This window comes from Macrotis lagotis, chromosome 8 (assembly GCF_037893015.1).
Source record: "Macrotis lagotis isolate mMagLag1 chromosome 8, bilby.v1.9.chrom.fasta, whole genome shotgun sequence".
NCBI classification, from domain to species: Eukaryota; Metazoa; Chordata; class Mammalia; order Peramelemorphia; family Peramelidae; genus Macrotis; species Macrotis lagotis.
The window spans coordinates 147439955-147512043 of record NC_133665.1 but is presented as its reverse complement, the minus strand read 5'-3'; positions in this window follow the sequence as shown (position 1 = coordinate 147512043).

Below are 72089 nucleotides of genomic sequence, written 5' to 3'. Positions count from 1 at the left end.
ATGAGTTCTCATGTATTTTATTTGTATATGTGTATGTTTGTGTCTGCATTTGTATTTGTGTATATTGGTGTGTATATATGTGTGTATGTTTCTGTGTATAAGGCAATAATGTGTAATAAATCTGGAAAAGGAAGATGGGGATAGGTCAAGAAGAAGTTTAAATACCAAAAGTTGATATTCGATGCTAAAGATAAATGAATTTCACAATTGAATTAATTGAGCAGAGGAGTGGTGGAGTGAGATGGAAAATGAGCTAATTTTAGATTTAGTTGAAAATCTCTTAAAGGTAGAGAGACTAGCTTATCTTTAATCTTTATATGTCCTCTTCAGCATGCAATACAATGTACCAGGGACACAGGCCAATCCCCCCATCTTTGTAGATAAATCCAGGGGTGATACTTGGAAAACAGAGAGGTTAAGTTATGTGCCTGAAGTCACACAGCAAGTAAATGTCAGAAATTGGACTTGAACCTGATCTTGTCTCCAAGATCAGCACTCCAGCCTAGGTTAGTCTACCTCTCCAAAAATTAAGTAAGCACCTAATAAATGACCAGGGAGGAAATGGAGAGATGGACAAATATATAGCAAGATATGGAAAAAAAAATTTTAAAAAGAAAAAAGTGCACCAAAGTAATGGAAAATGTTTAATTTTCATATTTAAATTAAAATTTAAATAATTCAAATTCAGTTATTTTATCTTAATTATTTAATTATTAAATTTAAATGATTTTACTATAGTAAACTGATATCACTGTCAGCCATGTAGCCCCTGAACGTTCTCCATATTCTGAAAGGCAAGTATGCTGGGGTAAGAGAGGGGGTATAATAGAAGTGGGAAGAATAGACTTTTCACCTGAATTTAGTCTAAAGGCTTTCTCTTGGGCCAGAGAGCTAAAGTTTTTGCTTTGGGGCCTGTACTGTTTAGGTGCAATCAAACGCAGGATGAAAAAGCCTCTCTGGCCAAAGTCTCTCTGCATTTTCTGACTGTATTAGAAGGTGTTTCCTTCAAATAGCAGCAGCTTTTAATGATGAAAGAAGACTTTTCACCTATGACAAAGAGCTTGGGGAGTCCCTGCTTGACCTTTATTTAATTTTTGCAAAGACCAGCCACTTCACACCCTCCATTCATGATTTGAGAAGTAGTAACTTGACAGCAATCATTTCTTTTTATTTACTGGCTATAAAAGTTTTAAAATACGACAGGCATGAACTTAACATAAATCAGTCCACTTCAGATGAATGTGCCTTCAGAGAGGCCCTCTGCCAAGGTTTCCTCTCCTCTGTCATATCTCTCTGAAACAGTCTTGCTTAGTCTTCCACAGTCATTCTGATTTTTTTTTAAATTCTGAATAATCCACTTTCGGAAGACCAAAAAATGAATGCTCAGAGCCTTCCTTCTTGAAGATATAATGATTCTTTCATCTAGTATACTAAAGTCTGATGTGGAGTTAGGGCTCAAGATACATATTCAAATGGGTGCTCATTGTTCTGCACTTTTTCTTCTCTCTAGTCTGCCAATGTTCCTCTGTAACTAGGTCCCTGAATGCCAGTGTGCCACTTTTATAATCTCACTTTACCTCAATTAGCATTATGAAAATTTAACTTAAGAATTCTGGAAAAAATCTGCACCTATGCTAACTTTTCAGTACTGTGTTCTCTCTCATCTTGGAGCTCCTGATAAGGATTTGTCCATCCTGTCCCCCAGAGTGTCCTCCCATGATTGTCTGTTCGGTCCAGCCCTTCCTATTCCCTCCCCACACACACACAGGCATCTGCCCTCTGCACCTTCTTCCCCTTGGTTTTCTCAAGCCCCAAATCACTTGACCCAGACCAAAAGTTTCAGTTCTTTCTCTCCTTCTTTGTCCCCAGTCCCTATATAACCTTGAACCCTGTGCTGATTCTCTCTCTCTCCACAGACTCATTGATTCCTCCCCCCCTTCTCTCCATCCAAGGGGAAATTCACAGTAAAAAAAAAAATCACTTAAGGACTTTTTCACTAAGGGAAAGAAACAATCTGTGTGTGTATGAATAGATGTATGTTTTGATATGTTTGCATATATGTGTGTGTGTGTACCATCACATGCATTCAAATACAAAATAAATTCAAGGTAATATGTGCCTTGATGTCTCCGTCTGGTCACTATAGCCCTGCCAGGTACCCAGTTATCATGATTTCCACCTTGCCCAAATCTCCCATCTACTTAGATGTTATAATGTTCCAAAATAGCATTTAACTCTCTCTCTGGAATATCAAGTTCCCTGACCATGGCTAGCTGTCATGAAAGAAAGAGATTGGATTAATTAAGTTTGAATGAATTTTGACCAGCTTAACATCAAAAGATGATGTCAACTTAATTTTGAAATAAGTTATGTTTTGACCCAAAGGAAGGATTCTCTAATTGTGAAAATGGAGATTTCTATTGTTTCATGTCACAGAGGAAATTTTGCAGACATAGCAACCTAACCTGTTCCTAAAGCTGTAATTAGGGATAGAGTAATTAAAATTATAGTATTCTATAGTATACTATATTCACTATGCTTGTATATATACATATATATATATATAAATATATATATATATATATATATATATATATATATATATATATATAGAGAGAGAGAGAGAGAGAGAGAGAGAGAGAGAGAGAGAGTTTTTTGTAGTGACTAGAAAAACGGGCATAAAGGAAGCAAATTATTCTTCCTCCAAATTGTGATTCTCTAAACCACCAAAATATTTTTTTTTATTATAACTTATTTCTTCACTTAGCCTCAGTCCCTACATCTACCTATGAAATACCAGCGTAAAAAGACAGAAAAGGATCCCTTCCCTCAAGGAGTCTACTTTCTCAAAGAGGAATGCAAATGTAAAGGGAGGTATTCATCTTTTATACAGAGAATATGGAAAGTAAGAAACTTCAGAGGGAAGTGAATAAGAAGGTAGAGGACCCCAAAAAGTCCCCTCCTCTCCTCTTCTTTCTCCTACAAAAAGGTTCTAGAGTCAGAGGAAATAGGTTCAAATCTCATGGCTGATGTGGGCTACTCCTGTTACTTTTGATAGGTCACTGAAATTCAATTTACTATAGCAAAATTATATCTAGTATAGCTTGTAGTTAACACTGAACAACTCTTCCAAGGCCTCACTAAGCTGTTGCATTTCTACTCTGAAATTCTGCAATTCAGTGATTTTCACATGCATGAAATGTTCAAAAGAGCTAGAAAAAATTAGTTATCTTGCTAAATTGGTTTCTCACATTTTGCTTTCATATGCTACTGACCAGGAGGATGTAGGAGAGTGCTAGAGGGAAACCCTCAATGATTCTGCCGCCGTCTTGAGTACTGGCCCACTTCTCTAGAATGAGGACTAGATGTTTTTTTTAAAGGGTTCTTCCAACTCTTACCTAAATCTTTGATACTGATCTTAATTATCTCTCACCAGAAGTCCTCAAGTAAATGTTAAATGGCTTTCCTGGGGGTTTATTATAGAAAAATCTTGTCTGGTTATGAATTAGATTCTGCCAGAGTTCCCAAGGACTCCTCCTATTCTATGATTCTCTACCTGTTCCTTGGACCCAACCACATAAGAACTGTAGCCCAAATTATAGACCATTTTATCTCTCCTTACCTCCCCTGGATCTCTGCCACCAAATTAAGCAGGAGACATTCATTAAAGATTTATTATGGGCCAAACACTATGAGGAAGCATTGGAGATACAAAGATTTTTTTAAAAATATTCCTAATTTCAAGGGGAAAGAAAACATTTATATAAACCAATACATACATAGATATAGAATAAATTGAAGATAATTTTTAAGGGACAGGCATTATCAATATTCCCTGGTGTCAGATGTTGGGATATTAAAGCATTTTACCATAGTCCTCTACATAAATGTGTAATGCTTTAATGTTAGAGTAGGAATAGAGTAAATCACCAGTAACCATTACTTACCATCCTCTCCAAGATTTATTCCTGACCACCAAAAAGGAACTCTGACCAACTAAAGAGGTATAGGAGAAGGTGGGAATGACCCTTAACCATTTTTTCTTTTAGTTAGAAAATAGTAGCCCCCTTCACTTTGGAATACTTTTTAAAAGTCAGGGATTTGGGTTACTTCATTTTTAGACTTGTCAATAATACTTGTCACAGCTGTCAGGGATGCTGGAAAGAAATTCTAGTTGGATAGTCTTTCAACTGCAGTTGTGCCTCTTTTATCTTTCCTTTTAATATTGATTTGAAATGAAGCTTTTCTTCTTGCCTAGGAACAGTGGTGATTATATAAGAGCAGGCTTATCTACTTTTTTTTTTATGGACATCTTTGCTACTTCCTCATTCTTTGAATCCTTTCATTTTCTTACCATGCTAAGGGAAAAGGTGGTAAAATAAGTGAATGAGAGAAAATAGCAGCTTCCTGGGAAAAATAAAGGAATTATATTATAAAAAAGGAACTATAGCAGCAAGATAAAAAGTACTTGGACTCCTGTAGAGTCAGGAAACAATAAACCCCTTCCTTCTGATTCTTTCTTTTTTTAGATTTTTTTTCAAGGCAATAGGGTTAAGTGGCTTGCCCAAGGCCACACAGCTAGGTAATTACTAAGTGTCTGAGGTCGGATTTGAACCCAGGTGCTCCTGACTCCAGGGCCGCTGTTCTATCCACTGTGCCACCTAGCCGCCCCTCCTTCTGATTCATTATCCCAGTCTTCTAATTCCTATCATCCAAATGAGTCACAAGAAACAGAAGCAGACCAGTAATCAAACTGGTAAAATCATTGAGGGTTTCCCTCTGGTGCTATCCTACAGCCTCCTTTGACAGATACAGGTCAGGACTATATGAAAGCAAAAAGAGAGAAACTAATTTAGCAAGATAATTAATTTTTTCCAGCTCTCTTGAACACTTCAAGCACATGAGAATCACTGAATTGCAGAATTTCACAGTAGAAATGCATATTGCTAGTCAGTCCTTGGAGGAGCGACTGAGTGTCCACTACAAACTACACTAGTTATAATTTTGGTTCTTCCTAAACTGATAAATAAATAACTGCTTTATCCTATTTTTACAGATGCATAGCTGTACCTTTGTTTAAATCAATTTAAGACAAGGAGCATAGAAGAAAATATTCTGAATTAGGAATCAGATCTGCATTCTGCTCTTAAATCAACCATTAACTCAAGGTGTGACAATAGATGATAATCTAATCCTTGGGGATTCAGTTTACCAAAGTAATGGAATGAAGACAACTCCTTTACTTACTTCATAATGGTAAAGATCAGATATGATAATAAATAAGAATGTGTTTACTCTTCCTATCACTTAGTATAGTCAATACCTTAGTTATTTCCTCACAGGAATATGCTGGAGATATCTTTAATATGCTTGAGAGAGTCTATTATTACATTTCCATTGTATTTACACCTCAAAAATATGCAAGTTATAAACCAGGGCTTGATGACTATTTTGATGCTAGCCTAGACTTACAAAATAGTGTTAATAATATGGACAAAACTTTAAAAGTTGGATGAACATATATTTTTTTTTTCTACAGAGCATCAGGTTGTTAAATATCTATCTTGTTCTCTACAATTCTTGTATTTCTCTATAAGCTTGATTTGAGCTCAACAGGAGGGCAGTAGAAGGTGTAGGAAATGAGTCATCACCAGACGGGAGGCTTATCATCACCATTACTGGCATTTATATAGCATTATAAGTTTTGTAAAGTGTTTTACAACCATTATTTAATTAGAACCTCACAATGTCCCTGGGTTCTCATTACCTCCTGCTAAAATAATTGTTCCAACTTAGTTCCTCTCCCTCATCTCTTCCTACTTCAATTCATTCTCCAAAAAGTTATAAAATTAATTTTTACTATATAAATATTTTATTTGTTTTCCAGTTATATACAATAGTAATTTCTACCAATCATTTTTATAAGGTTTTGAATTTTACATTTTTCCCCCACCCTCCCTTCCCTCCCAGAAAGCAATCTGAAAAATCTTTACGTTGCTTTCCATGATATGCACTGATAAAAATTGAATGTGTTGAGAGAGAAAAAATATCCTTGAGGACAAAATTAAATATTAGAGATAGCAAATTTATGTGTTACATTTGATGACTTTTTTTTGTAAACTTTGAAGATAATAATCATTGCTTTTTGTTTAAATTCCACAGTTCTCTGGATACAGATGGTATTCTCTGTCACAGATACCCTAATATTGTCCCTGATTATTGTATTGATATAATGCACAAGTCCATTAAGGTTTATCATCACCCCCATATTGCCGTTAGGATGTACAATGTTCTTTTGGTGCTGCTCATCTCACTCAGCATCAGTTCATGAAAGTCTTTCCAGGGTTCTCTCTAAAATCTCATCTCTCCAGGTTTCTGATAGAACAATAGTGTTCCATAATAAACATATACCACAATTTATGCAGCCATTCCCCAATTGATGGAAATTCACTCTATTTCCAGTTCTTTGTGACCACAAACAGAGTTGCTATGGATATTTTTGTACAAGTAATGTTTTTACACTTTTTCATCATCTTTTCAGGGTATAGACCCAGTAATGGTATTGCTGGATCAAAGGGTATACACATTTTTATTGCCCTTTAAGCATAATTACAAATTGCTCTCCAGAAAAAGTTGGATCAGTTGACAATTCCACCAACAATACATTAGTGTCCCAGATTTCCCACATTCCTTCCAACATTGATCATTGTCCTTTCTGGTCATATTGGCCAGTCTGAGAGGTGTGAGATGGTACCTCAGAAGTGCTTTAATTTTCATTTCTTTAATCAATAATGATTTAGAGCAATTTTCTTATGACTATGGATAGCTTTAATTTCCTTATCTGCAAATTGCCTTTGTATATCCTTTCACCTTTTGTCAATTGGGGGATGGTTTGGTTGTATTTTTTTATAAATTTGACTCGGTTCTCTATATAATTTAGAAATGAGTCATTTGTCAGAAAGACTTGTAAAAATTGTTTTGCAATTTGCTACATTTCTTTTGATTTTGTTTATAGTGGTTTTGATTTTGCAAGTCTTTTTATTTAAGGCAATAAAAATAAACTCCTTTGTTTGTTATGATTTTCTTTATCTCTTCCTTGGTCATAAATTGCTCCCCCTTGCATAGATTGTACAACTAAACTATTCCTTGTCCTCTTGGTTTGCTTATAATATTGTCTTTTATGTCTAAATCCTGCACCCATTTTAATCTTATCTTGGTATTATAGGGTGTGAGATGTTGATCTAATCTAAGTTCCTATCATTCTATTTTCCAATTTCTCCAGCAGTTTTTATCAAAGAGTGAGTTCTTATCTCAGAAGCTAGACTCTTTGGGTTTATCAAACAGTAGATACTATAATAATTTCCTGCAGTCTCTTTTATTCCTAGTCTATTCCACTGATCCACCACTCTATTTCTTAACCATTGCAAAACAGTTTTGATGATTGATACTTTATAATATAATTTTAGAGATGGCAAGGCTAAACCATCTTCTTTTGCATTTTCCTCATTAAATCTGTTGATATCCTTGACCTTTTGTTTCTCCATATGAATTTAGTTAGCTTTTTATAGCTCACTAAAGTAATTTTTTGAAAGTCTGATTAGTAAGACAATAAATACGTTATTTAATTTAGGCAGAATTGTCACTCTTATTATATTAGCTCGGCCAATCCATGAGTAATTGATATTTGCCCAGTTATTTAAATCTGATTTTATTTATATGAAAATGTTTTATAGTTGTTTTCATAGAATATGAGCCTGCCTTAGCAGATAGATTCCCAAGTACTTTATGTTGTCTGAAGTTATTTTAAATGAAATTTCTCTTTTTAACTCTTGCTGCTGCAGCTCACTAGTATTATATAGAAATGCTGAGGAGCTATGAGGGCTTATTTTACATTCTGCAACTTTGCTAAGGTTACTAATTGTTTCTAGTAGTTTTTTTAAGATGATTTTTTAGGATTCTCTAGGTATACCATCATTCCATCTGCAAGCAGTGAGAGTTTTGTTTCTACCTTCCCTATTCTAGTTCCTTCGATTTCATTTTCTTCTCTTATTTCTGAAACTTAGATTTCTTTTTTTTTTTAGATTTTTTTTCAAGGCAATGAGGTTAAGTGGCTTGCCCAAGGCCACACGGCTAGGTAATTAAGTGTCTGAGGCTGGATTTGAACTCAGGTACTCCCGACTCCAAGGCCATGAAGCTTAGATTTCTAATAAAATATTGAATATTAGTGGCGGCAGTAGGCATCCTTGTTTCACCCCGATCTTATTGGGAATGCCTCTATCTTATCCGCACTGCATATAATACTTGTTGATGGCTTCAGGTAGATATTGCTAATCATTCTAAGGAATAATCCATTTATTCCTATGCTCTCTAGTATTTTTAGTAGGAATGAGTTCTGCATTTGGTCAAAGGCTTTTTCAGAATCTTTTGAGATAATCATATGATTTCTTTTAAATTTGTTATCGCTAAGATCAATTATGTTGACCTGACTTTCCTTATTTTCCTAATATTGAACCAACCCTCCCTTCCTGGAATAAAACCTGCTTGGTTATAGTGTATTAACCTAGTGATAACATGCTGTAATTGCTTTACTAAGATTTTGTTTAAGATTTTTGCATCCATACGTATTAGGGAAATTGGTCTATAATTTTCTTTCTCTCTTCTGACTCTTCCTGTTTTAGTTTTATTGCTTTCAATTTTATTAATTTTTCTTTAATGTTTTGAATTTCTAATTTGGTATTTAATTGGGTGTTTCTAATTTGTCGTTTTTCTAATTTTTTTAGTTGCATGCTTAGTTCATTTATTCCCTCTTTCTCTATTTTATTCAAGGAAGCATTTAGAGAATTAATATATCCCCTTATAACAACTTTGGTTGTATCCTATAAGTTTTGGTATGTTGCCTTGTTATTGTCATTGAAGGATGAAATTATTCATTCTAGCTATAATTTGTTGTTTGATACGTTCATTCTTTAAAATGAGGTAATTTAGTTTCCAATTAGTATTAGGTCTATCTCTCCATGACCAATTATTGCCTGTGAGGTATCCATTATTTCTGCCTTTCAGCTTTGATATGAGATTTTTATGAGCAAAATATGGTCAATTTTGGTGTAGGTGTCAAGTATTGTAGAAAAAGGTATTTTCCTTTCTATCCTCATTTAGTTTTCTCCATAGGATTATCATGTCTAGTTTTTCTAACATTCTATTTATCTCTTCAACTTCTTTCTTACTTATTTTATGGTTAGATTTATTTAATTCTGAGAGAGGGAGATTGAGGTCTCCCACTAATAGAGTTTTGCTGTTTATATCTTCCTGAAAACCATTCAGCTTCTCTTCTAAAAATCTGTATGCTATGCCACTTGGTGCATACATATTTGTATTGAAATTGCTTCATTGTCTATGGTACCTTTTAGTAGCTTATAGTTTTCTTTCTTTTCTCTTTTAACGAGATTTGTTTTTGCAGCTGCTTTATTTGGGATAAAAATTGATACCCCTGCCTTTTTCACTTCAATTGAAGCAAGATATATTTTGCTACAACCTTTTACCTTTACTCTGTATGTATCTCTCTGCTTCAGATGAGTTTCTTGTAAGCAGCATATGATTTTTAATCCATTCTCTATCTGCTTATGTTTTAAGGGAGAGTTCATTCCAATCATATTCAAAGTTATAATTACTAACTCTTTATTGCCATCCATGCTATCTTCCCCCATTTGTTATTCTCCCTTTTTCACCTTATCCCTATTTCCTAGTATTTTGCAACTGAATAGCACTTCCTTCAATGTGCTTGCCTCCTTATATCCAACCCCCTCCTTTTTCTTTTCTCCTTATTTTTTCTCTTCCTTCTGTCAGTTCCTCCTTTCCTCCCCCTTCCCCTTTTCCTTTCTTAATTGAGCCAAATCTCATGAGAGTAAGATTCAGGAGGTTGTCATCACCTTTTTTTCTTCCCCTCTATTGCAGTAGGTCCTTTGAAACTCTTCATGTGATGCAAATTACCACATTGAATCATCTCCATCCTCCAATCTCTTTATGCCCTGCCCCCCTTTTAAGGAGATATCATGTTTAAATCATTCCATCAGAGTCACAGATAAGTCATGAATGTCCATTACTTTTGACTAAGTATATTCCTCTGACAGAATTATGGCTCTCAAGAGTTATGAGAATCTTTTTCCCAGATGGGGACATAGCCAGTTTCATCTAATTGTATAACAGGTTTTTTTTTCCTTTTCCCCTTTTTACCTTTTCATGGATGTCTTGAATCTACTCTTTGAAGTTCAAATTTTCTTTTTAGCTCTGTTCTTTTAATCAGGAAATTTGGAAGTCTCCTGTTTTGTTAAATGCCCATCTTTTCCCCTGGAAGAGAAGGCTTAGTTTTTCTGGATAGTGAATTCTTGGATGCATTTCATACTCCCTTGCTCTTCAGAATATTATATTCCAGCCCCTGCTTTCTCTTAATGTTGTTGTAACCTGGTTCTCTGTGAATCCTTACTGTGGCTCCTTGGTATTTATATTGGTTCTTTCTGGTCGCTTGCAGGATTTTCTCCTTTATCTGATAGTTCTGGAGTTTGGCCACAATATTCCTTGGTAATTTCATTTTGAAATCCCTTTCAGGAGCAATTCTCTCAATTACTCTAGATCCAGGATATCAGGGCAATTCTCCACCACTATATCCTGAAGTATAATCCAGGCATTTTTTCTCCTCCAAGTTTTCAGGGAGCCTTATGATTTTAAATTGTTTGTCCTGGTTCTATTCTCCAGGTCAGCTGTTTTTCTGATGAAGGATTTTATATTTTCTTCTGTTCTTTTTTTCATTTTGTTTGACAGATTCTTGGTTTCTGATGAAGTCATTAGTTTTCACAGATACCCATGTCTAAGAGAAAAAATTTCTTCATTTACCTTCTTGCAACTCCTATTCCAATTGGTCAATCCTATTTTTGAAGGAATTTTTCATTTCCTGAATTGTGTTTTTGAGAGAACTATTTTTCTATTTTGCACTTGTCCAATTGTCCTTTAAAGTTTTTTTCTTGTTGCAAGATGTTAATTTTCTCTTTCATAGTGTTAATTTTCATTTGTATTTTTTCCCTTTTTTCCTTTTCATTTTTAAACCCCTTCCTGATCTATTCTAAGGAGTCTTTCTGGTCTGGAGACCAATTCATATTATCCTCTGAATCTCTAAGCCCTTTCTAAGATAGGATGCTTGACTTCATAGTAACATTCAATGGACTCTCCTTTTCACTGGCCTTTCTTTATTTTGGTCTCTTTTCCAAGGATCTTGTGTTGGGGGAGGGACTTGTTCACAGACCATGGTGTTGAAATACTTAAGAGTTTTGTGGGTTTAGAAAGTTCAAGTAGGACAGCCAGTAGAGGATGCTAGATGGTTTCCCTGGATTGTCTGTGATCCTAATTAGTGGCCTTCACCCTAGGCTTGGAGGGGTGGGGGTGGGGCAGCAAACTCCAGGTTATCCTTAAACAATGTAGGCTGGATCCTCAGGCTATATAGTTAATCTACTTATTCTCAATCAACACTGGGAGAGATCTGCACCCACACCTAATTTTGGGGTTTGGGGGATGTTACTGTGTTTGTTCAGGGGAGAGTCACTTTCTCCCACAGGAATAATGGGAAGGGGTCTCAAGTGGAAACATGGGGACTTCACTGAAATCACAGGGACTCACTGTCTTGATCTTCCAGACCAGCTGAGCTGACCAGATCAATGACTAGTCATCATGCTGGAGTTCTCCTTCCCTTCAGGCAAAGAGCCAAAGCTTCTACTGCTGTTCTCAGGTGGGTCCCCAGGCCTTACCCTGCCAGCTCACCCAGACTCCCTTGTGACAGACTGACAGACCTTGCTGTGCAATATTCTATTAGATTCTTTTCTGGCTTCTGTGGACCCAAATTCTGTTAAGGGGTTTGGTTCATGTTAGTTCTGAGAGAAAGTTAGAAGAGCTTAAGACAGTGTCAGACTTCTCTCAGTCAGTTTGGTTAGAAATCAAAAGTGATTTTTTAAAGCACATGTTTAACTATTTAATTTTTTTCTCATTCTCTCAAATCACACTCATTCATACTCATTAAACCCTCTCTATTGTTTCTAGAATCAAAAATAAATGTTTCTTTTTAGCTATTAAAGTTATTCACCTCCTTTTCTCTTTATCTTTCCAATCATTTTGTACCATACTTACCTCTACACATTCTACATTAATGGGAAGGGGGAAAAAAAGCAATGCTGTCAACTTGTTGGTGCTCATATGGTTTTTTTCTGTTCTATTTTTAATCCTTTGGAAGGGCTACCTTCCATACCTGAAATTCATTCCTTCCTCACTTTCACCGCTGAGAATTTCTGACTTTTTCTGGAAGTTTCTCCTACCCTTACTCTATCTGTCATCTTATGGATCCTACATGTTGCTCTTTTGTCATTTTCAGTCATAACTAACTTTTTTCTTTGTTACCTCAGTTAGGGTTTTCTTAGCAAAGATACAAGAGTGAATAGGCATTTCTTTCTCCAGTATGTTTTACAGATGAGGAAATTGAGGCAAAAAGGATTAATTGATTTTGTTAGGGTCATACAGCTAATAATTTTCTGAGACTATATTTGAACTAAGGTAGAAAAGTCTGTTTGATTCCAAGTCTGGAACTCTATCCACTGTGTCACCCTCAGCCTACGAGTGCCTAGGCCCTAGAAATCAGCTTCTTTTAGGAAAAGGACTTCTTTTCTTTATATCTCCAACACTTAAATATACTGATATACATAATAAATGATTGTTGATTTATTGATTATACTGTCTAAGAATACTGTCTGATACTGAGAATTTGTGAATTTCCAGATTTATGTAGCCAGTATGTTTCAGAGGTAGGCTCTGTATCAAGGACTATAAGGTTAGATCTGTAGTTACTATGCAACAAAGGCTTGCATTATTGCATTGTCATTAGAATCATTGTGATGAACTCTTCTGGCAGTTATTTTATATCTTTGAAAGTGACCTCCTTATGGAAGTGTCTTTTGTTCACTGAAATATTAAGTTGTATACTAGGGTAGACTTAGGTCAAATGATAAGGGAGAATGATATTTTTCACCTGGGCATTCTTTTATCTCAGGAATTCTTAATCTATAGGCTATGGACACCCCCTACTCCCTTTTCTTCTGCAAGTTTTCTATGTCTATTGATTTTAGGGGTGCATAAATTTGGACGAAAAAAATCTTCATTTTTACAAAATTCTATCGACCACTCAATAAACATTTTAAACACCTGCTACAGGCAAAATGCTATGCTATGCTCCACATATACAAAGGAAAGCAAAAACTGCCTTCTGGGAGTTTACATTCTGATGGGAAAAGAAAACATTTGGAAAGTACCAGAATAATTGGGGAGAGAGCTTCAGAAGAGAAGATGCATGGTACCAGGGACATGGTGGAGAAATTCAGATGAATATAGCCAGGTGTAAATTGAGGAGAGCACAGACATTTAGCATATCTTCCAATTATTATATTTAAATATATATATATATATATATATACATACACACACACACACATATATATTATATATATATACATATATATATGTATATATATATATATATATATATATATATATACATATACATATATTCATTTGGAGAACAGGCTCATAGGATTCACCAGATGGCACAAAAGAGTCCATGACCCACAAAAAAGACTGCAAACGTGTTCTATGCCATCTTCCTATACCCTTTCTCCTAGGGTTCTGTCTGATGGTCTATCTATTTTTATAAATTTCTACATTGATTTGCTTTTAGGGAAATGTGAAGTAATCCCCTCTGAGATTATAGGAGCATCTTTGATCAAAAGGAAGCCAGGAGGTCTTCTATTCTTGTCTTCTTTATATTAAAGATAAGTGACCTTAAGATCAGGTAAGTTACCCAGCTTTAAAACTGGAACAACAACTCCACATCTAACCTTCATTCCAATTACTTAGTTGACTACTATTACTAATAGTTATAAAAATATAATAGCATTTATATAAGTATGTAAGGCTTGCAAAGTTAATTGCACATATTATTTCATTTCAGTTTAAAAAATAAGCACCAGGGTTGGCTATGTGGCACAGTGGATAGAGTACTGGCCCTGCAGTCAGGAGTACCTGAGTTCACATCTGGCTTCAGACACTGGAAATAAGGGGCAGCTAGGTGGTGCAGTGGATAGAGCACCAACCCTGAAGTTAAGAGTGTCTGAGTTCAAATCTGATCTCAGACACTTTGTAACTACCTAGCTGTGTGGCCTTGGGCAAGTCACTTAACCCCATTTGCCTTGCAAAAAAAATAAGCACCACCATACCTCCATTGCCTGAATAGATTTTTATTTTAATAAGGGAGTCCTATATATTAATAATTCTAATAACGTGTTTGTGCATGTATGCTTTGAGGTTTGCAAATCATCTCATTTAAAAAGTGACCTTGGCCAGGGTCATACAATTGGGAAATTTCTGAGGCTAGATTGGAGCTTGGGTCTTCCTAAATCCAGGCTCAGAACTCTATGTTGAACAACATGAGGGGAAAAAATGAATATTTTATCAGAGAGGTGCAAGTAGAAGAGATTTTATATGAGGAGGAATATGATATAAGTAAGGTAGGAAACAAGTAATCTGAAATCATGTCATTCAGACAATTTCTTTTTGCTGATTCCTGAATGACTATTCCTTGCCTTTTTCTGTTGCCTGAGTTTCCTTTGAGATTAAAAAAAGGAAGAAAATCTAGTCCCTATGAAATTCACAGGGGAGTTCAAACATAAACTAATCTGTCAAGATGTATGATTCATGGATTCTCATTGACAAACATAAACTTCTTAGGTAAAGTGACTCAAAGGAAACAAAATGATTTCAAATGAGACAGAAAAAAGTGGGATAACAGGAAGTTTTTGGAAATCACATTTTATTTCTTAGATATGTCTCTGTTCAGTCTTGGGGAAAATATACTTAAAAATTCTCAGGTGGATGGGGAAGTGCAGACTAGGCTTTGAGCTTATTCTCATGCCTTGTTGGACTCTAGAGATTGGAGATCATTATTACTCTATTAAGCCCTGATTGGTGATGAGTTAACTAGAAAGAATAGTCAGTCTATATAGAATAAGAAAAGTAAAGGAAAAAAGTACATTGTATGAAAGATTAACCTTTTTCAAAAACGGTAAGTGTCTAAGGAATTAGGAAGGGAGCTGAAAGAGACATTCATGTCCCTAAGAGACAAGAAGTAGGTAATTTATTGACAGAGGAGGTAGCTATTGCAAAAAAAAAAAAAGAAAGAAAGAAAAAAAATTAATCCAGGGACTCTGTGTCTACAAAAGAGAATGGGGCCAAATACTAGAAGCAGACATTAATTTCCCAAGGGAAAAAGAAGATGGAATACTTTTTTAAAAAAGTAAAAAGGAAGGATCATGTTAGAAAAGATGATAAAAGAAATTAGGCTGAAGTGTGACACTCTCCCAGAACCAGAAAAGCCCTCATCTTTCTGCTTGGAGATTGGGAAGAGATTTTAAATTTTAGAAGGAGATAACCTTTAGAAGACAAATATAAGATGTCTAATAGGAAAGAGGTAATACAACTGGCATAATCATATGTAAGGGATTTAATGATGACAAAGGAGTTAGAGAAGTTTGAACTCTCTAGTCATTTATCAGAAGTACCCTGAGAGATGATCACAGCACAAAGCAAGAATAATAATGTATACTTGCACACCCAAAGACAGACTTTCTGGTCTACAAGCACAATGGTTGAGCAACACTTCTGTCTTTGGATATTTGAAAGTTCTATATCTGTAGTGGGGACTTATTTAGTATTTTATGAACTGAATTGAATTGAACCAATAGCACATGGTAGAATGCTTCCCTCCCTTGCTCCAGGAATTGGCATTGACAACAAAATAAAACAGATCAACCAATTAAATATTCAGGGAATTGTTAAACGAAGAGTCAAAGTGTTGCATGTATAGACATAAAACTTATTAAAATTACTCTAAAACATTAAAACCAAAAGGAAACCCTGCAGAATGACCAGAGAGTTTATGGAAAATTTGGGGGAGAACATGGAAAAGATGAAGAAGTTTCCTCACAGAATTGTCTATGGAGGGGGAATAGAAAGAGATAGTATAAATAGATAATGGTTTAAACTACTGGACCAATTCCCTTGTCTCAGCAAGCTCTTAAAATCAATGTTATCAGAGTATAAATGAATCAATTGTGGCTTACCCAACCATACTACCAACTCAAGATTTTAGGCTATTTGGACTGGGTTAGAGGGCAAGCCTGAAATCATGCAGAGAACAAAACTAAGTGGTCCATATAAGAAAAGTAAATTCAATAATCATTCACTGATAAGCTACCATGCTCTAGATTTTCTGCTGGATATCTTTAAGTAGTAGATGGAGCACTGGACCTGATGACTATCAGATACTTAGAAACTAGTAATGTGATCCTGGACCAGTCAAAAATTTTTCTATGCCACAGTTTCTTCACCTGTACAGTTAAAGGGACTAGACTTGAAGGCTTCTGAAATTTCCTTGCAGGTTCAACCCATGCAGTCCTTTTCTAATAAATATTCTTTTGTTAAGGGGAATATGTTTGCTTTCTGTATGGGGAAAAGTATGCTTTACAAAGATAATCCCTATGAAAATCTAGCCTGCTCTCAAGGGACTTACGTTTTACTTTGCTTACCAGAGAATTTTTAGGTATTGTAAGTATCTTTATTCTCATTTTAGAAAAAAGGACAAAAAAGAGAATAAAGAATTTAAGTATTTTGGTCATAGGAATATTCCACTCTCATATGTTGGGAATACATTTTGCTGAATTTTCTTCCAATTCAGACATACTGTTATTCTTTGTACAAAATTACTTTGATTTTGTATTGTTGAATAACATTACCAAGAATTTCTTACTATGAGAGTTCTCAGTCACCCCTGTTTTTTTGAGGATATCTCAGGCTACCCCCACTGATTATTAGTTACCCATTAGACAATAATTTACCTTGAAGTCTAATGGATCTATCATCTTTCTCTTAAGATACAGAGATGGATCAAACATTTCTTAAGTGTTTACCATGTGCCAAACATTATGCTAAGATCTGAGAATATAAATATAAGGAAACAAAAGAATGCCTATTCTCTAGGACCCCAAAGATTCTCAAGTCTCTTATTAGACAAATAAAGGGGATCTGAAAATATATCGACAGAGATTCCTCATGTGATGATGGTCCAGGATGGAGATCTTTCTTAACCTTTCCTTGCTTTCTCTCCTTTCCTTTTTCTTCTCACCCCCTCCCCCATTTTTTTTATTCTTGCCTTACCTGTTTTCAGCCAGTTAGACCTTAGGGCAGAGGTTTCTACATGATGCAAAAGCTGCTCTTTGAGAAAATAGCAGAAGTCTAGAGAGTAAGTGAGCATGAAAGACTGGGCACAGATATTCAGCAGTCTTGATTATGTATCTCTGTTTCAGGTTATATTACACCTTAAACTTCATGAAGCTTCTGTGATGTTAGAATTCTGTGCTGACAGAACAGCATGATTAAGTAGAAAGTAGAATATAGAGAAGTTAAAATTGTTTCCTCTTCAAGCTCTAACATTCAGTGCTTAGGAAATCTTTAGCAAACAATTAGACTCAATACTGCATTCTTTCTATCTGCAAAATGATGATTTTAATGACATATATTTAAACTTGGGGGTCAAATGAGAAAATTATATATTGGGAGTTTATGAAAAACATCAAGTATTAGACAAATATAAGCTATTGCATTCAGATGGCCTTAAATAACCTATAAGGGGGGGGTTAACAGAATTTTTAGTAGTGATAGATGGTTTTTTATTTTAAATGACACAGAATTGCTTTATTTGGAGGTTATGTGGTATTTATTTTATGTGATAATATTATTTTTTAATGAACCCTTTCTATAGCCTGAGGGAGTAAGCAGTCAAATGTGTTGCTAATTAAATTATATAAATACTCTACAAAAAACAATTATGGAAGGAAAACTATCAAGGAAATAAATATAAGGAAAAAAGTAGAGGCAAAAAGCAATTTCATAGTGCGTCAAGACAGGAGAAAGATAACGTCCCTGAGGGGAAGAAGCAGAGAAGTAGACCCAGGAGAGTACGTCCAGTGTTTGCCCAGGCCCAACCCAATCTCCTGAGCCCAGGAAAGAAAAGTACAAAATGATTATCTCTTCCATAAAGTACACCATGGCCTTGCTTAACTTCTACAGGACTCTTCAAAAGAAAGATAATACTGAGAACTGTACTCAGAAACAAATGCATAGAGGCTTGAGCTAATAAGGTGGCAGCACTTGAACAGAGATTTGAAGGAAATGAGGGATTTTAAGAAGTGAACAAGAAGAGGTGATATAATCTGGGTGTGAGATCAGACATGGAGGCATAAGATGGAATACTGTGTAAAAGGTTTCAGAAGACCAGTTTGGTGGTCCTATAATGTCCATCAAGAAAGCAATGTTCAATAAGGCTGAAAGATAGATTGGGACTAAGATCTGAAGCATTTTAAATATAAAAGGAGTTTGCATTTATCCATAGCTAAGGACTATATGTATGGCATGGTAAGCAAATTGTTTTAGCAATTATGCAGAAAATGAAATATAATGAGAAGAGATTTGAGGCAAGGAGTCCAATTGGAATGATGGAAAAGACAAAATAATGTAAAAATCCTCATAGAAAAGTATTGAAGGAGTATCCAAAAAGGCAAATAACATTTAAACAGAGACTACCTAATGGACATACTCATTGGGCCCTCCTTTCATCAGTGAAAGTAGAATTTTTGGAAAGGAAAACTAGTATTTCCTTCAAAAAGAGATAAATATCATCTTGCTTCCCTGAATTAACAAGCAAATTAGATACACCAACAAATATTTTTTTAAGTGTCATCGATGAACATTATTCTAAGCTTTGGAATATCAAAAAAAAAAAAAAAAAGAAAAGCTCAGGAAGTTTGCTTTCTAACAAGCAGTGGATAAAATGCCAGCCATGGAGTCAGGACCTGAGTTCAAATCTGTTCTCAGACACTCACCAACTGTATGACCATGACTGACTCACTTAATCCTATTTGTCTCAGTTTTCTCATCTGTAAAATGAGTTAGAAAAGAAAATGATGAATGATTGCAGTATCCTTTCCAAGAAAAAAAAGCAAAGAACCAAAAAAGGGATCATGATTAGTTGAACATGACTACTTATTTAAATATTAATAAAGGGATGCAAAAATATCACAGACTGAATTGTTCTACAGGGACCATTCCAGTCATTGTGGTCCCTTAGTTCCCTTGAAAACTGTCAGGTACTCCAGAGACAAGATAAAATCATTTGGGGCACTTCAGAGATATAGAGTCCCTTTGATGATTTTTGGTCATGTTGTGGCTCAGTGCTAAAAAATGTGGATGATTTGTAATGGCAAAGCGATCTCTTCATTGACCACTGAACTAGAGAAGTAGATAATTCAGTAGAACTTTTAAAAATGAAAGAGAGCTTCTGCTTCAGTCAACACGCTTTTATGGAAAGCAGTAAACTCTGACTCTAGACTCTACAAGATAGGGATGGGGATTTGAGATATGATATTACACCAACACAATTGTATAAAGCTTGAAGTCAACTAGGATATTTTTAGTGTGATATCTTTTCCTTTCTTGTGCGTTATTTGATGAGAAATTAATTTAACTCATTTTCAAATCGGATTTTTCTAAATGTGGATGCCATCTTCTGAATTCAAAAGTCTAGTTTTACTGGATTCTGTTAGAGTAGGACTGAGTGGTGTCAAGGAGAGTTCCCCCATTACTCTAGCACTCTTGGAAAGCAGAGTCACTAACAAGAGGACTGATCCTGGTTTAACCCATTTTACTATTAGATGGTTTGAACAAACAAATTGAAATGTTATATAAAATGCCTAATCAATTTCCAAAAAAATCTGTCGTCTGATGAGTTTTAGGTATCAACTTCCCCAGGAGAATATAATCCTAGTTCTAAGTGAATGGACTCTGTAAGTTTTTTTCCTTTTCTTTTCTTTTCGTCAGAATTTCTTTTGTATGTAGAAAATACATACCTGTCTCTTTTTTGATTGACATTGTATGGAAAGCCTAGAATTGAACCACAACCTAAGCTTTAAATAATTTTTCCCTGAAATATGGAGGTGGTATCCTAATGTACCTTAAAGTGTGAAAAACTGGAGCCCAGCTCAGTCTCTCTCATTCAATGTTAGGGTCTCCTAGGCCTTAAAACAAACGTAACTCTTTAAGTGGGTAAAGAATAGAAGTGCCATGAAAATAGAATATGGATTAAGTTCCCTAGCTCCCCATGGACCCAGTAGTCATTACCTCATATTAGACACAAATACATGTAATACAGCACAGAATAAATGAAATGAAGAAATAGAATACTTATATAAAAAAGGGAACTGATATCTTTGTGATGGAGGCACAATCTAAGTTGTATCTATAGGGAAGAAAAGATATCTGAAAGACTGAGTGAGTCAATAAACCTTTATTAAGCAACTAATATGTGCCAGGCCTGGTGCTCTGGAGATTTAAAAAGAGACAAAAGACTGTCCTTGACTTCACTATCTAATGGAGCTGATAGCAAGTAAACCAATTTGTCCAAACAATTTACATTATAAACAGAAGATACTTAAAGAAGGAAAGACATACTGTAGAAGATGGGATTTTAGTTAGAATGTGCAGAAGCTAGACAAGCTAGGAGGCAGAGTAGGGAGAGCAATAAAGAAAGGGGAGATAGAGATAGTGGCCAGAGTCAAGATGGAGTACTTGTTCATGGAACATCAATGAAAGAGCTGCTATTGGATTGAAGAATATTGGCAACAAGTAATTTGTGAAAAGACTGGAAAGTTGTTTGATGTGGGAGGCAGGTTACCATAGGTCATAAAGGACTTTAAACACCATCAGAGGGTTTTATATTTGAGTAAAGGTGGTAGTATCTTCCAGGGTTGGAAAACATCATGGAATAGAGGGTAGGGTTATATATTTTAAACTGTAGGGACCCTTAGAAGTTATCTAATCTAATATTTAATTTTTCATTTTGAAGACAGCAGGAATGAGAATTTGAAATAGGGGCTCTAGCTCCAAATACAATGATCTTTCCATGGCCCCATAGAAATATGAGGAAAGGCTATTGATCCAGTTTTAGTATACAGTCAAGAATTAGGGACTGGAAAGGACATTAGAGATTATTTAAGCCAATACCCTAAATTTACAAATGGGAAAACTGAGGACCAAAGACACTGTGTAAGGTGCTCAAGTTCACACAGCTAATAGCAGCAGTAGAATTAGAACAAGTCCTCTAATTTAATAACCACACCACTTTCCAGCATATCAGACTATCTACATAGAGACAATCTGCCAATTTACTTCCTACACTGGGCAACCAAAGATTAAAATGGAACAATGGAAACTGAAAAGTTGCTTGTTCGATTCAAAAGAAGCTCTGAAATTCATTTTCGACCCCTTAAGTTCAATAATTCTGGAAGATAGTTTAGCAGTTGTTATTCTGAGTAATGATCTCTGAAGAATATGATCTTTGATATATGAGAGGGCAGTTCTGTGAGAGTAGTAATGATAGTAGACTAAATTGAGATAGGAAAAGCAATCATTCACATGCGATCATGGTATAGTTAATATTACAGTTCATTGAGCATAGAATCTATTTCTTTCTCAAGGACTAAAAAAGGTCATAGGGAGCGAAGAAGAGGTTGACCTTGATTTTACATAGAACGAGATTGAAACAACAGAATCAGGGACATTTTTTTAAGAATGAGAAGAGATTAGACTTCAAAAATAGGTAGCTGAAGATTCAAGACTAAAAACCCAAATACTGTGATTTTTAGAGATTTTAGAGATTTTAGATTTTTTAGAGAATTTAGAGATATTTGCAACGAGCAACCTGCAATAAAATATTGATAGAGTCTGAATCCTTCAAAAATAAGTTCTTTGCCTTAATGGAGCTTATATTCTATTGGGACATGCATAAAACCTTATATTTTTAACTGACCTAATAACTGGATGAACTCCAAACCAAGAATAAAGTTTCTAGCTTTGACTGATTTTCCTTCTTTTTCTATTTCCTTTTTATGGAGGGTAAAATGTGTACTTACAGAGTAATTTCCATTATTTTCACCTATTTTGTTTTTGTCTTTGTAGTGATATTTATTTTCATATTGATTCATGATTGACTGACCCTAGAAAACAATAGAACCAGATATTTAGTGGTTCTTCTATCACTTCTTTGTCAATAAGCATCTCTAATTTTATATCTTATTTTTTTCCAATTACATGTAAAATAATTTAACATTCATTTTTTTAAAATTCAGTTCTAAGTTCTCATCCTTTCTTCTTCACTTTCTCCCTTATTGAAAGAGCAAACAACTGTAAGTAGGTTATACATGTTCAATAATGAAAAGTATATTTCTTTATTGCTTATGTTGTGAAAAAAATAGACCAAAAAATTCCAAGAAAAATAAAGTAAAAATGTATTATTCCAACTGTATTTAGACCATAACAGGTCTTTCTCTGGAAATACATAGCATGTTTTTGTTAAGAATAGCTAAGTCATTCTTCATTGATCATCACACAATATTGCTGTTAAAGTATACAATATTCTGATTATGTTCACTTTGTACCTTTCATGTAAGATTTTCCAGGTTACTCTGAAAGTGTCCTGCTTATCATTTTTATAGTACATTAGTGTTCCATCACAATCATAAAGAACAACTTCAAGTGCCAAACATACACTTACCAAAAGGACTATTTTGTATAGAACTCATAAAGGCAAGTACTCACATAGTGATCAGAAAAGGTTGTACAAGGACACTCTCAGCATCCCAAGAACTTGAGAACTGATTTGCAACATGGTAGACACTGGACCACTTAGACAGGCATGCCCTCATCAGAGAAGGTATTGTGGTCTATGAGAAAAATAGAATATATAACTCAAAAGGGTACCCAAATGATCTCATATTCTACATGTGTCTGAACTATGGTAGAGCATTCTGAGCTCATGTTATTCTGATCAGCCACAGTTAATCCTTTCAATGAGTTAACTCTAATATAATGATATCATTTTGGTCCTCTTAAAGACCAGCCAACCAACCACAACTTATTTAGCCCTGCCCCAATTGATGGAGTTCCCTTTAATTAATTGCCCTTTTATTGTCACCACAAAAAAGAACTGCTGTGAATATTTTTGTATGCATATATAAATATATATGTACATATGAGAGAGAGAGAGGAGAGAGAGAGAGAGAGAGAGAGAGAGAGAGAGATTCTCCTTTTAAAAAATATCTTTGGTCTACAATCTAGTAGTAGTATTATTGAGTCAAAGGGTCCACAGTTTTTGGCCCTTTGGACATAGTTCCAAATTACTCTGCAGCATGATTGACTGAATTCACAACTTCAACTATGCATCATTGTCTCAATTTTTCCACATGCTATTCATAATTTATCAGTCTCCCTTTCTATGATATTAATCAATCTGATAGGTGTGAGTTGCTATTTCAGAATTGTTTTGAGTTGTCTTTCTCTAATCAATACTTATTTAAAGCATTTTTCATGTCACTTAACATAGCTTAGATTTCTTAATTGGGGAATGACTTGTTTTCTTATAAATGTGACTCAGTTGTTCTACATATTTGAGAAATGAGTCCTTAATCAGAGCAACTTGCTGCAAAATCTTCTTTCACCCTTATTTTCTCCTATTCTGTTTCCTCTCTTTCCCTCCCCCTCTTTCAGTCTTTGCTTCCTCAAAAGATTTTTGTTTTTAATCATCACCTCCTCCAAGCTGCCTTCCCTTCCATCAGCCCCTCTCCCTTTTCTTATTTCATTTTTCTCTAGGGTAAGATAGATTTCTATACCCCATGAAGTGTATGTTATTTCCTCTCTGAACCATTTCTGATGAGAATGAAACATCGCCCATTCCCCCTTGCCTTCCCCTGTTCCACTCCATTGTAAAAGCTTTTTTTCTTGACTCTTATGTGAAATATCTTAGTCCCTTCTTCCTCTCCTTTCTCTTATGACAAGTACTTTCCTTTATCACCCATTTTAAATTCATCTTTTTACAATATTATACCATTATATTCAGCTCCTTCCTATACCTTGTCTAAATATACTCCTACTAATTACTCTTATAAATGAGAAAGTGAATATTAGCTATCGGTATCTTCTTCCCATGAAGGAATACAAACAGTACAACCTCATTAACTTCCTCATAGTTAGTCCTTCTCATCCACCCCCTCTATGGTTCACCTGAGTCCTGTACTTGGAGATCAGCAGCTCTGACTGTTTCTATAGGAAAGTTTGAAAGTCTTCTGTTTCACTGAAACTCCATATTTCCCCTGAAAAAGGATGTTTATATTTGCTGGGTAATTGATTCTCAGTTGTAAACCAAGATCTTTTGCCTTCTGGAATATCATATTCAAAGTCCTATGAGCCATTAATGTAGATGCTGCCAGATCCTGTGAATATTATAGCTAAACTCCAAAAGTTTTTCTTTTGGGATCTCTTTCAGGAGGTGATCAATGAATTCCCTCAATTTCTATTTTTATCTTCTGCTTCTAGGATCTCAGGGAAATTTTGCTGTATTATTTCTTGAAAAATGAAGTCTAGGGGAAGCTAGGTGGTGCAGTGGATAGAGCACCAGCCCTGGAGTCAGAAGTACCTAAGTTCAAATCTGGCCTCAGATACTTAATAATTACCTAGCTGTGTGGCTTTGGGCAAGCCACTTAACCCCATTTGCTTTCCAAAATGATGAAGTCTAGGCTCTTTTTGTGGTAGTGAGTTTCAGATAGCCCAATAATTTTTAAATTATCTCTTCTGGATCTGTTTTTGAGGTCAGTTGTTTTTCCAATGAGATATTTCACATCTTCTTATTTTTTTTTTGGTACAGTTTTATTTCTTACTAAATTCTTTCAAAGTCATCAGCTTCCTTTAGTTACATTCTGCATTTGAAGGAGTTATTTTCTTCAGACATTTTTTTATCTCCTTTTCCAGCGGGCCAGTTCTCCTTTTTAAGGTATTCTTCTCCTCATTTGCCTTCTGTGTTGCTTTTTCCATTTGGCCTAAACTGGTTTATAATATGTTATTGTCTTCAGTATTTTTTGTATTTCTTTCATGAAGTTGCTGACTTAGTTTTCATGATTTATCTGCATCACTCTCATTTCTCCTCCCAATTTTTCCTCTTCCTCCCTAATTGATTTTCAAAGCCTTTTCTGAGCTCATTCATAGCCTGAGCCCATTTTCTATTTCTCTTGGAGGTTTTGGATACAAAAGCTTTGATTTTTGTTGTCAACTAAGTATGTATTTTGATCCTTCATGGGGTCAAAGAAAATTTTAATGATCAGATTCTTCTTTTTCTGTTGTTTGCTCATTTCCTCAGCCTGTGATGGATTTACCACACTTTCAAAGTTGTTTTTTTTTTGGGGGGGGGGGTTGGGACAATCCACAGGGACCTTAATTCCTCCAGGGTCTTAGGAGAGGTCTGACTGCTCTCTTGCCTATGTTCAGACCCTCCCCTCTGCCCTGTAGCTATGAGGATGGTGTGGGGGCCCAAATTGCAACCCGGACCTGAGTGTGGGCAAACAGCTGGCTTCTGCCCCAAGGAGAGCAGAGGGACCTCTTCAGTCTACCCCTACCCCCTTACCATCTGTGGACTGGGAGCTCTGGAAATGCTGGGTGGCTTCCCCAACTCCCACTGCAGTTTTCACCACAGGGCTGCTCTGAGGCTGGAGTTCCACTCTGAACTCACTCTGGTATGACAGAGTTCTCTCATCACCCCTTCTGGCTGCCCTCAATGATACCTTGGCCAAGAGGTCTGGAAACCACTCCCTCTGCCATGGATCCAGGCACCTGACCCAGCTGCTCTGTGGCTTTTTCCAACCCCTGGTCCTGGTGGGTGGAACAGACCTTTCCTGTGGAACTTCTAAGTTGTCTTGTATTGAGAAATTGTATCATTCAGTCTTTTTTAGGTTCTGCTCCTCTAAATTTTGGCTAGTCTTAATTTGATGGCTTTTGGAGATTTTTGGTGAATGAGTTTCCAAAGGCCGCTGTCTTGGCTCTGCCCTCCCCCATCACAGTTACTTCCTATGTTTACATTCTATTTATGTCATTTGCTTGATTTGTAGTTAATTTTTTTTTAATTTTTAACTTTCAATTAAATTTGGGCAATGCTCTCAGGGTATCAAGGTCACTGTCTTAAGCTTCAATTTTGGGTTTTGTTTTATTTTTTGTTTTTGTTTGCAACTGCTTTTAAATTAATTCTGTGTCTATTTTTTTCGGGTTTTGGGAAAAGGTATGATCTTAGGTCATTGCTTTTCCTTCCTTGTGGGAAAGCACTATTCGACTTTTTTCACATGGAACTGTGACTAGGATATGACTGCATGCTCTTTTGTTCTAGTGATGCTTATTATTATGTATTGAACTGGAACTACATATGGGCAGTGCAACAGATTTCTGCTTCCAGTGCCATAAAAAACATTAGTAATCTCCTTCTGTCTGGCCCTCTTATGTCTTACATGCCTTATTGAGGCATGAGAGCTCTGGAAGTTTTCACTGCAAATTCAGTCACCCAGAAGATCTGCAGATAGTTCCATATTCCATTCATTATGGAGAATGAGAGGATGAGGAGCATGGATGAGTTGGGAGATGGATCACTAGAGAATGCATAGATAATAATGAAACCATAGCTCCACTAATTCTTTAAATGAAAGTCATTTTCAGCTATTTAATAAATAAATGGAGATTTTCCAGACCTCTCCAAATCACATTTTCAATAGGACTACCTCCTCTGTACTCAGTTCTCCTAAAAGTACATGGGCTAGTCTAGTTGAATACCATTACATCTGAATTATATTCTACTTTTTGAAAAGGAAAGTCCCTGTACTGCTACCCCTTTAAAAGGCACCAAGGGAAGTTAACTTATTCTTTATTTGAGACAGCCAACTAAGGAGAATATATTAAGAAAATGCAAGGAAAATATCACCTGCTAGAATGATCACCTATTCAATTCAATAGAGAGTTCTGAAATTAATCAACAAGAACCTTAAATGTGTCGACTCCTTAAACTAAAGCAGTCCCTTGACAGTTATATTTAACATTCTTGCCAACCATCAAAGTTCTGGCAGGCATATTCTCACACCTTTAATATCTGCAGCCCTCTCTATAGTAGGAGCAAATATACAATTGTCTTTTGTTAGCATTTTTGAATAGGGCCAAGGAGGAAAGATCCTTCAGTATTTCCTTTCAACAAGCCTGTAATAAGATATACACCACAGATAGGTTATAGCCCTGAGGTGATTCAACTGTGTAACTCTTTGAAAAGTTCTCAAGAGAAAATTATCTTTAACATTTGACTCAGCATTTCACAGGCTAATAACAGAACATCCACTTAGGCACTATTAAAACTCATGAGAGCATTGTAATCTTGTTTCTGAAAATTTTTAAAGAATTTAAAATGTCTGGAAAGAAAATGCCAAGTACCCATAAGTAGATTTTGCTTAAAATCTCATTTAATTTTATTTAACATGAATTTTAAATTTTAGCTCAGGAGCTCAAGTACTATGTGTATAGTCATACAATATTTAGCATATATATATATATATATATATATATACATATATATATATGTATAATTTTGCTTGTGTATCATTTTGTACAAACTTTCATTTAACAACACAAATATTATGAAATTTCATTCACCTGAGTAAAATTTCCAGATGATTGAAGGGACCCCAAGTAAATACTAAAATTTATTTACAAATATTTTTGTTGGAAATCTTTTAAAAGGCACTATTCCCCGTTTATAAACAGCATATAGTGAGTACATTGCAATTTTTTTTTCTCAGTGATCCATTAGGAATAGATCTTTGAGGCAGTGCTATAATACACAATGTAATTCATCTACTTTTATATATTTCTGTCTCCTTCATTACTGGCAGGTTGGAGGCTGTCTGTCATTTTGCTATCATTATGGTCAACTCTAAGATTTATCTTAAAACTTCTAAGTTTGCTGGTAAACTACTGAAGGCTGAGAAATTAGATCGCTGTTTGCTATGAGTTGCATGGCTGAATATTCATCAATAAGTCTAGGATTTAGGCCCTTATATTTGAAGTGCATAGTTTTAAATCAATGAGAATTTCTGGTGCTCAGAGACTTCACATATATTCTCATATATTTCTCATTTGGAACTGCATTCTGAAGAATTCAGTTTACTCAAAGTTTAACTTTGTGTTTAACTTTCAAAGTAATCGTGAGAGGTATGTCTTTATATGTATATGTTTTGTGTGTGTATGCACATTAAGTGCACAAACTCTTCCAATCCATACTCCTATAATATAATATATCCTTCTAACATTTTATTTTTGAAAACAAAACTGAAACCCAATTTCTCAACTTATACTTGAACATTGTAGTGGATTTCTGACAATGGCTTTCTCTGTTTATTAACTTCATACCACTTCTCAGAAAAGCTTATCCATGCCAATTTTGGACTCAGGGGAAAAAAATCTCAGTAATAATAAGTCAAATACAGTATTCTATAAATAAACCAAAATGCACTTTTTAAGTGAATTTATGAGACAATTTCATATAGCTAAAGAACAAAGAAGAGCAAAGAAATAAATTAACTTATAGTGACTAAATATTTCAAATCCAACTGCTCTCAGGACCTTTTGAGTTTCTCCTCTAATTGGATATATTTTAGTCACAAATTGACACTCTTCCTTTTCATTAAAAATGGAAAGAGATTTCCTCTGGGGTTTATAACCATCAGCCACTGTTTATGTGCTTTAGGGGAAAAACAAACTTTTTATTGTTTATTTAATATCACAGTCATTACTAAATATACTCTCCCCCTTGTCTACCTTATGAGACTTTTCTTATAACAATGAAATGATAGACAAAATAACTAACATATCAACAGTATCAGAAAACTTATGCATTCTCCCATTGATAGTCTGTTTCTCCAGCAGAAAATAATATATGCCCTTCCTTGTGACTTCATCAACTACTGTTTAGTCAAAAAACAACATAGTAATCTTGGGAAAGGGGTAGCGTGTGGAATACTTGAACATGTGTGTATGTTCATTTGTGTATGCCCACATACAGAATACATCATAGAAATATATATATATATGTAATATATATATCCATTAAATTTGAAATTTATTGTGAAAAATCTAGCATCAGAAAGATATATAGATATAAAGATATATGTACATATATCTTTATATCTATATATAATTTGATTACTAGATATATGAATTGCATAAAAATGTTACTTTTTTTATTTTCCATAAGATTTTGTGCTATCATGGATTGCTGATGAATGGCTTTCAAACTGCCTCTACATTTCTGAATTTGTAAAGAAAATGCAAGGAAAACTTCCAAGAAGCTGGGTGGCCCACATCCTTTCCCCCATTGTGAAAAATGCATGGGAAAACTTTAACAGAAGTTGTAAAGAACAGCTAGTCACATCAACTCCCAATTTCAAATCCCAAAGAAAAAGAGGAGTTTGGGAGATCTTTGCCAACTTAACTTGCTTTCAAGAACAAAACCATGGTGTTCTCTCTGATATATGCAATAGATATCACCAAAAAAGCTATACATATTTATGTGGGTTACATAGGACTAAGAACACAGTAGTAGTTGTGATTAGCATCAAAGGAAAGAATACTCACTCATACAGATGAATTTACCTATTTAAATTTACCTATTTAAATATCAAATTAAGAGTTTATTCAGTAATGTAATAACAATTTTGTTTGATTGTCCAGAAAGTTTTTTAACATCCTTAATCATAATACTACATGCTTCTACTTGACTAGCATATTTATGAATTCCATTTTTTGATAATTAAAAGTTTGATTTTGCAGACAAATATACACATATATATGTATACATGGATGAACATTATTACATGTAATATTCAAGGAATCTATGCAGAAGGAATAGTTATAAATGAGAGATCATATTTAATGATGGATGAAACACCAAAGTTTCAGAAAATTTTATCAGTTGGGACAGTTAACCTTCTGGTTGCTGGCTGAGAGTTTTTTCTAGAAATCTTTTCTCTAGAAAAAAGACTGGTCTGAGTATCCTGAAAGATGGACCTTCCTCACATCAATGGCAGAATGTGCAATTCCCTTTATTTAAATCAAGGAAATAAAAGTGTTTTGCATAAATTTAATTATATTTATATTAATTACTTTTTTCTGATTGTTCAGAGGAAATATAATACTACTGATATTTAAAATACTCTACCTACATGATCTGTCTCCCAATCAATATTATTGGTAGTAAAAGCTATTCACATGGTGTAAATGAAGTCACTGAGTATCAAAGAAATTCCAAATTTTCCCCACATTTAAAGAACCACTTCCCCATTAGAATAAGGACACAAAGACATAAGGAACAATGCACTTGAAACTCTATATACCAATTGCCCTTAATACTCTATATTTGAAATTTAATTCTAACTTATTAGAAACTGAACCTCAGCTCTTTTCTCTCTCTCTCTCTCTCCTTTCTGTCTTTTCTAATTCTTCTTGGAAAGTATCTTGGTTCTAGATTTATAAATTATATAGTATTTAAGAGTATATAGTATACTCATGTTATATAGGTATATAAACTCATATATTATATAAGTATATACTCTAATATATATTATATAAGCATATATTATTTGAGTATTAGAATATTCTTCACTAATATGATCTCTTGGCTATTTCCTCTATCATCCTCTCCTATTCAATTTAATATGTTTTATAATCTGAACTTTTATATCCTAATTCTGAGCTGTCCTCCAAGTAAAACAAAATCTATTTAGACCATATTTCACGTGCTTACCATTATATGCTTAGAATCCTCTACTAATACAACTTTCAAGAATTTTATCCCTAATATACCAACAGTAGTAGCTAAGAGTTGTCACTTATTCTTCATCTTGGTGATTTGGCTTCTTGACCCTAAATTGTATCATAATCCTGAATCTCTTGACTACAGATGTATAGATGAGAAGGTTACCTACCTTTCCTTGTCACATTCTTCCTCTTAAGATATAAAAATATCACTTCCTTCTGGAGATAGCAAATAACAATGACCATTGGCATCATGGGAGCTAACATCAATAAGCTCAAATCAGCTTGGAAAAACATTCTCACTGCTTCACTGTGATAATCTATTTAACAAGTCACATTCTGGGTCACAGGTTTCTGATAAAATGGAGCCATGATGAAAATATAATTAGACTTGAGTTGTTGAGACTTGCAAGTCAGCTGTAAATATCAAATAGTTGCTATTCACAGTTCCCAATCTTCTGCACCTCCATATTGGAACTGACAGCTGTTATACAATCTGCAAATGAAAACCTAATTTTCGATAAGGCTTATTCTTTGGGGCTTTGACCATTGAGTTGCTGTTAGACTTATTCTTGGCTTGATGCCTACAAAGGTTAATTTGCCTCATCATCTTGGGTTGCTGAACATTGTTTCTTTTCAAACCTGAATGTGGGGATTAGTGTCTTTGCAAGCTGGATAAAAATAATTTTTTCCCCAAAAATATATAAATACTGGGTGGCCATGATAACATTCATAGTGATAGTTTTTGATGCTTCACCTCCCACAAGGGGCATAATTTCATAAATTTACAGCTCCTTCCTCTGGGTTCTTTTGTAAGATTGACTTAGAAGATATAATTGTTTCCTCCTTCCTGTAGTTCCTTCTTCTTCCTATCATATGAGAGACAAGGAGCAAACAACATAAGCAGAGTTTGAAGAAATTAATCAATCCAATTTCACAGGCATTTATTGAGTATGTACTATGATTCTGGAATTCTATATCATAAAATATATATCATCCATATTGTTTGGAATTTGAAATTCATGCTTAAGCAATTATTCCTGATAAAAAAGAAATGGTGAGATTTTTGATGAAGTTCTCATATTTCAAATAAGATGGATAATTTCTAGTTGGCTTTACTATTTATCTCTAGTTCTATGATTCTATAAGAATAGAATAAAACTATGTCTACGCTAGAAAATATCTTGAAGCTTTCTAATTTGGATTTCTGTATTAGAACCAGAAATCCCAAGAGGTCTGTGAATCTTGATATGGGGAAAATTACATCTTATCTTTACTACTTATAATTGAAACTAGTATTTTGTAAAAACATTATTTTGGGAAGGATTCATAGACCTCATTAGATTACCAAGGGAAGTCTATGCCACATAATAATAAAGAGGTCCTTATTTAATTATTTAAAAGCCCAAGGAACTGAAATTCAAAAGTAGAACTGAGTTAGCCAAGGATATAATGCTATTTAATGACCAAGTCAGAATTGGAAACCAAAAACATCAGTTCCTAGTCCTAGAGTTGTCCTTAATTCTAATTATAATAAAATATCTATATTTTATAGGTTTACACTCTTGTTTCTCAGTCTCTTCAACAATAGTCCTGAATTATTTGTTTAGAATGTCTTTATCTTAAATGCTTCCTTTCCTATTGCTCTTATAATTATTATTGCTGTTCTAAGATGTTTCCATTGCTGACTTTTTCATTACAACCTTTAAAAAGCTGTAAATCCTCAAGACATTCTGCCTCTTTGTTAAAGGAAAAGCAACAGAATTTATTAATTCTTTAAAAACTGAGAAAAGAATAAGGATTAAGAGTAAAATTATTGGAATAAAAATAGAAGGTATTCATCCCATTAGAGAAATAGTTTACAATCTTAAGATGAAATACATCTTTTCCCCATTTTTTAGAGGACAGAGTATAAAGAAAAGTGATTTAACTGATAAGTAAAAGATGAAAATAGATAAAAGGTAACATTTCTCAATATTGGAGGTGGTTAACTATTAACATATTTTGAGATAGTAGTTTTATATCAATATTTTCATTTTTTATTCTATTTGATTTTTTCCAATTACATGCAAAGACAGTTTTCAACGTTCAACATTTTGTAAGCTTTTGAGTTCTACATTTTTCTACCACCCACCCTTCCCACCAACCTCCATGTAATCTGATATAGATTACACATATACAATTATGTTTTTCCATATTAGTCATGGTGAAAAAAGAATCAGAACTAAGGGGAAAAACATGAGAAAGAAAGAATAAACATAAAACCAGATTTAAAAAGTGAACAAACTATGTTTTGGTCTATGATCAGATTTCCCTAGTGTTTTTCTATATGACGTTTTCCAAGACAAGCCTCAGAGGATTGTCCTTGATCACTGAATTGCTGATTGGAGCTTAGAGGATAATAATTCAACATCTAATAATACTGCTATAAATGTGTTCCATGTACTCCTGGTTCTGCTCTCCTCACTCAGCATACAAGTTCTCAGTTCATGCAAGTCTTTCCAGGCTTTTCTGAAGTCCACACATTCATGAATTCCTAATAGTTCATCATAATTTGTTCAGTCATTCCCAAATCTGTCTCAATTGTTTCAATTTTAATTCTTTATCACTACAAGAAGAGCTATAATAAATATATTTACCCCCTTTTTATGATCTGTGTGTGATTCAGATCTAGCTAAAGTATCACATAATTTAAAAATAATTTCATAATCTATTTATATCCAGACCAGCTAAGTTTATCCCCCATGTCCCAATACAGCCCTGGTGAGTTAAAGTATTATGTAAAATGAAATTACTTCATGATCCAGCTATACTCACACCCTTTAAATAAGTCTCTCAAATTGTCTCAATAGAAATACATCCTTCAAAAGGTAAAGTATTATATAAATCACTGATTCACTCTCTAAATATACTTCCTCCAACAATATGCAGCCCTAGTCAGTTAAAGGATCAGCTAAGGCATCATCACTTTCATAATATGTCCATGTCTACTCTAATCCAAGTTTCTGCCATACAAACTTCAATTTTCCAGAGAGATTTATCAAAGAGAAAGTTTTTATCCCCGAAGCTGGACTTTTTGGGTTTAAAGTGATCCACCACTCTATTTCTTAACCAATATCAGACAGTTTTGATGACTGATGTTTTATAATATAATTTTAGATTCTGCTAGGGCAAAATCACCTTCTTTTGCATTTTGTTCATTAAATCCTTGGAATTTACTTACAATTTTTCTAACTCATTAATGTAATGTTTTGTAATTTTGATTGTTAGAACACTAAATAAGTAGTTTAATTTAGGTAGAATTGTCATTTTTATTATATTATGTCACCTAACCATGAACAGTTGATATTTACAAAGTTATTTAAATTGGATTTTATTTGTGTGAGAAGTGTTTTCCTAGAGTTTCTGAGTCTGCCTTGTCAGGTAGACTCCCAAGTATTTTATATCGTCTGAAGTAATTTTGAATGTGATTTTTCTTTTCTAGCTCTTGCTGCTGTATCTTGCTAGTAATATATAGAAATGCTGAGGATTTATGAGGGTTTAGTTTATATCCTGTGACTTTGCTGAAGTTACTAATTGTTTCTAGTAGTTTTCTAGATAATTTTTTTAGGATTCACTGGGTATACCATCATGTCATCTGCAAAGAGTGAGAGTTTTATTTCTTCCTAATTCTAATTCCTTCAATTTTTTTGTCTTCTCTTATTGCTGAAGCTAACATTTTTTTAAGGTTTTTTTTTGCAAGGCAAATGGGGTTAAGTGGCTTGCCCAAGGCCACATGGCTAGGTAATTATTAAGTGTCTGAGACCAGATTTGAACCCAGGTACTCCTGACTCCAGGGCCAGTGCTTTATGCACTATGCCACCTGGCCGCCCCTGAAGCTAACATTTCTAATGTAGTGGTGATAACAGGCATCCTTGATTCACCCTGTTCTTATTGGGAATGCCTCTAGCTTATCCCCATTGCATATAATGCTCATTGATGTTTTCAGATAGATACTGCTTATTATTCTTAGTAACAATCGGATTATTCTTCCACTCTATAGCATTTTCAGTACGAATAGGTGCTTTTTCAGCATCTATTGATAAAAATCACATAATTTCTGATAGGTTACTTTTCGATATAGTTACTTAAACTAACAATTTTCCTAATATTGAACCTGCATTCCTGGGATAAATCCTGCTTGTTCTTAGTGCTATCCTAGTGATAACTTACTTTGTAACCACTTTGCTAAAATTTTATTTAATATTTTTGCATCTATGTTCATTAGGGAGATAGGTCTAAAATTTGCTTTCTCTGACTTGATGCTTCCTGGCTTAGGTTTAAGCACCATATTGGTGTCATAGAAAGACTTAGGCAGAGTTCCATCTACACCTCTTTTCCCAAACAATTTATATAGAATTGGAACCCATTGTCCCAGAAATGTTGGTTAATTCATTTGTTAATCCATCTTGACATAGCTATTTTTTTCTTAGGGAGTTCAATAATGTCTTATTGAATTTCTTTTTCTGAGATAGGGTTAGTTAGGTATTTAATTTCATCTTCATTTAACCTGGACAACTTATATTTTTGTAAACATTTATCCATTTCACTTAGATTATCAAATTTATTGGCATACAATTGGGCAAAATAATTTTGAATTATAACTTTAATTTCCTCCTCATTGGTAGCAAGCTAATATTTTTCATTTATGATACTAACAATTTGGCTTTCTTCTATCTTTTTTTAATTCAAGTTAACCAAAGGTTTTTCATAGTTTTTTTTCATAAAACTATCTTTTGGTTTTATTTATTAGTTCAATAGTTTTCTTGCTTTCAGTTTTATTATAATTGAAGCTCCTTTCATTTTTAGAATTTCTAATTTGGTATTTAATTAGAAGTTTTTAATTTGTTCTTTCTCTAATTTTTTACTTGCATGCTTAGTTCATTGATTTCCTCTTTCTCTAATTTATTCATTTAAATATTTAAAGATATGATACATACCCTGACAACTGCCTAAGTTTTGGTCTGTTCTCTCATTATTGTCATTATCCAGGATGAAATCATTAATTATTTCTATAATTTGTTGTTTGATCCACTCATTTTTAAAATGAGGTTATTTACTTTCCAATTACTTTTAGATCGATCTCTCCCTGACCCATTATTTCATTATGGTCTGAGAAGGATGTATTCACTATTTCTGCCTTTCCTTCTTTGATTATATGGACAATTTTTGTGTAAGTACCATGTACTGTAGGAAAAAAAAAAGTATATTCCTTTCTATCCTCATTTAACGTTCTCCAAAATTCTATCATGTCTAAGTTTTCTAACAATCTATTTACCTCCTTAATGTGCTTCTTGTTTATTTTATGGTTATATTTGACTAAATCTAAGAGAGGGAGGTTGAGGTCTCCCACCACTAGAGTTTTGCTGTCTTTGTCTTTCTATAATTCCTTCAGCTTTTCCTCTAAGGATCTAGATGCTATACCACTTGGTGCATACACATTTAGTATTGAAATTGCTTCATTGTCTATGGTGCCTTTTCGGAGGATTTAGTTTCCTTCCTTATCTCTCTTTTAATGAAATTTATTTTTGAAACTGCTTTGTCTGTCTTTTTCACTTCTGCAGAAGTAAAATATGTTTTACTCGAACCTTTTACTTTTTTTACTCTATATGTATCTCTCTGCTTCAAATTATTTTCTTGCAAGCAGCATATAGTAGGATTCTGGGTTTTTAATGCACTATGCTATTTGCTTACATTTCATAGAAGAGTTCATCCCATTGCCATTCAAATTATAATTACTAATTCTTTGTTGCCCTCTATGCTATCTTCCTTGTTTGTATTTTTCCCCCTTTTTTCAGTTTATCCATATTCCCCAGTATTTTGTTTCTGAATATCACCACCTTCAGTGTATTTGCCCTCTTATATCTATCCTCCCTCCCTTTTCTTTCCCTTTTCCCTTTGCTCTTTCTTCCTCCCCTTGCCTCTGTTCCTCTTTTCCTCCCCCTCCCTCTTTCCCCTTTTAATTCTTGAAAGGTAAGATAAGTTACTTAACTGCATGCGTGTATGTTAAGTTTAGTTCTAATCTAATGACAGTAAGATTCAACCAGTTCTCAGCTCCTCCCTTCTTCCCCTCTATTGCAAAAGGTCCTTTGTATCTCTTTAGGCAATGTGATTTACCACATTCAATCTCTTCCATGCTCCCATACCTTTACTGTCGCCCTTTTTAAAGAAATATTGTTTTTAAGTCATTCTATTAGACTCATGGATTAGTCATGAGTGACTATTACTTTTGGCTAAATATATTCTCTCTAATAGTGTTACAATTCTCAAGAGTGATGTGACTCTTTCTCCAAGGTGGGTAAATAGCCAGTTTCATCTTAATGGATAACAGTTTTTTTCTTTACACTTTTTTTTAAGTTTTTGTAAGGCAAACGGGGTTAAGTGGCTTGCCCAAGGTCACACACCTACGTAATTATTAAGTGTCTGAGACCGGATTTGAACCCAGGTACTCCTGACTCCAAGGCCGGTGCTTTATCCACTATGCCACCTAGCCACCCCTCTTTACCCTTTTTGTTAACCTTTTTATATGTCTCTTGAGTCTCCTGTTTGGTGTCTAAAGTTTCTATTTATCTCTGGTCTTTTTGTCAGAAAAAGTAGGAAGTCTCCTATTTCATTAAATGTCCATTTTTTCTCAAGAAGAGAAGGCTCTGTTCTGCTGGATGGTGGATTCTTGTCTTCATTCCAATCTCCCTTGTTCTTTGGAATATCTCATTCTAGGCCCTTCAATACCTTAATGTTGATGCAGCCAGGTCTTATGTAATCCTTAGAGTGGCTCCTTGGTCTCTAAATTATTTCTTTCTGGCTACTTGCAGGATTTTCTCTTTTATCTGATAGCTCTGGAGTTTGCCAACAATATTCCTTGGTATTTCCATTTTGGGATCCCTTTCTAGAGCGGATCAATGTATTCTTTCAATAATTGTTTTGCCCTCTGGTTCCATGATATCAGGGCAATTTTCCATCACTAAGTCCAGTAATATTGAGTCCAGGCTGTTTTTCCTCTTCAATGTTTTCAGGAGGTCCAATGATTCTTAAGTTGCATTTCCTGGATCTATTCTTGAGGTCAGTTTTGCGGATGAAGTATTTCATATTTTCTCCATTTTTTAAATTTTTTTTAAAAACAGATCCTTGTTGTCTCATGAAGTCATTAGTTTCCACAGTTACCATTATTTTTATTAAAGAAGAATATTATTTTTAATTTACCTTTCACAACTTTTCTATTTGGTCAATTCTAATTTTGAAGGAGTTTAGCATTTGGCCAATTGAGGTTTTGCAAGAATTATTTTCTTTTTGCATTTATCCAATTCTGTTTTAGAAGGATTTGTTTTCTTGTTCTGAGATGATAATTTTCTCTTACAAAGTGTTAATTTTCTCTTGTTTCTTTCCCCAGTTTTTCCATATGATTTTTTTTTAGTGTTTTGCAAGGCAAATGGGGTTAAGTGGCTTGCCCAAGGCCACACAGCTAGGTAATTATTAAGTATCTGAGACTGGATTTGAATCCAGGTACACCTGACTCCAAGGCCAGTGCTTTATCCACTATACCACCTAAACCCTTGCAATTGATTTTTAAATTCCTTCCTGATTTATAAGTTTTTTGGGGATGGATACCAATTCATATTCCCCTCAGAAGTTCTAGATCTCTCTGGGTTAGGATCTTTGCCTTCAGGATTGTCTTCAATGGGACTCCCTTTTCAATGGCCTTTCTCCATTTTCCTAACATCTTGTGTTGGCGGGAGGGGCTGGTTCAAAAATGTTTGGTGTTGATATCCCTAGAGCCTTTGTTTCCTGGGTTTAGTACCTCCAAGTGGGTCAACCAGTAGGGATTGCTGGGTGTTTTCTCTGGAGTGTCTGTGACCTTGATTTGAAGCCCTCTTCCTAGACCAGTAGGGGCTGGGTGGTGCTCTGAATACTGTTATCCTTGAGCAATATGGGCTATGCCCTGAACCAAGGTAGTCAATCACCCTATTCAGTTGAGGAAGCTCGGATGTGCACACCTGGGCCTGGAGGGTGGGGGTGGGGAGGGTTGATAGTATGTTTGTTCTCGGAAGAGGGCCTGCTGAAATTATGGAGCTCATGGTCCTGAACTGAGTGGATCATTCTCCTGCCCCAGTCTACAACTTTCTGTGCTAGAACTTGTCCTCCAGCCCAACTGGAACTCCCCAGATCACTACTCCCACAGCCAAAGCCTCTAAGGTTTAGGTTGGTCCTCTGGCTTCATCCCACCACCCCTGAGCTGGCTCTTTACTCTCTGCTCCCAGCTCACCTAAGACCCCCCTGAGTCAGACATTATTGGTAAATGTTCTTCTCCTAGTTTCTTTTTCTGGTTTTGTCAATCAAATTTATGTTAAGAGGTTTCTTTCATATTATTTCTGAGGGAAAGCCAAATGCCTGGCTTCTCTCTGTCATCTTGGCCAGAAGCATCAAAAATGATTTTCAAACCAAAGAAAAGCAGGGAAGAAGAATAATGAAGAAAAGAAATGAGAGCCATGGAGGAGAATTATGAAAACTTGACTGAATGAATCAGCTCCTTTAAAAGTTAAAAAGTACCACCTGAAAAAAGAATATAATTCATCAAAAAGTAGAATCATCCAACTGCAAAAAGAATGTAAGTCATCAAAAAAATAAAATAAGCCAACTGGAAAAGCAAATCCAAAACCTGGCTGGAGAAAATAAAACTTTAATAATTATAATTGCATAGACAGAATGTAATTTCATAAGAAACTAAAATTTCATCAAATAAAACAAAACATCTGAAAAAAATAGAAGACAATATAAAGTACCTGTTAGGAAAAAAACAATTGACTTCAAAAATAGATCCAGTGGAGATAATTCATGTAAGATTGGTCCACCTGAGAACTTCAATCACAAACAGAGACAATGTCTTTCAGAAAATGATCATATAAAACTGTCTTAATATCTGGGAAGAAAATAAAATAGTCCTTGAAAGAATCTTCTGATAGCTCTCAGAATAAGATTCCCTATTAAAAATTCCAAGGAATATTAAAGCCAAATTTCAGAATTCTCAAATAAAGGACAAAATATTACAAGTAGCCAATATGAAACAGTTTATACATCAAAGAATCACATCACATCACAGTCAGGATTAAGCAAGTATTATCCATTTTAACATTAAAGAATTAGAGGGGGGCAGCTAGGTGGTGTAGTGGATAAAGCACTGGCCTTGGAGTCAGGAGTACCTGGGTTCAAATCCGGTCTCAGACACTTAATAATTACGGAGCTGTGTGGCCTTGGGCAAGCCACTTAACCCCATTTGCCTTGCAAAAAAACTTAAAAAAAAAGAATTAGAGGGCCTAGAATATGATATTCTGGAGAGCAAAGAGTCTTAGATTACAAGTAAAAATCAGATGTGTAAAATTCACATATTTTTCCAGGAGAAAAAAAAATGGATTTTCAATTTCAAAATTATCTGATAAAAATACAAGAAGTGAAAAGAATGTTTGATCATCAAATACATGGCTTAGGAGATACATAAAAAATAAATGGAAAGGGGAAAAATGTTAGTCTACAACATAAAACTAGATACATTCTTACAAAGGAAAACAATATTTGTCACTCAAAAATGATATTTCTCTTACAATAGTTAAATAAAGAATATATGGACACAGACACAGATAGTGATGATGCCTTAGCTGATATTTCAACTGACTTGGGTTCAATATTGTTGGAGGAAGTATACTTAGAGGGTGTGATCATAAATGAATCTTTGATTTTAATTCATATGATAATTTACCTTTTGAGGGATGTATTTCTATTGAGACAATTTGAGAGGCTTACTTAAAGGGTTTGAGTATAGCTGGATTGTGAATTAATTTCATTTAACATGATATCTTAACTCACAAGGGTTGTATTTCTTATACATGGCTACAGAGGTGGAGTGTACTTAGTGGGTCTAGACATAAATAGATCATGAAATGATTTTGAATTATGTGATGCTTTAACTAAGTCTGAACCCCAAACATCATAGAAAGGGGGGTGAGACTCATATGTACAAACATATTTATAGTAGCCCTTCTTGTAGTGGCCAAGAATTAGAAATTGAGACAATTGAAACAAATTTGTGAATGATTGAAAAAAATTATAGTATATGAATGTGATGGACTATTATGAAATGATGAGTGTACAGACTTAAGAAAAGCCTGGAAAGACTTGCATGAACTGAGAACTTGTATGTTGAGTGAAGTGAGCAGAACTAGGAGAACATGGAACACATCAATAGCGACATTAACAGATGTTGAATTATTATGGACTAAGCATCTATCAGCAATTCAGTGTGATCAAGGACAATCCTGAAAGGCTTGTCTTGGAAAATGTCATCCAGAAAAAAAACTGGAAATTTTACCATAGACCAAAGCATACTTTATTCACTTTTTAAAGCTAGTTTTATATTTATTCTTTCTTTCTTTTTTTTCATGTAAAAGACATTTTATTCTTTATCATTTATTTTCATCTCAAAAATGACAGTTAATGCTCAAATCAAAACATGTATTTAGCAGTTATCTCTTCATTACACATTTTTTAAAATGTTCACACACCACTATTTTGACTTTAATAATATTTGACCCTTTGGTAAGCATGATAAAAGATATGGGTAATGAATATAACTATGCTCTCAGAAAAAGCTTTTTTGTGACTTTTAAGAATACCAATCCTTCAATGTCCTTCAATTGGGGAATGGCCCAGCAAACTGTGGTATATGTATGTCATAGAACACCACTATTCTATTAGAAACCAGGAGGGATGGTAATCCAGGAAAACCTGGAGGGATTTGCATGAACTGATGCTAAGTGAGATGAGCAGAACCAGAAAAAACACTGTACACCCCAAAGGCAACATAGAGGCAATCATCAACTTTGATGGACATGCTCATTTCATCAGTGCAACAATCAGGGACAATTTGGGGCTGTCTGCAATGGAGAGTGCCATCTGCATCCAGATAAAGAGCCGTGGAATTTTAACAAAGTTCAAGGACTACTCCTTTCAACTTAGGAAAAAAAACCAGATATCTTATTGTCTGATCTTGTTATCTCTTATACTTTGTGTTTCTTCCACAAGAATATAATTTCTCTCTCATCACACTCAATTTGGATCAATGTACAGCATGGAAAAAACGTAGAGACTGACAAATTGCTTTCTGTGGGGGGAGGTGGGGGGAGGGAAGTAAGCCTGGGGGAAAATTGTCCAACTCAAAATAAATAAAACCTTTAATTAAAAAAAAAATACCAAACCTCCTGAAGGAAGTCATAGCAATTCCCAAACATACTTCAGTCACAAATATTATCGATATTTTATAGATATAGATATAGAGATTTGGCATAGGCAAATTATATTATCTCAAGTCACACAGCTCTTTAGAAGATTATCCATTAACAGAATGGATTTTTTGATTCTATTTGATTCTATAGCTACCTAATTCCAGCTTTAAAAAAAAGACAGCAAAAAACAAACACAATCAATCAGAAGGAAAGTAAACTATATTACACAAATGCATGACAGCTTCGACTAAGAGATATCAAGATTTTCATATGACTGAATAACAGATCTAGACCACCTTTAGTGGGACAAGAAAGTGTTATATAAAAAAAGTGTTCCAGTCTAAATGACTAAGAGTATAAAGCCTCAAATGTCAATTTAACACAAAACCTATGTAAAGAATGATCCAAATACTCAGGAATTTAAACAGGATGATGTATTATTAATTTTAAATATTATTAAACATCTCCTTTCATTTGAGAAGCCATATAAATAATTCATAAGTCATAATATACAAACATATATGTGAAAAGTCAGAGAAGTCAAGCCAGAGAACAATTGAATATGTACTGGCCTATGAATTTTAAAATATTATGCAACTAAAATATTTTAAAATTTTTATATTCCATTTGTTTTTTCTAGTATTGAATACTTAAAGAATTCAAATAACCAACTACTTATTAACTATTCGTCAATAAACAGTAGGAGCTTACCATACTAAGAAATATTCCACTAGCCATCAGTCAATCAATATTATCAGGAGCAAAGTCATAAATGAACTTGATAGAAAATCTTCCCATCTTATTTTCACTAGATTAGAGTTTTTAAAGAAATATTAACTGATAATTTGACTTTGTTTATACCTACTTAATCTCTCTGAGTTACAGTTTGCTAATCTACAAAATGAAGGAGTTAGATCAACAGCTAGGAGTTGACCTCCAGTCCTGATCAACTCAAAAGTCATGGAAAAATAAAATCTACTCATCCAAAAGTTTAAAGACAAGACTTTTAAAGGAAAAAAAGGCCCTTAGAAATAATTTGTAGTGAACAAATGGGAGGGAGGGAGAGTTGAAGTTAGGAAAGAAAAGTTAAAAAGTTAGTAAATTGTTATTTTGGAAGTTAAGGGAAGAAGGGAGGGAGGGGAATGAAGGAGCAAAGGAGCCTCTATTTTTTTAAGCCTCTATTATGCACCAGGTACTGTGTACAAGTCTTTTTTTTTTTAGATTTTTCAAGGCAATGTGGTTAAGTGGCTTGCCCAAGGCCACACAGATAGGTAGTTATTAAGTGTCTGAGGTTGGATCCAAACCCAGGTACTCCTGACTCCAAGGCTGGTGCTCTATATACTGCACCACCTAGCCGCCCCTGTGTACAAGTCTTAACAAATATTTCATTTATCTAAGAAATCCAAAGGATATTAACATTGTGTATATAGTGGCTCTTCACTACAATAATTCTTTTCCTTATTGTTCTATTTAGTAACTTAATGAGCCACTCTGTAAAATTACACAGTAAAATTCACAAAATAGAGCAGTATGATCCTTTTAAAGTATTCAGAGTAACCTCAAATATTTGGCAGGGAAGGGAAAAAAAAAACAAAAACCAACAACCAAACACACATCTAGGGTTTTTTTTTTGTGAGCAAGCATAGTGGAAACAAGCAGCACTGACTTTTCTATTCTTTCTTTCTCATATTTTCCCTTTAGTTCTGATTCTTTTTTCACTACATGACTAATATGGAAAAACAAAATTTTATATGTAAAATCTATATCAGACTACTCACTGACATGGAGGTTGGTGGGATGGGAGGGCGGTGGAAAAATGTGGAACTAAAAAAACTAACAAAGAAGTTGAATGTTGAAAATGATGTTTGCATGTTATTGGAAAAAAAATAAAATAGAGTTAAAAAAACACCTTCCGTGTATTCACCCCCTTGTATCCATCCCCCCTCCTTACTTTCCCCTTTCTCTTTACCCATTCTTTCTTCTGTAAGTTCCACTTTTCCTCCCCCCTCCACCTTTCCATTCTTATTACTTGAAAGATAAGATAAATTTCTCAACTTAATAATTGAGTGTGTGGCTATTAACTTTAGGCTTTATCTGATGAGAGTAAAATTCAGGTAATTCTCATCTCCTCCCTTCTTCCCCTCTATTGCAATAGGTTCTTTGTACCTCTTTATGTAATGAATTTACTCCATTCAATCTCCTCCATACTCCCATATCTTTACTATCCCCACTTTTTAAGGGGATATTGTTTTTAAATCATTCTTTCAGAGTCATGGACAGATCATGACAGCCCATTACTTCTGACTAAGTATATTCTCTCTAATAGAGTTACAATTCTCAAGAGTTATGAGAATCTTTCCCACAGGTGGGGATATAGACAGTTTCATCTTTGTGGGATAAGATTTTTTTTCCTTTATCTTTTTTTTACCTTTTCATGTGTCTCTTGAGTCTACTGCTTGAAGTCAAAATTTTCTCTTCAGTTATGGTCTTTTTCATCAGGAAAAGATGGAAGTATCCTGTTTCATTAAGTGTCCATCTTTTCCCTTTGGAAGAGAAGACTCAGTTTTGCCAGATAGTGAATTCTTGACAGCATTCCAAGTTCCTTTGCTCCTCAGAATATCTCATTCCAGGCCTTTAATATTGATGCAGCTAGTTACTGTGACTCCTTGGTATCTAAATTGTTTCTTTCTGGTTGCTTGCAGGATTAGAAAAAATTTTAAGTAAATCTTTGTGGAGAAATAAAAAGACGAGACTTTCCAGAGATTTAATGAAAAAAGTACAAAAGAAGGTGTTTTAACCCTACCAGATCGAAAATTATATTATAAAGCATCAGTCATCAAAACTGTCTGGTACTGGCTAAGAAATAGTGTGGTGGATCAGTGGAATAGCCTAGGTGCAAAAAGGATAGCAGTACATGATTACAGTAATCTGTTGTTTGATAAACCCAAAGTGTCCAGCTTTTGGGATAAAATCTCTCTTCTATAAAAACTGTTGGGAAAATTGGAAATTAGTATGGTAGAAACTTTGATTAAACCATCTCACACCCTATACCAAGACAAAATCAAAATGGGTACAGGATTTAGACATGAAATACAATATTATAAGAAACTAGGAGATAAAGGAATAGTTTACCTGTCAGATCTATGGAAAGAGAAGCAGTTTTTGGCCAAAGAATATATGTAGAACATCATTAAAAAAAGTTTTGATTACATTAAATTAAAAAGCTTTTGCAGAAACAAAACCAATGTAACCAAGATCAAATGTAATGTAATAAATTGGAAAATAATTTTTACAACTAGTATTGTTGACTAAGGATTCATTTCTAAAATACAGAGAAAACTGAGTGAAATTAAAAAAAAAACACAAGACATTCCTCAATTGGCAAATGATCAAAGGACATGCAGATGAGGAAATCACAGGAATCCATAGTCATATGAAAAATTGCTCCAAATCATTACTGATTAGAGAAATTCAAATTAAAACATCTTTGAGGTACACGTCTCAGACAGGGCACTATGACCAGAAAGGACAATGATCAATGTTGGAAGGGATGTGAGAAATCTGGAACACTAATACATTATTGGTGGATCTGTGAACTCACTCAACCTTTTTAGAGAGCAATTTGGAATTGTGCCCAAAAGGAAATAAAAATGTGTATACCCTTTAAGCAAGCAATATCACTACTGGGTCTATACCCTGAAGAGATCATGAAAAAGGGCAGAAACGTCACTTGTATGAAAATATTCATAGCAGTTTTGTTTGAGGTGGCAAGGAATTCAAAATCAAGCGAATGTCCATCAGTCGGGGAATGACTGAACAAATTGTGGTATATTTAAATTATGGAACACTGTTGTTCTATTAGAAACCAGGAGGGATGGGAATTCAGAAAAGTCTGGGAGGATTTGCATGAACTGATGCTGAAGAGAGATGACAAGAACCTGAAGAACATTGTACACACTAACAGTAACATAGGGGTGATGATCAACCGTAATGTACTTGCTCATTTCATCAGTACAACAATCAGGGACAGTTTTAGGGTATCTGTGATGGAGAATACCCTCTGTATCCAAAGAAAGAACTGTGGAGTTTAAACCAAGACCAAAGACCAAAGATACCTTTAATTAAAAAAAAACCTTTTATCTTATTTTGTCATTTTGCTATCTCTTATATTTTATTTTTTTCCTCAAGGTTTTGATTTCTCTCTTAACACATTCAATTTTAATCAATATATAGCATGGAAACAATGTAATGAATATCAGCCTACCTTCTCTGGGGGGTTGGGGAGGGAAGTGAGATTGGGGGAAAAATTGTAAAATTTTTTAAAAAATTAAAAAAACAATGTAAATTTCATTAGACTATAAGAAATTGCCAGTTTCTCCTCATTCTCCACCATGAAAAGATATAAAAGATATTTTCAGTCAGTATTACTGCCAATATTACTGACACATTTGATTCCTCATCTTTTTCTCAATTTTGGAAATTATCATTTTATTATGTATCTCTTTTAAATTTTCCATTAATAATCTAGGATTTAGAACCAGGAGCAACAATAAAACTTTTCTTGTTTCTTTCCTTTCTCAGATTAGGAAAATTAATCTGAATGAAGAGAACTTAAGTGACTTAACAGAAGAACAGATTGTGAATGTCATTGACAAGAAAATTTATCCTATATTGTGATTCAAATTCCATGTGTTTCTTTGTTTTGTTTCAGTCCCCTCTGTCATACACAAAGTTAAAGCAGTTAGGTGGCACAGTGGATAGATTATTGACCTTGGAGTCAGATGGACAGGATTTTGAAATCAACCTCAGACCTTTGCACTTACTAGCTGTGCGACATTAGGCAAGTCATTTAACTCTGATTGCTTCACATCCAGGACCATCTCCAGTTGTCCTGATTCATATCTGGCTCCTGGACTCTAGAGGAGAAAGTGAGGCTGGTGACAGCACAGAACCCTCACTCAAACCCAATTTATATGCTTTTCATGGCATCACCTCCCTGATGTTGGGGTCTTCTTCAAAAATGAGGGACCAACATCATCTATCATCATCACACATGGATGGTATAATGAATATGGTATCCTATTTACCTTTTGGGGTAAGTTTGCCTTAAATTGGATTAGAAGAAAAGTTTTGATTGTAAGTTCCATTGTGTTTTGTTTAGTTATTGTCATTGATTTTCTTTTACACCTAGACTTACATATACCAGTTTTCTTAAAATAAATTGTCTTTTGATATTCTAAGGGTGTGATTTTCCCTCTATTTCTCACTCATAGCACCTTAAAAAATCAATATAACATGTTTACAACATAGCAGCAATTCTGGTATGGGAAACTTAAGAAAAATAATTGAGCAAAGTGTTTTGCATGAAAGCATTGACAATTTTTTTTTCCATTCTCTGAACTCTCTAAGAATGAACCAATCATGGAGATTCAACAAGATTCAGATTTGATTAACTCAGGAAGAATGTAATTTTTATTTTGTCATTTTCTGTAATTATTTTCTTCCTAAGCTTCTTTCAAAAGAATGAAAAGTAGGGGGACTTCCAGTCAAGATGCCAGGGAGAAGTCAGGCAAAGACTTAAGGTCTCCTGGCTTCACCTGAGAATTAATATAAATCAAGCCTCTTAACAGAATTTCTATTGACAAAACCCAGAAAAAAAAAAAAAAAACTTAGGAGAACTTCTATCAAAAAGTTCTGTTTTAGGGGAGTGTGCATAAGTTGGGGGCAGAGAGCAGAGAGCCAGTGCAGGGGCAGTAGGGTGACACCTGGGGGACTACCCTGAAAATAGTCATGGAAGCCTAGACTCTGTGAACAGAGAGGCAGGAGAGTTCCAGTGAGGCTGGAGGAAGAGTTCCAGTGCAGCAAGCAGGAAGAGTTGCAGAGTGCGACTAGACATTTATCTACTCAGCTTGGATCTACTCAGTCTGGAAGACCAGGGCAATGAGCCCCATATTTTTAACAGAATTCTCATGTTTCCAGTTGAGAACCCACCCTTTACCATCCCTGTGGGAGAAAGTGACACTTCCCAAGCACAGTAATAGCTCTCTCCAATACCCACCCCCACCCCCCAGGCTCAGGGGTGGGCAAAAGATTTCTCTCAGTGGAATAAGTGGATTAATTATATAGCCCTAGGCCCAGGCCACATAGTTCAAGGATATCAAGTAATCAGCAACATTTCCCAGCCTAGGGAATGGGCAATAAATCAAGGTCACAGACACTTCAGAGAAAACAACCATTGCCCCCTACTGACTGGCCCATTTGGAGTTACTAAGCCCAGTGAGCAAAGCCTCCAGGAATTTCAACACCAAAGGTCTATGAAGCAGCCCTTCCCCCAACACAAGATTCCAAGAAAATGAAGAAAAGCCAGAATAAAGAGGATCCATAGAAAGCTACATCGAAAATCAGATCCTAACTCAGAGAGATTTAGAAATTCTGAGGAGAATATAAATTGGTCTCCAGACCAGAAAGACTTCTTAGAAGAGATCAGGAAGGAGTTTAAAAATCAATTGGAGGGGCAGCTAGGTGGCACAGTGGAGTCAGGAATACATGAGTTCAAATCAGTCCTCAAACACTTGATAATTACCTAGCTGTGTGACCTTGGACAAGTCACTTTAACCCCACTGGCTTAAAGAAATAAAATTTTAAAAAAAAGTTAGAAAAATTGGGAAAGAAACTCGAGAAAATTAACAACAAAAAAGCAAACCCTTGGCAAATACAATTGGACAAATGAACAAAAGAAAATAATTCTCTCAACACCACAATTGGGCAAATGGAAAACTACTTCAAAAATAGAATTGACCAAATGGAAAAGGAGTTGCAAAAGGTAAATGAAGAAAATTCTTCTCTCAAAAGAAAAAGAATGGAATCTGTGGATACTAATGGCTTAATGAGAAAATAAGAATCAGTTAAACAAAACCAAAATATCAACAAAACTGAAGAAAATAAAAAATACCTCATTGGCAAAACCACTTATCTACAGAATAGATCCAAGAGAAACAGGTTAAGAACCACTGACTTTCCTGAAAACATTGAAGAGAAAAAATAGCCTGGACTCAATATTATAGGACTTAGTGTTAGGGAATTGCCCTGATATCTTAAAACCAAAAGGGCAAAATAGTTATTGAAAGAATATATAATTCCCTTCCGGAAAGAGATCCAAAAATTAAAATACCAAGGAATATTGTGGTCAAATTCTAGAACTATCAGATAAAAGATAAAATCCTGCAAGTAGCCAGAAAGAAACAATTTAGATACCAAGGATCCACAGTGAGGTTTACACAGGACCTGGCTGCATCAACATTAAGGGATCGAAGTGAGCTTGGTATTGAGCAAAGAATTCACTATGCAGCAAAACTGAGCCTTCTCTTCCATGGTAAAAGATGAACATTTAACAAAATAGTAGGCTTCCTACTTTTTCTGATGAAAAGACCAGAGCTAAATAGAAAATTTGGACTTCAATCAGGAGACTCAAGAGACACATGAAAAGATATAAAAGAGAAAAGAAAAGAAAAAAACTGCTATCCAATAAGATGAAATTGGCTATATCCCCACCTTGGAGAAAGATTATCATAATTCTTAAGAATTATAACTCTATTAGAGAGAATATACTGAGCCGGAAGTAATGGACACTCTTGGCTTGTCTGTGACTTTGATAGAATGATCTCCTTCATTTGATAGAATATCTCCTTAAAAGGGGGAGACAGTAAAGAGACAAGAGGATAGAGGAGATTGAATGGGATGAATCACATTACATGAAGGGGTGCAAAGGACCTATTGGAATAGAGGGGAAGAAGGGAGGAGGTGAGAACCACCTGAATCTTACTGTCATCAGATTTTGCTCAAAGAAGCATCAGCATACATACACTCAAAGTTAAGTTAATAAAATTATCTTACTGAGCAGAATCAGAAAGACATTGTACACCATAATAGTAACATGGGGTTGAGGTTCAATCTTAATGGACTGGCTTATTTCATCAGTGCAACAATCAGGTACAATTTTGGGTTATCTGAGATAGAGAATACCATCTGTATCCAGAGAAAGAATTGTGGAGTTTGAACAAAGACCAAAGACTATTACCTTTAATGTAAAAACAACAATAACATAATCTTATTATACAATTTATTTATTTATTTATTTTATTTTATTTCTTTTCCTTAAGGATATGATTTTCTCTCTCATCACCTTCAACTTAGATCAATGTATAACACAGAATCAATGTAAAGACTAACAGACTGCCTTCTATGGGGGGTGAGGGAGGGAAGCAAGATTGGGGGAAATTGTAAAACTCAAAATAAATGAAATCTTTCTTAGAAAAAAATAAATTTAAAAAAAGAAAGAAACTTATCTTACCTCAAGTGTTAAAATGAGAAAAGGGGAAGGGGGAGGAAAAGAGGAACTAACAGAAGGAAGAGAAGGAAGAAGTGATAAATTAAAAGGGGAAAGAAAGTGGAGGGGGTTGGATATAACAGGGTAAACACCTGGAAAGAGGTTGTATTCCAAAGAAAAATACTGGAGAATATGGATAAAGTGAAAAAGGGAAAAATATAAACAGAGGGAAGACAGCATAGAGGGCAATAAAGAGTTAGTAATTATAACTTTGAATGTGACAAAGCAGTTTCAAAAATAGATCTCATTAAAAGAGATAAGGAAGGAAACTATATTCCCCTAAAAATGTACCATAGACAATGAAGCAATTTCAATACTAAATATGTTTGCACCAAGTGGTATAACATCCAGATTCTTAGAGGAGAAGCTGAATGAGTTAAAGGAAGACACAGATAGCAAAACTCTATATATGGGAAACCTCAAACACCCTACATCAGAATTAGATTGCTCTAGCCATATAATAAGAAGAAAGTTAAGGAGGTAAATAAAATGTTAGACAACCTAAACATGCTAGACCTTTGGAGAAAATTGAATAGGGACAGAAATGAATACAATTTTTTCCACAATACAAGGTACTTACACCAAAATTGACCATATACTAGGGCATAAAAACCTCATAATCAGATGCAGAAAGGAATAAGTAGTGAATACTTCTCCTATCATTATGCAATAAAAATCACATGCAATAATGGGCCATGGAAAGATAGACCTAAAATAATTGGAAAGTAAATAACTTCATTTTAAAAAATGAGTGGACCAAAGAATAAATTATAGATAGGATTAATGATTTCATCTTGGGTAATGACAATAAAGAGACAACATGCCAAAACTTAAGGGACACAACCAAGGCAGAGTTAGGTGTTATATGATATCTTTAAATGCTTACATGAATAAAACAGAAAAAGTGTATATCAATGCACTATACATGCAACTAAAAAAATAGAGACAAACTAAAAACCCACAATTAAATACTAAATTATAAATTCTAAAATTTAAAGGAGAAATTAATAAAATTGATAAACAAGAAAACCATTGAACTAATAAATAAAACCAAGCGTTGACTTTATGAAAAATCCAATAAAATTGATAAACCTTGGGTTAATTTGATTTAAAAATGAAAGAAAAAATAAATTGTTAGTATCATAAATGAAAAAGGTGAACTCACCACCAATTAGGAAGAAATTAAAGTAATAATTCAAAATTATTTTGCCCAACTGTATGCCCAAATATTTGATAATCTAAGTGAAATGGATGAATATTTACAAAAATATAAATTTCCCATGTTAAATGAAGAGGAAATTAAATACCTAAATAACCCTATTTCAGAAAAAAAGAAATTCAATAAGCTATTATTGAACTCCCAATGAAAAAAATCGCCATGTCAGATGGATTATCAAGTGAATTTTATCAGACAAGGAGCAATTGATTCCTATTCTATATAAACTCTTTGTAAAAATACTTAACTCCTTCTATGACACCAATATGGGGCTGATACCTAAACCAGGAAGAGTCAAAAACAGAGAAAGAAAATTATAGACCTATCTCCTCGATGACTATAGATGCAAAAATCTTAAATAAAACCTTAACAAAGTGATTAAGCAAGCTATCACTAGGGTAATACACTATGACCAAAGCAGGATTTATTCCAGGAATGCAGGGTTGGTTCAATGTTAGAAAAACTATTTGTATAATTAACTATATCAATAACAAACATATAGCACAGAAACTATGTAAAGACTTTCAGACTGCCTTCTGTGGGGGGTGGGAGGAGGGGGGCAGAGAACTGAGATTAGGGGAAAATTGTAAATTTGAAAACATTACAAAATTATAGGTCGAAACTAACACTGTATATAATTAGAAAAGAAATGCTATATTTTTTAAAATTTTTTTTAGGTTTTTTTTTTTTTTTGGCAAGGCAAATGGGGTTTAAGTGGCTTGCCCAAGGCCACACACCTAGGTAATTATTAAGTGTCTGAGACCGAATTTGAACCCAGGTACTCCTGACTCCAAGGCCGGTGCTTTATCCACTATACCACCTAGCTGCCCAGAAATAATATATTTTTTAAAAAAGAATGAAAAGCAGGGACAGTTAATTAGCACATTGGATAGAGTAATGGCCCTGGAATCAGAAGAACCTGAATTCAAATAGAACCTCAGACACTTAATGGCTGGATGACCCTGGACATGTCACCTAACCCTATTTGCCTCAAAAAAAAAAGAAAGAAAGAAAAAGAAAAAGCAGTGGGTGGCAATGTGGTATAGTGTAAAGTGGGCTAGATTTGGAAATCATAGACCCCTAAGATCTGGTCTCACCTTTCTACCCTTCATGTTCAAGTCATTGAAACTTTCATGCTGTTTTCTCCTCCCTAAAATGAGTGGATTGGATAGATTTTTTCTATGATCTCTTCCAGTTATAAATCTTCTGGATGCTTTAAGATTCTGGAGAGCTGAAATATTTCAGTCTCTTTTTTTTCTGTCTTGAAACAAAACTTCCAGGAAAGGAGGGATTATGTTTGTCTTTTTTTGACTTTCCCCATAGCACCAAAGAAATTTCTGGGCATATGGGTATTATTCAAGAAATTCCAATGGACCATAATTTCCTTGAGAAGTCTTGCATTTATTTTGTACCTATTGTTTGTCAAATAGCCATCATGTGGAATTATAAAAATAGGATTTGCCTTGATATCCAGTGTCTCCTAAATGGAGGTGATGATAATAGAGCAATTTAAAAAATTGTCTCTATATATACAAATATCAAATCCTTACTCTCAAATAGTTTATCATCTAATAACAGTCAATGAACTAAAGGTATATTTAATACTCCATTCATGAATTATAGATTTTATGCTATATCACAGGAATATTTAATTGTATTAAATTTGCATGCCCATTGATGTTTATTGTAAAATTCTCTTGTGAACCTCAGTATTAAGTCTGACAAAGTACAAGGTATTCTTATAAAGAAAAAAATTCAATTTCAGTCAGAGAACCCTGACTTTTGCTGCTATTGTTGGTTCTTGTTTGTGTTGTTACTGTTTTTTATTGTAATTTCCTTCATACACTTCTCTGTGGCTTTTTATCAGTCTCTCCGGTCTAATGATTCAACTGTTCTAAGTAAGGCAGCATTGTTAATGATTTTCAATTGCTAAAATGTACAGTGGGACAGCAAGTCATCTTATTATATTTACATAGTAATATTGTGTCCTACTGAGATATTTTTAAATGATAAAATGTGAGCTCAAGCCTAGACTACACAGAGTGATATAAGTATTTTCATTCACTGAGCCAGAGCATTTTGTCACTTAAAATATTGGCTATACTCCTCAAAATACGCAGTCTATTGGTATAGGTGAAGCATTCAACAGAGGAATTGTATAAATTGATATAGTTGTAATGCACTTGGGTTTGGGGAACATATAGTGGAATAACAGAAATAATAGACTGCATGTCAGAATTCAAAATGCTCTTTTATACTTACTAATAAAATGATCATGGGCAAGTCATAACATATTTCTGTACCTCAACAAAATACGGCTGATAAGACAGAGTATCTACTTGGAGGTCTAATATATATAAACTACTTTGCAAATCTTAAACCATGTTGTAAATATTAGGCATTGTGACAGATATAAATAGTATATTATAGCATATGGGTTAAACTTCAGGGGGAAAAACATGCATATGAGGGTAGGTAAGACTTACTAATTTAGATGAATTAGGTAGAAATGACCACTGGAATTGTAGAATATATCTTTTTAAGTAAGGAGATTTTATTACTTTTAGCATTTAGGAGAACAGGGTTAATACACAGAATGATATAAAAGTACTGTAACACTGTGTCTAATTACAAAATATTTTTTTTAGGTTTTTGCAAGGCAAATGGGGTTAAGTGGTTTGCCCAAGGCCACACAGCTAGGTAATTATTATGTGTCTGAGATCGGATTTGAACCCAGGTACTCCTGACTCTAGGGCTGGTGCTTTATCCACTGTGCCACCTAGCCACCCTAATTACAAAATATTAATTATTTGTAATTAGCACACATAAATGAGAGCAAAAATTAAATATCCTAAATAAATATTCAGATTATTCTTTGAAATATCCTAAGTATAACAATGAATTATTGGTCTAATTTAAGCCACAATCAGAAAAGAGTCTCTTTTTATAATATCTTTAAGAAAATTATCCTGGAAACCTTCCCTAATATCCTAGAGCAAGAAGAGAAAATAGTCTTTGAAAGAATCCATTGATCACTTCCAGAAAGCAATCCCCAAATAAAAACTCCAAGAAATTTTGAAGCCAAACTTCAGTCTTCTCAGCTAAAGGAGAAAATAATTCAAGTAGTCAAAAAAGAAGGAATTTAACATTAGAGTGTGAAAGTCAGTATTATGCAGGGTTTATTAGCTTCAACATAAAAGGATAATAGGAAGGCCTACAATATATTATTTTGGAGGGCAAAAGAATTTGGATTACAACCAAGGATTAACTACCCAGCAAAATTTAGCATGCTCTTTCAGCAAAAAAAGATGGTTTTCAATGATATGGAAGATTTTCAAATTTACCTGACATACACCCTTTAATCCAGCAATACAACCATTAGGTCTATATCATAAAGAGATCAAAAAAATAGGGAAAAGTTCCATATGTTCAAATATATTTATAGTGGCAAAGAATTAGAAATTGCCCTGTGCTCCAGGAGCAGAATTCAAGTTTAAAAAATGACCCCCAAAAAAACCCTTGACTATACAAAGTTTCTATGGTGACAGAGAGATTAAAAACCCAAACTCAGAAGGCTAAAGTAGTAGCAAAAAGCATGAAGGTGGGGAATAAGAATTAATCTCAAGTCCAAAAATCTTCTTGGAAGAATTCAAAATATTTTTAAAAATCAAATAAAAGAAGCAGAAGAAAAATTGGATGAAGAAATGAGAATATGCAAGAAACAGTCAGTAGTTTGGGAAAAGATGCACAAAACTGGATTGAAGAAACAGGAGCTTTAAAGGTAGAATTAACCAAATGGAATCAGCCAAAGAAAATGAAAAGAATGGAAAATAGAAAAATATGTAAAATTTCTCATAGGAAAAACAACTGACCTGAAAAATAGATTCAGAAAATGTAATTTAAGAGCTCTTAGACTACCTGAAAGCCATGTTCAGTACAAGACCAAAACAACATCTTTCAAGAAAGTATCAAGGAAAACTGCTCTGATCTTAGAACCAGAGGGTAAAATAAATAGTGAGAGATTCTACTGATCAACTCCTTGAAGAGGCCTCCAAATGAAAATTTCAAGGAATCCTTTAGCCAAATTCCAAAATTATCAGATCAAGGAGAAAATAATGTAGGTTGCCAAAAGTAAATAATTCAGATTCCAAGGATTCACAGTCAGCATTACACAGGACTTGGGAGTTTCAACATTAAAGCTTTGCAGGGACTGGGACATGATTTTCCAAAAGTCAAAACACATTGGACTACAACCAAGAATCAACTGACCAGCAGAATTTAACATATTTTTTCAGAGGAAAGGATGTACGTTCAGTGAAATAACAAATTTTCAAACTTTCCTTATAAAAAGACCAGAACTTAATGGAAAAGATCAATTTTTCAAACTCAAGAGAAACACAAAAAGAAAAACAGGAAAAGGGGGAAAAAAACATGTTATTCACTAAGATTAATTTGTTTACATCCCTACACGGGAAGATGACACATAACTCTTGAGAACTGTATCTCTATTGAGACAGTTATAAGGCAGTCAAAGGATGTGAGTAGGAATTGAAATTGATGTGATTTAAGAAAGAGGAGAATAAAAGAATTGTACAGGGAGAAGAGAAAGGGGGAGACTGAAAGAGTGAATTAAATCACTTGAAGAAACACAAAAGACCTATTACAATAAAGGTGCAGGAAGGAAGGAGTGACAAATGATTGAATTATACTTTCATTGGATTTGGATCCAAGAGGAAATAATACACACAATCAACTGGATTTAGAAATTTATTTTAAAATATAGATAAGTAGGAATGGAAAAGGAGGGAAAAAAGGGAAATCAAGAAACTGATAAAAGGAAAGACAGAAGTAAAAAAGAGAAAGAGGTAAGAAAAAAACAGTGGTCCAATAGAATGGAAGGCAAACTGAGAGAGGTAGTGGTCAAAAATAAAATATTGGTGAAGAGGCATTAAGGTGAAAAAGAGAAATGTATAAAAAGAGGAATAAAATGGAGGAAAATAACACAATGATCATAACTGACTATGAATGGGATGAACTCTCTCATAAAAAGCAGATAAGAGAGTGGATACAAAAGAGAATCCTACAATATGATGTTTGCAAGAAACTCATTTGAAGGAGAGAAAAATGAAATTGAGAGAAATTTTGGAACAGAATATATTATGCTTCAGTTGAAGTGCAAAAACCATGGGTAGAAATTCTTATCTCAGATTAAACAAAAGCAAAAAAGAGATGTAATTAAAAGAGATAAGGAAGGAAACTGTTTTGCTAAAAGGTACAATATCAATCCTATATATATATATATATATATATATATATATATATATATATAATATATATATATATATATATATATACCAAGTTGTTTAGCATCCTGTATCTTTAGAGAAGTTAAGTGAGTTAAAATGAGAAACAGATTGAAAAACTCTCCTACTAAAGGACCTCAACCTCCCTCTCTCAGAACCAGATAAATCCAACCAAGGAATAAACAAGAAAAAAGTTGGGGTGAATAGAATTTTTGAAAAGTTAGATATGACAAACCTCCAAAGAAAATGAAATGGTGATAAAAATAAATATATCTTTTCTCTTCATCACAAAAAGATTATGTATTAAGGCATAAAAACCTCTCAACAAAATACAGAAATAAAGAAATATTAATGTATTGCATCCTTTTCATATCATGATGCAATAAATATTATATGTAAAAATGCCATGGAAAAATATACTAAAATTAATTGGAAAGTATAAATATAATTATAAAAATGAGTGAATCAAATGAATTATAGAAACAATCAATTTCATCAAAGATAAAATTATTAGTACATAAAATAAAACTTACTGGATGCAGCCAAAGCAGTTCTTAGGGGAAATTTTACATCTCTAAATTCTTGCATGAACAAAATAAAGAGAATACAATGAATTGGGAATGGAAATTTAAAAAAAACAAGAAAAATAAAAAATAAAAAATCCCAATTAAATAACAACTTAGAAATCCTGAAAATCAAAGGAGATAGTGATAAACTTGAAAGTAAAAAAAAAAAAAACATTGAACTATTGAAATGAAAACTATGTTGATTTTAGGGAAAAACATTAAAATAAACAATATATTGATTAATCTGATTTGAAAAGAAAAAACAAGAAAATGAAATTACCAGTATCAAAAATCAAAAGCATGAATTCGCTACCACTGAAAAGGAAACTAAAATAATAATTCAGAGCTATTTTGCTCATCTTTATGCCAAGAATTCTGACAATATGAGTAAAAAGAAAGAATTTTTCTGAAATTATACATTGTATAGATTGATTTAAGAAATAAAGTATGGAAATAACCACATTTCAAAAAAAAGAAAATGAACAAATCATCAATAATTTCCCCTAAGAAAAAGTCTCTTGGGGCAGTTGGATATACAAGTGAATGCTACCCAAGATTTAAAGATTAAGTTCAATATTATATAAACGATTTGGAAAATAAAGAGAAGGAGGACTCCTACTAAATTCCTTTCAAGACACTAATATGATGCTAATATCTAAACCAGGAAGAGCCAAAACTAAGAATATTAAATATCAAAGTCCCTAATAAATATTGATGCAAAAATTTGAATAAAAACATTACTAAAATTTATCATGAAAATTAAACACTATAACCAAGTGGCATTTATACCAGTTGCTGGGTAGGTTCACTATTTGAAAAACTATCAGCATAATGGACCATATCAATAACAAAACTAACAAATCAAATGATCATCTCAATAGATGCTGAAGAAGTTTTTGACAAAACATGACACTCATTTCACTTACAAATACTTGAGAGCATAGAAATAAAAGGAACTTTCTTTAAAATGATTAGCAGTATCTATCTAAAACCCTCAATACACATTAAATGTACTGGGGATGAAGTCTAAGCATTCTCAATACCATCAGGTCTGATCACCCCACTCATTAACACCACTGTTATTCAGTGTTGTACTTAATGTTAGCTTTAGCAATAAAAGAAGAAAAAAATACAGGAATTAGAATGGATCTTCAGGAAATCAAAAACTATGGCTCTAAAGATTATATAATAGTATACTTAGAGAATCCTAGAAAATCAAAGTAAAAACTACTTGCAACAAGTAACTACTCTAGCAAAGATATAAAACAAACCCACATAAATCATCAGCATTTATATCTATATATCTATATAAATTTATTTATTTATTACCAACAAAACCTAACAGCAAGAGATAGAAGGAAAAATTTCATTTTAAATCACTGTGGACAATATAAAATCCTTGGGTGTCTATCTGCCAAGGCAAATTCAGTAACTATATGAACATAATTATTTAATACTTTTCATAAAGTCAAATGTAAACAGATCTAAATTTGAAAAAATATCAATTGATTGTTGATAGGTAAAACTGATATAACAAAAATGACTATACCTAAATTAATCTATTTATTCAATGACATACCAATCAAATTACCAAATATTTATAGAGATAGAAGAAACAATATCAATATTTAGCTGGAGGATAAAACATCATGAATACCTGTGAAATTAATGAAAAAATGCAAAAGTAGGTAGTCCAGTCATACCTGATCTGAAACTATATTTTAAAGTGGTAATCATCTAAACTATTTGGTGTTGGCTAAGAAAAAGAAATGGATCAGTAGAATAGATTAAGTACAAAAGGAAGATTAGTAAATGACTATAATAAACTAATTTTTGATAATCACAATGACTCCAACTTCTAGAATAAGAACTCACTCTGACAAAAACTCATGGGAAAACTGGAAACATCTCATATCAACATAAGTTTGAAATGCACACAGGATTTAGAAATAATGGCTCATGCCTTAAGCTAATTAGGAGAGCAAGGAGTAGTTTATCTTTCAAATCTGTGGAAAGGGGAAGATACTATTACCAAACCAAAGACAGAAAACATTAAAAAATACAAAATAGATAACTTTAATTACATTAAATTAAAATGTTTTGCATAAACAGAATCAATGAAACCTAGATTAAGCATAGCAGAAATCTGGGAAACTGTTTTAATACTCAAAGATGAAAAAAAACCTCATTTCTCAAATGTAAAGAGAACTGAATCAAATTTATAAGAAATCAATTAATTCCCCAACTGATAGTCAAGGAAATAAGCAGGCAGTTTTCAGATAATGAAATTTAAGATAACTCTAATTATATGAAAAAAAATTCTCTAAATCATCATTGATTAGAGAAATGCACATTAGAACACCTCTGAGATACTACCTCATGTCTGCCAAATTGGATAATATGACTGAAAAATGGAAAGATAATAGAGAGAATGTGGGAAAAGTAAGAACATTAAAGCATTATTGGGAGAGATGTTAAATTAATACAAGCATTATGGAGAGGAATTTGGAACTATGTCTAATGCACAACCAAAGTGTCCATACCTCCATACCTGGGACAGCTAGGTGACGCAGTGGCAGTGGATAGAGCAGTGACCCTGAAGTCAGGAGGACCTGAGTTCAAATCCAGTCTCAGATACTTAATAATTGCTTAACTATGTGACCTTATGTAAATAATTATGTAAATAATTCCCTCAAAAACACAATTGGGGAAATGGGAAAAGATAACAACTCCTTTAAAAATAGAATTGACCAAATGGAAAAGGGGATTCAAAAGCTAAGTGAAGAATTACTTTCCTGAAAAATAGATTGAGATTAGAGAAAGTTAATGACTTCATGAGACACCAAGAATCTATTGAACAAAATTTTAAAAGGTGCAAAAAATAGAAGAAAATGTGAAATACCTCACTGATAAAACAACTGATCTGTAAAACAGATCCAAGAGAGAAAATTTAAGAATCATAAGACTACTTGAAAACCTCATTCAAATAAAGAACCTGGAACCATTCTTCAGGAAATAGTTAAGGAGAATTGCCCTGCTGTCCTAGAACAGGAGGGCAAAATAGGCCTGTAATGGGCAGCTAGGTGGAACAGTGGATATAGCACTGGCCCTGAAGGCAGGAAGACCTGTGTTCAAATCCAGCCTCAGACATTTAATAATTACCTTGCTCTCTGACTTTGGACAAGTCACTTAAACCCATTGCCTTGGAAAAAATTAAAAGAATCTGTTGATCATCGCCTGAAAGGGGTTCCAATAAAAAACACCAAGGAATATTGTGACCAAATTCCAGAATTATTTGATCAAGGAGAAAAATCCTGCAAGAGGCCAGAAAGAAACAAGTCAAACACCAAGGAGCCACATGGACAGTACTGCACAGTACCAGGCTGCGTCAACTTTAAAGGATTAAAGGACCTGGAATAGGACATTCTGGAGAGCAAGGGAGCTTGAATTGCAACCAAGAATCAACTCTTCAACAAAACTGAGCCTTCTTTTTCAAGGGAAAAGGTGAACATTTAATGAAATAAGTGACTTTCAAACTTTCCTGATGAAAAAACCAGAGCTGAAAAGAAAATTTATTCTTCAAATAGAGATACAAGAGGTACATGCAAAGGTTAAAAAGGGAAAAGGAAAAACTGCTATTCAATAAGATTAAACTGGGTAAATCCCCACCTGGAAAGAAGATTCTCATAATTCTTTAGAATTGTTAACTAACTCTATTTAGTAAGGATGAAGATATGGACATTCATAGTGTGTCCATAACTTTGATGAAATGATTAAAAAAAAGTATTTCATTGAAAAAGGAGGAGATTGTAAAGGGACTGGAGGAAGGGGGAGGTAGATTGGGATAAATTATATCACAGGAATATTTGTAAAGAATCTCTTGCAATAGAAGGAAAGAAGCGAAGAATGAGAACTGCCTGAATCTTATTCTCAATTAATTTAGCTCAAATAATGATTAATATATACACTCAGTTGAATTTAGAAATTTATTCTGTCTTTCAAGTATTAGGTTGGGAAAGGGGGGATACTGATAGAGGAGAGGGAAGGAAGATGGGAAAAATGAAAGAGGAAAGAAAAGGAAGGTGATAGAAGGGGAAAACACATTGAAAGAGGCAGTATTCAGAAGAAAAACACTGGGGAGGAGGGATAAGGTTAAAAGAGAGGAAAAATACAAATGGGGGAGATAGAATGGAGGGGCTATAAAGAGTTAACTGTGAATATGAATGGGATGAACTCTCCCATAAAATAGAAGTGGATACCAGAGTGGATAGAAAACCAAAATCCTACAATATACTGCTTACAAGAAATGAATTTGAGTCACAAAGATACACACAAAATTAAGGTAAAAGGCTATTAAGCTTCAACTGAAGTGAACAAAAGAAGGGGAAGCAATTCTTATCTCAGACAAAGCAGCTGCAAAAACATATCTCATTAAAATGGATACAGAAGGAAAGTACATCCTCTCAAAAGGTACCATAGACAATAAAGCAATTTCAATTCTAAACATGTATGCACCACTCTGTATAGCACCCACTTTATTAGAGGAGAGGCTGAATGAGTTACAGGAAGATATAGACAGCAAAACTTTACTGGTGGGAGACTTCAACCTCCCTCTCTCAGAATTTGATACTGTAAACATAAAATAAACAAGAGGTGAATAAAATGTTAGAAAATTTAGATATGATAAACATCCAGAAAAAAACTGAATGAGGATAGAAAGGAATAGATGTTTTCCCTGCTGTACATGACACCTATACAAAAACTGATCATGTATTAGTGCATACAAATCTAATATTCAAATACAGAAAGATAACAATATTGAATGAAACATTTTCAGATCAATAAAAATCTTGTGCAATAAAAAGCCATGGAGGGATGGACCCAAAACTAACTGGAACTCAATCTAATTTTATAGAATGAGTGGATTAAAAAATCATAGAAAGAAATAATGATTTCATCCAAGACAATGACAATAAAGAGACAAAATACCAAAACTTTTGGCATACAGCTAAAGTAGTTATTAAGGGAAATATTATAAGCTCTAAATGTTAAGACCAATAAAATAGATTAAGAGGAGATCAATGAACTGAGCATGCAACTAAATAAGCTAGAAAATGAACAAATTAAAAATCTTTAATTAAATATCAATGTAGGAATTCTGAAAATTAAATGTGAAATTAATAAAATAAAAAGCAAGAAAAGTATTGAACTATTAAACTATAAAATAAAACCAAAAGCTGATTTTCTGAAAAAAAGCAATGAGATAGATAAAACTTTGCTTAACTTGATTTTTTAAAAAATCAAAATTGTATCAAAATTGAAAAAAAAATTCACAACTAATAAGATGGAAATTAAAATAATTCAGAATTAATTTGCTCAACTGTGTGCCAATAAATTTGATAATCTAAGTGAAAAGAATGAATGTTTGCACGAGTTTAAATTGCCCAGTTAAAAGGAGAGGAAATTTAATATTTTAATAGCCTTATCTCAAAAAAAGAAATTCAAGAAGCTATCAATGAGCTCCCTAAGGAAAAAAATCTTCAAGGTCTAATTAGTTCTAATTCTACACAAACTATTTTAACAAAATAGGTGAAGAAAGATATCTACCAAATTCCTTCTATGACACCATTATAGTGCTGAAACTTAAACCTGGAAGATTTAAAATAGAGAAGAAAATTATAGATTGGTACATAAGAGATAGCAGAAAAATGAATATAAAAATGTACTGTCTGATAAATCCAGTTTAGGGCATAAAAACTCATTCTTCAATAAAGACTTCTGGGAAAACTAGAAGATTCTATGGAAGAAAATAGACATAGACCAACATATAATACTACATGCTAAGATAAGGTAATATAAATGGGTACAAAATTTAGACATAACAGGTAATCTTATAAGTCAATTAGGAAAATAAGGAAAAGTTGACCTGTCAGATCTATGGAAAGAGAAGCAGTTTGTGACCAAAGGATAGATAGAACATATTGGATAATTTTGATTACATTAAATTCAAAAGCATTTACACAAACAGAGCCAACGAAACCAAGATAAAAATGAATTTAGTAATTTGGGAAACTTCTGACAAAAGATTCATTTCTAAAATATATAGAAAACTGAGTCAAGCTTGTTAAAAAAAAGTCATTCCTCAATAGACAAATGGTTAAAAAATATGGAAAGAGAATTCTCAGACAAGGAAAAAGTATCTATGGTCATATAAAAAAATTGCTTTAAATGATTATTGATTAGAGAAATGCAAATTAAAACATCTCTGAGGTACAAATTCACATCTCTCAAATTGACCAAAATGACTAAAAATGAAAATGATCAATGTTGGAGGGAATGTGGGAAAACTGGGACACTATGCATTGTGGTTTTTTTTTTAAGTTTTCAAAATATTTTTCTTTTTTTTCTTATTTTTATTTTCTTTTGTAAAAATTTACATTTTTATTATTTATACATTACTAAGATAGTCTTGTTGTAAGAGTAAATATAATTCGCTCTTCCCCCACAAAAATGAAAACCCTCATGAGAAATAAAGTGAAAAAAATGGTAAAACAATGTGCTTTAGTCTGTGTTTCAATACCATCAACTCTGTCTCTGGGGTGGATTGCGTTATTTATCGTAAGTCCATCAGAGAAGTTATTTACATATTTTTCCACAGTTGCTGTTGTTGATCGCAATCCCCTCCTTCTATTCCTCCCTACTGCCATTTATAATATTTTATCTCTCCTTTCACTCTGTCCCTCTTCAAATGTGTGCTATGGGGCAGCCAAGTGGTGCAGCAGACAGAACACTTGCCCTGGGACCAGGGGCCCCCAAGGCTACATCCTACACCAGAGATCCAGCAACCACCCAGTCCTGTGGTTTCAGTCAGGCTACCCAATCCCACCACTTTGCAAAAAGTAAAAAGAAAGAAAATGTGTTAAATTTGAATATTCTCTCTCATGATCCCCCCCCTCCTCTACCCCATCTCATTTATCCGATCCCCTTTCTCTCCTTTTTCTTCTAGATTTCTATACCCTATTAAGTATGTGTGTTGTTTGCTTGCTCTCTGAGCCATTTCTGAGGTTCCTTCATTCCCTCACCTTCCCCCTTCCACACCATTGCAAAAGGCTATTTCTTGACTCTTACATGAAATACCTTAGCCTATCCTACCTCTCCATTCTCTTTCTCTCAGTACATTTCCTTTTCACCTATTGATTCCATTTTAACAATATATTATACCTTCAAATTCAGCTCCCTCCTGTGCGCCTTGTCTATATGTATTTATATATATATATATATATATAGTATATATATATAGTATATATATATATATATATGCTCCTTCTAGCTGCTGTAATAAATAAGAAGGTTCATTTGAGTATTATAAGTATTTTCTTTTTATGCAGGAATACACACAGTTCATCATCATTAAATCCCTCATAATTTACCCTTCTTGTTCCATCCTCTCTATGCTTCACCCAAGTCCTGTACTTGGAGATCAAACCTTTTGTTCAACTGTGGTTTGTTTCAACAGGAAAGTTTGAAATCCCCCCATGTTTCTTTGAAAGTCCTCCTCTGGAAGAGGATATTCAGTTTTGCTGTGTAGTTGATTCTCAGTTGCATTCCAAGCTCTTTTGCTTTCCAGAATATCATATTTCAAGCCCTATGAATCCTTAATATGGGTGCTGCTAAATCCTGAGTAATCCTCACTGTAGCTCCATGATATTTGAATTGTTTCCTTCTGGCTGCTTATAATATTTTCTCTTTGACTTGGGAGTTCTGGAACATAGACATAATATTCCTGGGGGTTGGGCTTTTTTTTTATCTCTTTCAGGGAGAGATGAATGGATTCTCTCAATTTCTCTATTGCCTTCTGCTTCTAGAATATCATGGCAATTTTACTGTAGAAATTCTTTAAAAATGAAGTCAATGCTCTTTTTCCTGATCATGACTTTCATGTAGACCAATAATATTTTAAATTGTCTCTTCTGGATCTGTTTTTCCAAGTCTGTTGATTTTTCAGTGAGATATTTTACAATTTGTTCTACTTTTTTCATTCTTTTGATATTGTTTTATTATGTTTTCATTCCTCACAAAGACATCAGTTTCCTTTAGCTCCATTCTACATTTGAAGGATTTGCTTTCCTCAGAGAACTTTCTTACACTCCTTTTCCATCTGAACAATTCTGCTTTAAAAGTATTCTTCTCATTTACTTTTTGAACTGCTTTTTCCATTTGATCCAAAGTGGTTTTTAACATACTGTTTTCTTCAGCATTTTTTTTCAATCTCCTTCACCAAGCTGCTGATTTGATTTTCATGTTTTTTCCTGCATCTCTCTCATTTCTCTTCCCAATGTTTTCTCTAACTCTCTTATTTGATTTTCAAAGTCTTTTTTGAGCTCTATCATAGTCCTGAGCCCAAACTCCTATTTTTTCTTGGAGGCTTTATTTGCAGAAACTTAGACTTTCTAATTTTCTGTGTTTTGATCCTCTATGGGACCAAAGTAATTGTCTATAGTCAGATTCCTATTTTTCTGTTTACCTATTTCCCCAGTCTTTTCCCTCATTTTGCAGTGCTTTCTGAGCTTTTGAGTTGTTATTGGGACAACTCCTGCAAGGACTTTAGTTCTTTCAAGGTCTTAAGGGAGGCTCTGACTGCTCTCTTGGCCTGTGCTCTGGTCTCTGAATGACTACAAGCCTTCTGCTCTGCCCTGAAGCTGTGAGGAGGATCCCTGTTCTATGGTTTTGGGGAGCCCCAGGCTGTGGCCAGGGTCTGAATATGGATAAAGAGGCAGAGTCCTGTCCCAGGGACAAAGGAGAGACCTTCACAGTCTCCCCCACCTTACCTTCCATGGGATGAGTGCTCTGGAAGCTACTGCCAGGCAAATTTGTGGGCCTGCTTCTTTTTTCTGGGGTCTGGGCTGTACTGATGGTTGTGGCTGCTCTGAGGAAGGCTATGCTGGCCTGGGCTTTCCACTCACTCTGGCAAATGTTTCCTTTCTGATCTTCCAAGTTATTCTTGGTGCTCCCTGGGTTGGCAGGTCTGGAAACAGCTTCTGCTCCCAGGAGCCAGTGCCTCCAGGGACTCAGTTCCAGAACTCCTCCGCTCTTGCGAGGTGATCCTAACTGTATTGCCACTCACTAAAACCCAGTGGAACAAAGTCTTCCCACAGTCTTCCAGGTTACCTTGGACTAGAGAATTGACTCACTAGATCTTTCTGTGGGTGGGTTCTGTCTCTAGAAAATTTAATTAGAGTCATAATTTTAAGGTTTTTGAAATATTTTGGAAAGGGCTCCTTTGAAAAGCTGTTTTCACACTGCCATCTTGGCTCCACCACCACTAATTCATTGTTAATGGAGCTGATCCAAGGGCAATTTGAAATTATGCCCAAAGGACAATAAAAATGTGTATACCCTTTGATCCAGCAACACCGTCTGAAGAAATGAAAAAGGGTAAAAATCTAATATGTACAAAAATAGTCATGGCAGCTCTTTTTGTAGTGGCAAAGAAATGGAAATTGAGAGAATGTCTACCAATTAGGGACTGATTGAATGAACTATGGTATATATATACATATATATATATATATATATATATATATATGTGTGTGTGTGTGTGTGTGTGTTTGTGTGTGTGTGTGTGTGTGTTGGAATACTATTCTCCTATCAGAAATCAAGAGAGACAGGATTTCACAAAAGGCTAGAATGACTTACGTGTATTGATGCAGAGTGAACAGACCCAGAATAATATTGTATACACCAACAACAACCTGGGATAATGATCGACTATGATGGACTTGTTCGTCTCAGAAGTACAATAATCAAAGAAAATTTTAAGACTTATTTTGGAAAATTCTGTCCATATCCATAGAAGGAACTGTCAAGTTTAAGGGAAGACCAAAGTTTATTATTTTCAATTTTTAAAACTTGTCTTATGTATTATGTCATTTTTTTTCCTCTACTGTTTTCTTTCTTCCATTTTGAATCAATATGGATCTATGTTTAACCTGATTTTAACCTTGCCCACCTTGGGCAAGACTTGCAAAAAGAATAAATAAAAAAAATAAAAATAAATGTAGATCCTATATCAGATTGCTTTCTCTCAAGGGGTGAGGGGAAGGAAGGAAGAGAGAGAGAAAAATGTAAAGCCCAAAACCTTGCAAAAAAAATGGCAAAAAACTACCGTTGCATGTAGCTGGAAAAACAAATATATAAAATATTCTTAAAAAAATGAATGTTGCTGGGGGAGCTAGTTGGTGCAGTGAATAGAGCACTGACCCTGGAGTCAAGAGTTTAAAATCTGGCCTCAGACACTTAATAATTACTTAGCTGTGTGGCCTTAAGCAAGACACTTAACTACATTGCCTTGCAAAAACTAAAAAAAAAAAATTAATGTTGCAAATGATATGTGATTGAAAAGAATTAAATACTGTCATTCAAAAGTCAATATGCTGATGACTTAAAGTACCAAATAAAAGATCTCACTGAGATATACATTTCCTCAAAAGATATTAGAAAAAGATTTCTTGGGGGCAGCTAGGTGGAGCAGTGGATAGAGCACTGGCCCTTGAGTCAGGACCTGAATTCAAATCCAGCCTCAGACAATAATTGCCCAGCTGTGTGACCTTAGGCAAGTCACTTAACTCCATTGTCTTAAATAAAAATTTTAAAAAGAAATATATTTTACCTTTCATTAATATCACAAAAAGATAACAGACAAATATATAATGCTTATATTTCAATATGCAATTGAAAAGTCAAAAATAAACCATCTGTACCTTTCTCATACAAGCCAATTTAATAGTGTTATAGATCCAGAAGTGAATAAAAGGGAAAAATTGACCTTTTAATGATCTCAAATAGTTTACTTTTGAAAAATTCCATCATTTAGCAGCAATAAAATTTTCCTAGTGATTCTATTTATGCGTGTAATATCAAAATTTCAAGGAAAATCAGGGGTGACCCAAGGATCAATAAAAATGTTATGTTGGTTAAGTATGAGTAGTGTTGTGAGGTGAAAACTTAAATAGCTGAGGGTAACAAATATTAAATCTTCAGAACATACCCCATTTATGGATTGGCTGGGTTGCACAGTGGATAGAGCACGGGCCCCTGGAGTCAGGAGTACCTGAGTTCAAATCCAGCCTCAGACATTTAATAATTACCTAGCTGTGTGACCTTGGGCAAGTCACTTAACCCCATTTGCCTTGCAAAAACCTAAAAAAAAGAGGAGAACATACCCATTTATTAACAATGACAGAGTTGCATAACCAACTGGACCAACCCCCAAGCCCAACAGCCCCCTAAATATGGGGCAGATAGATTTTATGCATTAATAGCAAATAATTAACATGATATAGATTAAGAAACAAGATTCATTTATCTTATTTTCTAATTATTAGAAATATTGGCGATATTGTTATTTAGGAAATAGTTACTTAAGTTTGGGCAGTTGGGAGTGGGGAGAACAAACATGAACTTTCTCTTGTGAAATAGGATGTCAGTGCAAGTGGATGGAATTTATAGGCAACTGTAATTTATTTTTAAAGGTGAAATCAGTTTTGCAAGATGGAATCAGTTTCATTCTCAAAAAAATTCTCACAACTCAAAAAAGATTGACATTAACAAGGTGGACTAATAATTGAAAAGTGATGTAAAAATATATAGACATGTGAGATCACAAAAGGAGAGGGAGGTTGGTGCAATAAAGAAAGATAACAAATGCACAACTTGAATGGAACAGTGGAAGTAAGGAAGCATTTAAAAGATCAAGGAAAAGTTTATAGTGTCTTAGATTTTTCTTGAAGATTTATGAAAAATGGATGAACAAAGAAAAGGTAAGGACAGATAACACTAAAAGGGATATAGTAATATTAATAAGATCATGGATTCATAGATGTATATTTAAATGGTTGTGACTAGTGTAATAGATATGTATATAAAATGTCCCAGATTACAAATTACCCAGACTGGATTAATTACCCAGACTTTCACCTGTTTTGTCTAAGAAAATTCCATTTTGATGTTATTCTTATAGTGTTACAATACTTTGATATAATTTATTTTTTCAAATAATCAAATTATGCTCAATAAAATTTATGTGGTACTGAAAAGATAAACCAACCAAATACAAGCTCAATGACAATAAATTCCAAATTAGTGGGGCCTAAATTAATTATATTTTTGTGGGTACTATTATTTAATTTTCTTTTCTACTCTTTCAAAATTCTATTTATTTCCACATTTTCTTTTGAGCAACAAAAATACATGAGTTTCGAGAATAAAAGTGTGATTTTCCCACTTATTAATCAGTAGATAGTGATAAAACTGAACCACTGAGCTTTTGAGAAATATCAATTCCCCTTGACTAGAATGGGGCTTCATTGGCATGGAGTAACTAAATCTGACTTTGAAAATAAATTGGTCAGCCAGTTCATTAAAAATGTCAGCTGATTCAATAGCAACATCAGGTCTGCAAAGCAAGGTTATAGATATGGATTTAGTATTGAAAGCTTGACAGTCAGAAATCTAGAGAGATCAAGAGAGAAAATTAAAGAAAAAATAAAATAATCAGAGTGTATAAGTTTTCATATGGCTCTTATTAATTCCATTTTAAAGGTACTTGTGATTTTTGCAAATGTAAGATGTTTCTCATGACTGTCTTTCTTTTCTCCCTTAATAAAGCAAACTAGCTCCTTCTATATTGCATTGTCACAGAAAGTGCCCTAGAGGACTGATAAATTAAGCAACTTTCTTAGAATCACACTGCCAAAATGTCTAAGAAATGGCACTTAAAGCAAAATTTCTTGACTCTAAAGTCAAGTTTCTAAAGTTAACAGCTTTCCATTGTGACTTACATTTCCTTAAGACTGCTATTTTTAGCCATCCAAAAATCTTCAGGTAGCATTTTATATCATACATTCCTTTTGATTTAATTTTAATTATCGACTTTAAAGAAGAGTAATTGTTACCTGAGTGCTTAGTTGGAGGGACTAATCATGAGGTGAAAAGTGGTAGAGTAACAAAAATGAATGAGATTAAAAATACACTTGATTGTGAATAAATGTATTTTTATAAATATAGCTGAATGTGAAAAGAATTATTTTATGCAGTCTTTTTCCTAAGGCAAAGTTGTCATATGTTTATCACAGTTTTGTTTTGTTGCTCTAAATAAATTCTATTGTAAAAAGGAGGTCCTTAGAATTCCTTTAACAAATTCATTTCAATATAAACATTAGATACATACTCTGTCCAGGAAACTCAAATAGTCCCTGACATTAAGGAGTTTACATTCTAAATAGGGGATGTAACACATACACTAGAATATTCAAATGATCTTGTGTCTGTATCTCATCGTTTGCATCTTTTAATAAAACAAAAGATAACTCATACTTTTCTTGCTTGTTTGTTTTGTTTTTTCAAGGCACTATGGTTAAGTAACTTACCAAGATCATATAGTTAGGTAATTATTAAGAATGTGAGGCCAAATTTGAACTCAGATCCTCCTAATTCCAGGACCAGTGCTCTGTCCACTGCACCACCTTGCTGTCCCCAATAATTCATACTTTGCTTCCCATTTTTGTGGAATTCTTGTCCATCTACTTACAGAAGTAAATACTACAAAGGTTCTTTATTAAGGTTATTACCTTCTGATATTGTGGGGTACCAATGGATCTCACTAGCTGGACAATAACATTCCTTTACTCTATCCCATCACTACATGCATTGAAATGTTTGTCCTTCATTTTTGATGAAGACCACTACACCAGAGAGGTGATGCTATAATAAGCACATGAATTGGATTTGAGTGAGAAAAATGTGATATGGACATAATTGAAAGATGTTATTGATGCCACCTTTAATGTTTATTTTTATTTGTAATTTTTGTATCAAGGGATGGAATAGGAATAGCAGGACTAGAGAAAATGACTACCCAGATTTAACAGGGTGAGTTAAAAGGTCTGGTTTACTATAGGGCTCCTCTTTAGTGAAGAGATATACTAATCACAGCATTCCCAGTAAATATTAAACAGGTTGTTGGGTGACTGTTATAATAGTCAAATAACCTGGAATGGAAATTTGATGTGTGGGGGATAATAGCAGAGACATAGGACCAACTGTGAATAGTAGAGAGTGAAACGTAGAAGGAAGTAAGCACTTCGGGGAAGGGTATGATGGTATGACCATGATACATTAAAAAATCTTAAGAATAAGAGGCTTGTTAAAATTTTATTTCCATTATAATTTTTCAGACTTCTTTATATTTAGCTCTTTCTCTGATTAATCAATGCAAAATTGATAGAAGCTTGTGAACTATGGTTGGAAGTAGGTTTTGAAACTTAAATTACCTAGACCTTGGGATAGCTCTCTGGGGTCTTATGGACATGTAGGTTTCTCATTGGTAGACAAGGTCATAATATTTTGATGACATATTTTAAAACAATTTAAATTTTATTATTATTCAATGGTATA